Below are 72,089 nucleotides of genomic sequence, written 5' to 3' on the forward strand. Positions count from 1 at the left end.
CGGAAAAGTCAAGTGGATTTTGCCAGCGCCATTCTGAAAACCAGTGAAGTAACTGGACTAACACGCGCCCCTGCACCAGAAGCAGGATGGAGAGTTCATCCTTTCAAACCATAAGATGAGCTTCAACCGGGGATTTCGGAGGAAGTTAGAGAAGAACGAAGGGGTGAAGGGGGGAGCAAGCACACTATTCTGCAGACTGTTAATCCCCTTTCTCATCTGCAGAAGGATATTCCTACGGGCCAGACAAGCAAGATTTGAGGGTCCTGTTCAGTCGGTGTTCCGAGTCCTGCGCATCACGCTCGAAGAGGCCACAGTAACCCAGACTAGACCAGCGCCTCCGTGGGAGTCAGGTGAGCGTTACAGGTACCGTAATTTACGGTACCGTTATTGCCACCTTCTCCCTTCCCATTGAGCCCTATGTGGGCTCAAATGGGAATGGGGAATGGCCCTGGTGAATGGGGAATTACCGGTCCCTTCGACCTCGGAATGGACCGGTAATTACTCCATTCACCAGGCCGGAGTTTGGACGAGTTTGGAGGCAGCCATGCCGCAAATAGCAGCGTGGTTACCTCCGAACTCGGAATGAGGCTCTTGGTATCACAAGTAAGGACACAACACAAAGGAGCAAGTTCAAAGGTGTTCATTATACACTTGTAAATTGGTTGGCGATTTCCTAACTTGCCCTAATACTAAAATGGGAGTGAACTCGACCATACAAAATAAAGGAAAACAATCCTAGTCAGTCTTAGTTCAAAAACAATAATAGTTAAACTAAGAAACCTATTGCCTGCCCTAAGTTTATGCAAAAATGTGTAAAGAGAAATATGTATACAAAGGAAAGTCAGTGTTATACCATAAATAATCAAGGTGGCTGAGTCAACTCTCCTACACACATTGGACAGCATGGGGTATGGCAGCACACATAGATAGGATGATCCCCTCTGGCTCAAGACACTAAAAGGCAGTTCAAAACATGGGTCGGGGCTCACTTGTCCTTCCACGTTAAAGTCACTTGTTTTCACTTCACAGTTCGTCAAAAGTTGTCACGACTCGCTCCCTTCGCTCCCGTTCCCACCATTTGGGGGCATGATTTGGGGTTTATTCCCTACTGGACTTTTCCTCCGAACTTTATGCTACAGTGCTGGGATGATTTGGGAGCGCTAAATCCCTATTTTCCCAGCTACTTCCCTTCCGGATCCATTCCAGGTTTTTGGCAGCCAGCATGCTTCTTTAACCAAATGACTATGCTTCCCAGAATGCCTGGCCCACTGCTCCACCTCCACCCTTGCAACACAAGGTTGGGTGGAGGATAGGTAACAGCTGTGGCGGCAGGTGCAGCAATCAGCACACCCGAGGCGTGTGCTCGTTAAGCAGCTTTAAAAGCCTCAGTCTTACTTCAGTCCAGCGCTGGTCATCGTTTGCAGTGTTCCTGTTTTCGACTAGTCCCTGGTTCCTGGTTCCTTGCCTTTGTACCTACTTCCTTGTTCCTGTTTTCTTGTTTCCTCCGCCCTGAATTTCGGATTAATGCGCTAATTGATTTCTGCTCCCTTGATTTCCCTTTTTGTCTTCCTCTGTTTGAAGGCAGCAATTCTCAGTGCTTTCCCCTTTTAGATGCAGCCCAGTTTGTCTGCGTTCTATATTTCTTTGACTCTGTCCTTTGCTGCTGTTACCCATTTGCCTTAGCCTTCCTCTTAGTTTAGTTTCCTGTCTTTTCCTTGGAGGGGTAGGGAGAAGTTTGCATAGGTTATTTCGTTTTTCCCTGCTCCTGATCCTTACTTTCTAGAGGATCCATTCCATGTTTTCCACTGCACTTCTGCATTTATTTTCCCTTTGATTATTAGGTGTGGTGTGCGGTAGTAGCTAGCTCCTGTGTGAATGCTTATGTTTTCCTCACTATTTTGTAAACACTATTCCCACTTAGGTATTTAGTTTTCCTTCCATTGCTGTTCTAGCCTTTCGGGGTCCCAGTTTCTTCAACAGGATTCGTGGGCTAGCTGACATTCAAGAGGTTTATCTCGTCCTCGTGAGTACAGTTCTTAAGTTCCCTTATGTAATACCATCAAGAGTGTTAGTACACAGATCCTGTCATTGCTTGCCCTCCACGTGGGTTTAGCGCTGTCAGTACCTGTAACAGCAATTGGGGGTAAGGCGCTTGCCGACTTTCCTCGCGGTCAGGTGCTTACCCCACATCCCTTTTCATATATTGGTTTTGATGTCACACTCTATTTGCACTCCTGGGTTCTAGCATACCTGAGTCGTAGTTCCTGGGTGCACATTTCCCTTGCCATATTCGCTGCCTTTGTACTCGCCTGACTAATCTTGACAAAAGTTCACGTAGGTGTCCCTGTGTCAGGTTTGGGCCACTCAAGGAATCAACAGTTCACATAGGTCTCCCTCAGTCGGGATCAGACCTCTCAACAAAAGGTACCTGGTTCAGCATAGATCTCCCTGAGCCTGGCTTGTAGCTCGCAATAACAGCACTTGCAGGGGTTCCCTTTCCCAAGCTTCATTCACATTCCTTAGGGATTCCCGTCCCCTAACTTATTTCGAATTCCAGGTCTCCCTCAGTCCGGTTCGGATGTTTCACTGATGCCGAAGACTTTAAAATGTGCAAGGTTTTTTCATAGACCTCTGCAGGACCACTTCGACTTTCACTTCAGCTCTCCCTTATGTTATTTGTCCTAGTGTCTCTTGGTCTCAGCAGTTCCATAACGCAACCAGGAAGGTTCAAAGAGATCTTTCTTTTTAAACCATTAGCATTTAACTTCCCCTTTCATCAGGATTAATCTTGACCATTGCAGATTTCCGAGTTCATTCACTCGATCGCTTTATAACAAGACATCAAACCTTTCACAGATACATTCAAATGTCCATTTCCTTTTGCCGCACCACTCTGCTACTCTATATCACTGGCTTCACAGTGATCGGTAAGTTTAAAGTTCACTATTGGTTTACTTTCTTTCGTATCTCATTAGCACACATGCAGCCTTCAACTGTGAGATTGCAAAACTGCCAGTGCCATAATGCAATAGACATTTGTCACTTTGTTTCCTATTTCAATTCAACATTCAGGTTCCCGCTCCAGCCACAAATATGTTCACCGGGTTGCCTCTCTTTCTTGTCACGATACTCACTCGGTGGCGTGGTGCTGGCAAGCAATTTCTTGGGGTTCTCTGGGTGGAGGTCAGGGTCTTGCCGTGTGCCCCTCCATCCTCCCCAACTCCTTTGTTCACCTGGAAGGCAGGGCACTACAGTTCTCAGCATTCACCTCTTCCTCTGCTCCTCAAAGCCCAAGAAGAATAAGCATTGGGTGGGATATGGCCCATTGTGAGCAGCTGTCCTTGTTCTGGCTCTCTGGATACTCAACTCCCTCTCCCTGCTGCAACCCTTCAGATACCCCAGCATTCCAGCGTGCCACTCTCTGTTGGTGCATATAAGAATTCAGGCTGGGTTTTAGAAGGATTCCGTTGCTGTATTCCACTAAACATCCTCCCTTCCTCTCGCCCAACTGCTGCTGTCTGTGTGCTTGGGATTTAGGTGGGGATCCTCTGCCGGACTCAACCTTGAAGCCTCCCTACTGGCTTCCCAAGGGAAACTGCCTCCCTTTCCCCTGCAGTTTCTTTTTGTACACCTGGGAGAGCTTAATTATCTGCAGGGGTTTGGTCAGGGTTGGGTCTTCCTGACCTTGCCTGTCCTTGTCAACCAGACAACCTTCTGTCAGAATAAGAGAGTCTGTCCTCTGTGTCTTAGTGTATATCTTGTTGGAAATCTTTACTCCTCTAGTTTGCCTCTTCCTCTTCTTCGTACTGTTTGAAAATGGGGAGGGGGACACAGAATAAAGCCACTGGCCACCTGAACAAAGGATCTCAGGGGACTTTCAGTGAGAAGACCCTCTGGTTTCTCACAGTGTCTAGGAAAGACAATCTGAGCTTGTACTGTGGTCGATCTTATCCACGTGCATTGAAATAATCGTTTCCGAGTGCCTCGCAACCGTCGTGCACCCATTAGTATTATGAAGTTAATGGGGAACTTCTAGCAGTGCTGAAGGTGGCTTGAGGAAGGAACATGATTTGGGCTGTAGAGGGTGGTTGTCGGGAGGGATACTTGGTTTGGTAGATTTGGGGGTGTACTTTATGGGGATAAAGATGGTGCTCCTTGAATAGCACGGTCTTGACTTCTTTTTTGAAACACATGAGGATGGGGCAGAGTCTTCTGTTGATGGCAATATGATTCCATAGTCTGGAGCTCTCGGCTGATATTGTGTGTTTACTGCTTCTTTATTTTTCTGCATTTCTGCTGCTCTTTTTTACAGAGGTTCTCTCGATCTGAGGTGGGAAACGTAAAGTTAAGCTGCTTGCCCAAAAAGGAAGGAATTGCCATAAATTGATATCATTTTCTTTGTCCGCCTTGATAAATGTCTGAAGACAGCACCTACATTGCACCTGCAAGATTTCAAAACAAAGTATGGATTAGCCTATAAAGCGTGTCATCTCTCCAACGTTTCGTATTGACAACCCTTTTTTTAACGGTATTGCTCTCCTTGTCATTCTGTCCACTTTCTGTTTTCACAAAAGGCCATTTTGCACGGTTTCTTATTTTTTATATGTATTTATTTTAAAGGGCTAGAGTAGGTAAACACCAACAAATAGCAGAAAAAACCGTTCTGTACAAAAATAGCTTTGTGGTCTCTTTGCCTACCACGCAATATCCAGTTCAGTGGCAAGTGAGCCTTCTGTTTCTCGTTTCTGTGCAAGCCCGAGACTGATGTGTCAGATAAGAGCGAATTTATTGCGGTTTCTGACCAGCTGCAGACAATGTTTGCAATTATTCCCTGTTGTAGTACATGTTGTTTGCACAGAATTATCCAGAGGTGAGGCGAGGTGAGCGGGGGTGGGGTGGGAGAGAGTGACTGCCTGGTATGACCAACTATTCCATAGCTCGGGGAGGAGGACGCTGATGGAATTTATAATTACTCCTCTGTAGTGAATGGATTTATTCGGACCACACAAAAATAAAGGAAGTGGGAGAACTCCCGTGTGTTTCTTTCCTGGAGGGTAGCCATGTGAGTGTCCAGGAGACACTAAGTCTTAAACAAACACGGGTGGGGACATTCCCGAACAATGCATTTTTTTAGGGGATGGGGGCTGTGGGAAGGCTTCGATGTGTCAGGCTAAAGCGACATATTGACAGAATGCTTTCTAAGTGAAAAAGCCTTGAGCTGCAGCACCAGAATGGAGTGTATCGGTCACATAACAATGGCGGTATGTTAATAAAGAACCTTTTTTAGGGCGCTTGCTGCCACGGCCTTCCAGTTTCATAGTGCTGCACATTAACCAACTGAACTATGTTACGGTTGTATATAATAGAGGCTGAAAAACATCTGGCTGACTGTGCATCTATAATGAAGGATTGATCACGACCCTGCATGGGTTCTCAGGTCACTGTTGTCGTTGCTTATAAGGCTGATTTATTGTCATCCTTCCTAGAGATATATATTGAGTATCATTGAATTGTGTAACAGGACTAGTTTTTATTTACAGTGCTGAGCAACAGCAAAGGGATTGCCAGTAAACCCTAAAAAACAAAGCCAGGTCAAAGTATGCAGCGATTGATGCTGCCCCAGGAAGCTATGTCAGTGTCCCACTATCTTCGATTCTGGTAAGTCACGTAGGCTGCACATTTAACAGTGCCACTTAGCACCTATATGTTCTACTGGTGAACATTGGATCATATGAAGTGTTTGGCGATGCATAATTTAAGGCACTTCTAATTTTACACTACAAGTACTACTACACGGGTGCTCCCAACAGGGTGTCTCCTGGGAACCCTGTTTCAGAGGGGCACTCACATAACAAAGCAAAGCTTTACACCAAGGTGTTCCACACCAGAGGTATAGGGCTTTGCAGGCATGGGAAGGAGGCAGACTTAGGGTAGCCAGCGAATGATGTGGGCATGAGTAAGGGTTACACACTTAATAATACCCTGAGCACAGGCCCAGGATTCAAACCTGTGTTGCTATGCGGTGACTTGCTTCCAAGACACATGCAATGCCCCTGAGCTATCCTCCCAGCCCTGCACTATCTTGCTATTCCATTGGGCTCTTTTTTCTTCCTCTCGCCTCCATTTGCTGTGGCACAAGGCACTCTGGGTATGATGGATGCAAGAAGGAAAGTATCACTTGTTACAGCAACGTGGATTGGACCCCTTAGAACAGGCTTGGTTCTGTCCAATCTGCTGTGACTGTTTTACTTTATAAGGAAGGGGTCTCCCACTCCTCCTTTGATTCATCTTTGGACTAAGAGCAAAAGAAGAATCCAAGTTTAGACCTCTCGGAATGCAATCCTAGCCAAAATCGCCTGCCATGAAGGTCAAGACAGGACGCATCTAAGGCAGAGGAGAAATATGTTCCCCAACCATCCCAAGGGAGCAATGGGGGTTAATGCTGCCGGACCAAGGCCAAGCTGAACCTTGGGAACCAAGACCCTATTGGCTAGAGGGGAATGATCCCCTGAACGTCCCACTGGAGTGGGAGTGCAACCAAATGACTTACCCTTTCCAAAAGAACCTGGATTGGGACTCGTGCAATCCTGATATTAAAGAACAGATCGGGATACTGATTCATGCATTGAACTGCTTGTGAGCTACACAGACCTGGACATTGCCTTCCTGTCCTAAGATTATTTGTGCCATGTGCCACTGCTGTTTGGACTACACTGCTTGTTGGACACAGTTGACCATATGACCAATGTAATGGCAAATGCCACCTCAGAAACCTCTTAGAAGCCCGACAAAGAAAAGAATACCCTGTGGTGTATTTTTGGGGCCTTAGAGAGACTTTTAAGTCCCCACCTCTGCCTTTTTTGAGAGCTTTATCCTTTAATTAATTAGGCTGATGCAATTGCCTGCCTTATAATTCCTTATCCTTATCAGTTCTGCATTTTCTGTGTTATCTCCACTGGGATAATTTTATATATATATATATATATATATATATACATTCAGTAAAAAAACTTGGTTAAAGGGACGTTATGGTTAAGTTGCGCTACTAAAAACCTATGAAATTCAGTGAAAAAACGTTGTTAAAGGGACATTATGGTTCAAAGTAAAACCGAAAACCCCCTGAAATTCAGCAGTTATGGTAAGATAAGCAACCATAACTCGCGCCGCCACCGTGCACTGCTAACACTAACACCCAGGACATCAAAGATGACATCACAAATGTCATTGATGACATCACTGATGACATCACGTGGCTGGCTCTCCCTTTTACAAAGTTTTTTACTGAATTTCATAGGTTTTTAGTAGCGCAACTTAACCATAACATCCCTTTAACAAAGTTTTTGTTACTGAATTTCATAGTTTTTTAGTAGCATAACTTAACAATAATAACTTTGACTTTATGTACATATAATATGGAACATACTGAACCATTTCTACTGAATTTGATGGTCCGCAGACATGTTTGGACAACAGTACCACCACCTAAAAACTCTGGGGAGGTATGTGTAATAGTTATATCATAACATAGGAACATTTAACAAATTCACAAAGCAGCACACATACAAAGTATATGTAGTAATACTTAAAAAATGTTACCCATATATGTAACACACTAACCATTCATGTAAATACAATGGGCCTCATTCCGAGTATGGCGGTAAGGGATAGCGGCCACCGCTAACGAGACCGGTGGTGGTAATCCCTTACCGCCATACTCCGAGTTCCCTTTGCGCCCTCGCCCTTAACGCCTGCTTTGAGCAGGTGTTAAAGTCGAGGGCGCAAAGGGGCCTCCAAGCCAATAACGGTGACTGTAATGAACGGTCACCGTTATTTGCATCTTCCCCATTCCCATTGAGCCCTATGGGGGCTCATTTGGGAATGGGGAAGAGCCTTGGTGAATGGGGAATTACCGCCCCACCAACCTTGCAATGGGGCGGTAATTCCGCCATCCACCAAGGCGTTGCCGGTCCGGGTACGGCGTCAACCAAGGCGTTAATAGCGCCATTGGTTAGCGCCGTACTCGGAATGAGGCCCAATATGTTTTAAAATGGAATATACCAAAAGAAGATAAAGTGGCTTCCACCATAATTACCTCACAGACGCTCCACAACCAACAGCAAGACCAGACGTATACACTACTGACTACATATCTCACCAGACATATTAAGTGCACTTCTTTTTACTCATATATTTATAAACTTTCTATAGTGGAAAAAAAAACATATAACTTTTTTGTTTTCTCACAGAAATGTGTGGTACTCTCGACTGGCTAGAGGAGCATTTCCCACGAGAGGTAATGTTAGAAAATAGTCCACCTAATGGTACACACTTTACTATATAAACCATTTAATAAATATTATTTTGTATACATTTAACATATACATTTTTTTATTACAGACCATACAAAAATTCCAAGCTTCTCACAACAACAATCAGAGGATATCACTCTACAGCAGATTAATCAAAAAATGGACGACCTTATGCAAAATTTTATGGATTTGAAAAACTTTGTGGAAAATTATGTGAAACCCCCAACAGCACACCATTGTCCAACCTGCACTTGTCCCCCCTCACCCTATCCCACGCAGTTAACCCCAAACCCTCTCTATGGACCAAAGCGTTGCAATGAGATTTCCTTCCCTTCTTCACCTGATCCCAGTTATCTAGAAATCCCTAATTCTCCTGTTTTTGTTTTCTGTTTCTGCCCCACCTTCCCAGTCATCATTGTATATATATATGAAATAAAGTTACTTTTCTTATATTGTGTTGTAATTACTTTCAGTTCCTTGTGATAAAACCAATTTAGGTGTCCACGGACACCGCGGTTGTTCGGAAATGTTCGTGAAGAAACAAAAATGTAACTGTCCTGAGGACACTACATCTGTCCGTAATGTTCTCATGCAAGTTGAAAATGTTCTAAGAACACTCGTAGTGTCCTGAAATGTTCGTAAATAAACGAAAATGGAGGTGTCCTTAAGAACACTATGCCTATTCGCAGTGTTCGATAGCAAGCAGAAACTGTTCTAAGAACACTTGTGGTGTCCTGAATTGTTTGTAAATAAACGAAAATGGAGGTGTGCTTGAAACGCTATGTCTGTCCGTATTGTTAGCAAATAAATTGAACTGTGCTAAGAACAAACGGCTGTCCGTAACTGTTCGTTTTACATGTGACACACTTTTAATTAGTTCAGGACCCGAACACTGTCCACAGAACATCAACATGCATGCGCAAAACAATGTCCGTACATTGGGTGTCCTGCGGACGACCGCTACTTTAGCGAACATGCTCACAAAACAATCATGTGACCGCGCTCACGCTCATCTCGTGCTCTAAATGCGGACACTGTTCGTGTCCCCGACCAGTTTAAAAGTACATTTCCAAGTAATCCACAATATTTCTCATAAATAAATCACCATACCACAAGTCCCACATACTAATCCTAACTTTCCACATAGTTTTTGTGACTTTTTGAACCTTTTTTGATGTTCAATCTGTCTTGCGGATGGCGCGCATGTCCGCGACCCGCACACAAGCACCCCGATATAAGACCACGCCCTAGAGCGCATTCTCATTGTGTTTCTGACTATTCCACAGAGCACACTGCATTTTGCTGCATACTTTGCAGATTTTGAGATTTCCATCTCCAAGCCTATGACATCCATGGCTCGACTATTACCACATGGTGCTACATCTGCCTCAGCACCACCCCCACCCCCTCCACCACCACCATTTCCCCAAGGGCCTGAAGAGGGGAACAGGAGTGAGGATACAGAGGAGGAAGAAGAGGATGACGAGAATGAGGTAGAGGAAATCCCTACTACCCGCCGTCGGCGTGAATCTTGGGTGTGGCGGTTGTTTACCGTTCATGGAAATGGTCCTAAGTCTCATGCGAACCGTGTCACCTGTAATGAGTGCAAAATGGTACTCAGTCGCGGGAAGCATGGTTCGTATAGCTTTGGGACCACTACAATGAAGCGACACCTGCGCTCATTCCACACTGGGGCCATTCGCAAGGTTGTACCTTGCGCGAAGCGTAGTAGGTTGATTGCCTCTACTTCATCCTCCGTTCCTGATCCTGTCACCACAAGGAACACCTCTGTGGGACAGCGTCTTCCTCAAGCTGCCTCACAGGCCATACAGAATTCTGATGACCCTTACCCTTCGAGGGTCACAGTTGTATGTGTGTACTGGGACACAGTACTCTGCAGGGGGGAGCGACTTTGCAATGCTTTTGAGACGATCGTCTCAGAGCACCAGAAGACCTGCTCACTACCCAAATAAAACCCACTCTACATCTTCCTCTCTCAGCTCGCCCTTTCTTATCCCTTTGGTTGGTGTCCCCTTTCCCTTTACCCTCCTTTCCCTCCTCTCCTAGTGTGTCGTGTATAAAAAAGAACAAAAAAAAAATAAAATAACAAAAATCAAAAAAAAAATAAGGCTCTTTTCAGAGCCGCCTTTCACAGTTAAAAACTAGAAGTGAAGATATATAAAGCATAGCCATTTCCATTTTGTGAAAGTCCGCGGACGGTCTGCAAACAGAAAAATAATTGCATTGCTACCCTATTGAAACCAATGCATTTTTCTCTAACAGGAAGTGGTGGCTCTGAAAAGAGCCTTTGGGAGGTTTTTGAATGTAAAACATTTTAACTACGTAAGACGTACTTCAAAACGAATGCTGTATTTCTAAAAAAGGTCGCAATGCATTTTGTAAATCTGATTGCCAGCATAAGTAAGATGGACTCCATCTTTGCGAAAAATGTATGTACTACGAAACAAAATATTTTCATTGTTAAAAGAGGACATGCCAAAATCTCTTAGGAAGGCACAAACAGCCTTATTAACATTAAGCCTTGCTTTCTCCATTTGTGGACCACATGAGAAAGAACGAAGCCACACTTGTCTCTGCGCAATCCGTGAAAAAATTATTTTAGAGTTTGGAAACATGTCCATTATCTTCTGAAGTCCTTCTTTCATTGCAAATTGCAAAGAAATTCCAGACACATGTCCTAAACTGTTCCCTCCACAATGAATTACAATTATGTCTGGATGTTCCTCTATCTTCAAAGTTGCACAGAGAGGTAGCAAGTCCAACCACTTCATTCCACGCACTTCATGCCAGTGCACTTCCACATGTGGGAATCCAAGACCTGTAGATACTCCACAGCTTTCTGCATGCACCTTCAACCAATGAATCCACGAGTCTCCCAAAATCCATACAATCTGTGTTTTGAAACACTCAGCCATCGCTATCTGTTCTTCTCTCTGCAAAAACAATATCTGAGAAAACCTCTCCTAGCACAACACACTCACTAAAGTTTACTGACCAATCCCTTGCTTCATCCAATCTCCTTTCCATACCTCCCCTCCCCAAATTCCCCGGATGTAATACGCGGTGTCCAAGAACTTCCGCCATGTCCGCGAATGTATCGTAACATGTACAGCCCTTCTACCATTTCGATTTCACTCTCTGTGCCATTCCCTCATTGGATGTAGCTAAGCAATCACATGACCATCCACCAATCAAATCCAATAACTCTACATGTAACTGTATCATCATAGAGCAGCACTACAAATGTACGGTGTATCTCTCGGAGTACAAGTCTCATACTATTGACAACCACGATCTACGAGAAATACTATACAAATCTCCAATATTTCTACTTGCAGCTTGGTCCATATCCATATACATGAACAGAAAGTACAGGTATGCATATTTTCTACAGAGTACATGAACACATTTTTTAACCGACTTTTACCTTCTTTAATCTGAAAAATGAATGGACGATCATTGTTTCTTTGTCCTAAAATGACCTGTCACTTACAAACCTTTATATCGTTTAATTTCTTCATACACACACACACATGCAAATACTATTAAACTAACATTTTTGAAATAAAATATATACACGACATATAATCACACAAAATAACATACATACTCTATGATCAAATCTCAAACAATAATATTTGTACAAACACATAATTGGTTTTTATTTTTTTTTCGTTTATATAAGTACTTACGTACATTTATATAGGACAAGCAGACTATGACATTTACTCACTGTTACGTGCAAAAGCAGGCTATGACACATAGATCTCAACTCACATGCTTTTGGCGGGTGTCACCCGCCTTGTAAAGGACTGACTCACCCGGCAAGCCTCCTGCACGCCCATTCATTCCAATGGGCGTCTCACCCGCCAAAAACAAAATCAGGTGATTTCACCCGCCTTTGCGACACACATGGTTGAGAGCTATGGTGACAATGACTCACTATTACGTGGAAAAGCTTAGTTACAACAATAGTGGTATACGTTGGTAGATTATGAATTCCACAAACCATAGTAAAGATATTTTCTTTCCTACTCTTAGTCATAATATAGTTTTAATGGTTTTCAGGAAGGCGCTGAGCATTTCAATTTAAAACAATCTATGTCTAAAATGAAAACAGTGCTATATAGCAACCAAATTACTAATTTCTTTCTTTTACAATTGCAGTGAAGCCCATTCTCCTGAATAGAAGCAGCCGATTTTGATTTACAAAGAACAACTAAGAAGCAAACTACTCATTTTTCTGTGCCTAAAAATAGAGATTCTGCACCATTCTGACCAAAAATCCCCCCGTCTTAAACAGTGATCTACTGTCAGAATGGCCCTCAAATTCCTATTTTTCGGCACACAAATTACCCAACTCAGCCGCTAGAATGTAATTGTTGTAGAGCAAACAACTGTTTTAATTGTATAGCTTTACCTATATTATTTATTCTTCTCCACACCACCGGCTTACTTTTTTCTGTCATCTGAACCCCAGTTTAGTAACACATTAATTGAAGAATACCCATCCCTAGTAGTTCAACTTCCCAATTCACAATCACACACCATTACATACATCTTTATCATTTTACTCAAACAATCATGCACACAACACACATGCATTGCAGAAAACCCCAACCCATACCTTCTGTATTTTTTTCAACAGACGCTAAAGAATGCCCACCAAAAAGCAACTCCGTAGAGGGGGCGCAGAAGTAGAGCAAATGAAAAGAAAAGTCTCCAACATAAACACCTATCTATAGCAGAATTTGTAAAAAACGTTGAAACACAACAGCTAATACAGTCGTGTTGTGAAACAGAAGATGGTTCTAGCGCAAAAACGTTGCCTCCTCTATCACAAAGTAAAACGGCCCAAAAAACTATTAACAGAAAATCAACTATCACTAAAAATAAAATGTCTTCTATAAATCTTGATATAGTACAAAGTAAGCATACCAAGAAAAATATATTAGCCAAAATGTTCCGTCACAAAGTCCTTCAAAATCTGATAAAAACAGGAGAGAAACCAGGTTCAACACTTCAAACCTATCGTAGGAAAGTAATCTTAGAAGCGTTGATAGACAGTGCAATTCTTCTCAAAAGAAACTTATTTATTGTTGTGTTAAACAGAATTAAACCACTAACAAAACTAATAAGGACATTTCAAAAAAGACTTCTCAATAAACGAAATGTGAACAGAAATAACTTCTTAAATATCTGTGGAGGTGAATGGAGTCACACTACAAGCACAGAACCATACTTTAATGAAGAAGCGTACAAACAAAAGCAAACAAATACAATTGCCATACGTAGGAGTGGTCGAGGTTATGAAAAAGTTAATAATACCATAATGGAACAAGAAGTACTCCTTACAAAAATATGCCCTGAAAACTTAGATTTACACCTCCATTCGACTGAATCAGAACATCTAATTTACACATGGCCATGCACATCAATGTGTAACATTCCCAAAAAAAATTTCAAATCTTTACGCCTATTCCTCAATCAATATGTGAAAAGCAAAGACAAAATCAAAATTAAAATACTGCAAAGTATGGATGCTTGTCCAGTACGCAAGCACACAGGACTGCAAGGACATTCGTTGGCCTGCATATCAGGAGCTACTTGCAAAACAACCTTCCATGATATCAAAAGGATATCAACACATCATGCAAGTATAAGAAATCTAGTTTATAAACTGTATTATGCAAAAAGTCCTGCTTTAGCACTAGCCAATTTAAATAACATTCTTCTACATGGTACACCAAAAGACCTACTAGAAGAAATCGAGTATATACAGAAAACATATTTTGGAAATGAAACCCACTTACAAGATGAATTAGCTGTCAACCAACTTCGTAACAAATACGCACATGGCAACATTTCACTACACACATACAAAAAAGAAATACTAAAATTTCAAAGCACTTCAGCTGAAGTACCAAACCACGTGTGTGTATGTTGCCGCAGAACGTGTTATAAAAGTGACACAAAAACTATAGACCTTCCATACAAAATAGAAGACAATGAAGATTCTAAATGGTTTGAATTAGCTCTCTACCTTATAGCAGAAAAAAAAATACGAAATAACTGACCCCATAATACTTTGAAGTTACTGCACCACCAAACTTGCCAACAACCAAACTCCTTCACGTGCTATATCAAATAACTTGGAATTACATCCACTCCAAAACTCCTTCAACAACTTAATTTACATGAGAGCATCATAATTCAAACAGTTCATCCATTTCAAGCAATAATACGCCTTCAACCAAAAACTGCAAAATTACCTGCCTCTGAATTAGTGAAAGGTATTTGTGGTAAAGTAGTGTATTTACCATTAGATCTACAAGAAAATGTGCACACTCTTTGAGTGCAACGTCCAATGCAACAATCTTTAATTATCTTGGTAAATGGAGTACCTACAAAAGACAAAATAATTTGGCAACAACTGGTAGATTTACATAAAGTTAGAGAAGCCCTGCAATATCTCAAAGAGAATAATGATTATTACAAAGAAATTAATATCAAAGAAAACTTGAAAGATACAACTGAAATAATTCAAGAGACACAAGAAACTGGTTAATTTGAGCTCCTTGATCCTGCTACAATAGCAAACACTTTAGACCATTATACAATTCACCCATTGCACTCTAATGACACCATAGAAGGTGCACTGGAAACATACCAAATGCGTCAAACAAAAGGATCACCAATCAGCATATGGGAAAAAAGTATAGAAGCACATGCTTTTCCTCTACTCTTTCCTACTGGCAAAGGAGGAAGATACGATGATAGACCTGTTCAAATATCAGCATCAGAATATTGCTCATTATGAATGTATTCTGAAGATCCCAGATTTCGACAAGATGTGGAATACATATTCCACCTACTCTTTGAAAGTGAACTAGCAACTTTATGTTACGGAGTTGCACACATATTAAAATCAGGATCACACTTTCAAAATATGACAGCCACACAATTATTACAAAAATGTCAACAAAAAGATGAGGTTTTACAGGCAAATCTTACAAATCTATTAGCAAATATGCGAGGTACTAAAGAGTACTGGTTTCGACGCCATGGAGATGTACGTTGTATGATCAGAAACCTTGGCCCACCCACTTGGTTTATTACATTAAGTGGCGCAGAATATGCATGGGAAGATTTACATGCTTTCCTATGCATATCAAACGAAAACAAAACAAACATAGATATAATAACACCTCGAGAACTTTGTTCTCAGGATCCTGTTAATGATTCTAGATATTTTCACCATCGCTTCATTGCTATGCTACATTTTATTTGTAATAAAACTGTTCCTCCCCTTGGAGAAGTGCAACACTTCTTTTGGAGAAGAGAATACCAAGCCAGAGGAGCGCCACATGTCCACATGCTTTTATGGATTAAAGATGCTCCTAAATTTGGTCAAGACAGTGATGCCACTGTTTTACAGTTTATTGAAAAATATGTCACTTGTGAAATTCCGTCAGAATCCACAAATAGTGATCTTCATGCAAAAATCTTACAATTCCAAAGACACAAATGTGGCAAATATTGTTGTCGCAAATACAAAAACAAAGGGAAATACTACACCAAATGCCAATTTGGTTTCCCTAGACCAGTTACAAATACAGGTCAAGTGAACAACCTCATGTCTTCAGCTAGACATAGTGTTAAAGGTAAGTCACCTAAAAATACATATTGCATAAAAAGAAAAGAAGAAAAATATATCAATGATTACAATGCAATCATTGCCCACTTGTGGAATGCAAACATAGATGTGCAGTACATTGCAGACAATTCTACTGCAGTTGCACGATATGTCACAGCATACTTAATCAAATCAGAAAAGACAGAGCTCCAAGACCTCTGGAATGACCTGTCATCAGATAAAGCAGTGTCTCAGAAATGATACAGCGTGGGCATAAAAATGCTGTCCCATAGAGAATGTGGATCTGATGAAGCAGCTGATCGATTAACTGGTAGTGCATTGTATGGTAAATCTGCAAATATAGTATGGCTAAGTCTTGGTCCAGCTAAATCTAGAAAAAGAGTTCTAAAATCATACGAAGATGTAGAAACAATAGCCAAACATGATCCCAACAGCCAAGACATTTTAAAAAACAATTTATTGGACACATACTACCCAAACAGGAGTACCACTTTGGAAACCATGTGTCTATACCACATAGCCCAAAACTACACATACAAAAATAATATAAAACCTGATGAGTAAAACCGTAAATACAAAGTGACAAACTGTGATGGCAGCTTAGTAAAACTCACCAAACCAAATTTAATTAATCATATCAAATTGTCATTAAAGACTCCTCAACATAAAGAAATATATTACATGTCCCTGCTACAACTCTTCAAACCATGGAGAAAAGAAGAAGAAATACTAGATACCTATGACTCATATGAAGACGCTTTCAAAGCCAATGAAAGCAGTATAACTGATGTAAACTTTGCACAGTACAAAACAATGATGCACAATGAACAGCAGCACGAAGAGGAACTCCAGGCCCAACTAGATAAGGAAACTCCTGACAGTAGTCAACCTTCTGTCACAGGAAGCCAAGAACCACTGGGAGAACCACTAATAACAAATGAGGCAGAATTAGCTATGATAGAAGTAGAAAACACCATGTGTCACTATGAAGATAAAGAAGACTTAACTACACTACAATCAAAACTAAACAAAGAGCAACGTAGCATTTTTCAAGAAATAACAAAAGAAATTGCACATGGTGTGCAACATGAAAACAAAGAATGCACCTGCCAAAATTACAAACCTATACTATTGTATGTCAGTGGTGAAGCTGGTTCTGGCAAAACATTCCTAATCAAAATCATCAGTAAGTTCCTTCAACAATTGACAAACAACAAACTGTCAGCTGTTGTCACTGCCCCCACAGGTTTAGCTGCCTACAACATAGGTGGTGTCACTTTACACCGATTACTACTCCTGCCAGTAGAACACCAAAACAAGTTAGATTATTACAAACTTTCTGCAGAAGCTGCAATGGAAGTACGCAGAGTATTGAAACAAATGAAAATGCTACTAATAGATGAAGTGAGCATGGTGTCCAACCTAATGTTGGCTTTGATTCACCTCAGATTACAAGAAGTACTCAAAACAAACTATGAAGAGCTCTTTGCAGGAAAACACATAATTGTTTTCGGAGATCTTCTTCAATTGACACCTGTAAAAGGTGAGCCTATTTTTAAAACATTAGGACACAAACTCTGCCGTAAAACTGTTGGCAGCATTGGGAATGTCAGCCTTTGGCAACATTTCCAATTCAGAGAATTAACAGAAAACATGCGCCAATCTGCAGATCTCACTTATGCCAACATCTTAAAAAGTATCAGAGTTGGTATACTTTCTAGAGAAGCAGAAACAATATTGAAAACCTGGCACATTCATGCACTTTATGGTGATAATACATGTGCTACAGATGTTATGGAACAATTAGCCCACAGAAATGTCAATTGTATGGCCTTAATGCCAACTCTTGCAAGCTGTTTCAAATTCAATGAAATCATGTTAAGCAAAGAAATGCAACCAATTATGGAAATTAGCGCCACAGACAAACTAGATGTACATGGAATGACACTACCCATGTGTGACCAAGCCACAGCAAGACTAAATAGTTTAGAAAAATCAATCTCAAACACAGCAGGCCTGCAAAAGATATTAAAATTATCCTTAAATTGCAGAGTAATGCTTAAAAGTAACCTTGACGTGGACCAAGGACTAGTTAATGGAGCACTGGGTACAGTTGTTGGCTTTCAAACATACCCACGTGACAACAAAATTCAGTTTGTCAATATTCTCTTTGACAAACTTTCAGAAGTAACAAGAATAGGACGCTCAACAGCTCGATTCCTTCTCTTCAAAGACATGTATGTACGCAGAGAACAATTTTCTCTAACTCTTGCATACGCAGTCACCATTCATAAATCACAAGGTCTTACTCTAGACAAATATTGATAACACAAATAATCAGGATGCGAGATCCTCACAAAAGTCCACGGTTTTTAGACATATTTATTTCCATCTTAAAAACCGGTGTCTTCAATTTTTATACAAACTCTCGCTAAGCACGAGAGCAATAACAGACAGATTTTAATAAAGACAAAGGGAAATGCAGTTGTGCACCCTCATCGGGATGTGAAAGATGAGTACCCTAGTTACAAGCACATGTGAGTATACAACGTAGGTGACATAGGTAGCTCAGATCAGTGCTGCCCGTGGTTGTTTTTCAACTCGGGTGTGGTTTTTCAAACAGAAACAGTGTACACAACACGAAATTCGAAACATACAACAAAAGGGTATTTTCACAGTTGTGCCACAAGTGATCGACACAGTTGTGTTTCGGCCATAATCGCTGGGTTGAAGCTAGTGGTTGTGGTGGCCTTAATCAGGAGAGACTAGTTGAAGATTTTGTACGTAGGTAAGATCGTCCGACCGGAGCAAGGCAGTAAAACTGTCAAGAGGCCTGGGTATAGTCCTAGGTCTGGTGTAGATCGGCAGTGCCGGGCAGACCGGATTTAAACAGCGCTGGGCCTATGATTAGCCATTGATCTGATTAACGATATTTGAGTTCTTGCTGTACAAGACGGACAGACTCTTCAACTAGTGTGTTCATGGAATAAGACAAGAATTGGACTACTGTGCTGGAATGGTGAAATTCACTATAAACTCACAGGAAGATCCACGAGAATTTCTAATGTACTTACTATTAGTACTGGAAAACAAAAACATACCTATAAATGAAATCTTCCAGATTTCATACATGTGGAAACATACATGCACTCTCTGCAACAATGTGACACAAGAACAAATCCCCAATGAGCACTTTGTCTATATATCAATACCTAATTGTGAATCCGTTCCATTTCAGCAACTTGTACAAAATGCAAACCACGGTAGATTATGTTCTACCTGCAATTCGGATAATCGCTCCACATTACTAATACAAACACATAGTAAATACGTAATACTAATGCTTCTACGTTACAATGCAGATGGTACGAAAAATAACTGCAAGCTGACTGGATTCACACATGGTCAAGTATCACTTGGTAGGAAAACCTTCACAACAATAGGTATAATCTACCACACAGGAGCCACAACCAACTCAGGGCAATACACTGCATATATAAAAAAAAATGTGGATGGTTTGAATGTAATGATAGTACCGTTACTTTAAAGCAGAGATTTCCAGCTAATCTTACAAACGCGTATTTAATGTTCTTAAAACCAAAATTTGATAACTGAACTGTACTTAAACCTTAAGTACACTTGTAGTAAAAAAATACAAACTGTCACAATATTTCAAAACCTATCTAACTGCTCAAAGATTCTACAACAACTAATCAGATAAATTAATACCACTCAAATAGAGCAAAAAATAGACAGTTAGAATACGCCAATTGGTATCTAACTGTCCCAAAATTTATAAATATGCAAAAAGATAAATCAATACCACGAAATTATATCAAAACATAAACAGTTAGAATACGCCTACTGGTATCTAACTGGGCCAAAATTTTACAATATCCAAACAAACACCTAATATTTTACTGCTCAAAAAAACTGAAACAATCCAATGCATAAAGCATTAGGCAGAAAGAACAACTAAACACGGAAAACAAACAAATATATAAACTGTAGCATAAAAGAAAAAAGTGTTTTTTTTAAATCCAACATGGATTTTTTTCTCCCACAGACCCAATGATTTTAGCAACAAACACAGAAACTTTGCAAATTGCACAGTACTCTGGTTTGTAATCTAATAAATATGAGGGTCAATAAAAAGAAGAAAATGTTGATTGTACAATGTAATAAGTCATTATAAAATACTAATACTAACATGCTATTTTCTTTTATTACAGAAATGAACAAGAAAAACCTGGACTCCCGTTACTAAACCAAATAGTACTTATAACAAGATAAATACAACCATCGCACCATATCACACCCATACAAGCTTATAACATTGTTCCTTATAAATTAGTTTTTGACCCAAAGTTAAAAGCCACTATGGGTGTGATATGCTGTGGTGGCTGTGGCCAGGGCATACACTCTTGGGTGCATGGCCAAATGGCCATGCACCCAACATTCTATACCCTGGCCACGACCACCGCAGCATATCACACCCATAGATGCAAGCATTGCAACCATTTTTATGTCCGTGGACAGGGGGACACATTCAACTTGCCCGAGGACAATACAAACAGCGTCCTCAGGACACCCCCATTTTCTTTATGTACGAACATTTCAGGACACCGCGGTTGTTCTTAAAACATTTTCACCTTGCCAATGAACAATACAGACAACGTCTCCAGGACACCCCCTGCAAACATTCCAAGACCCCACGAGTGTTCTTAGAACACTTTCAAGTTGACACCAAATCCATTCTGTTTATTTACGAACATTCCAGAACAGCCGTGTTGTCCTCAGAAAAATCGAACACAACAAAAGCGTCTAGCACATAAATAAAATACAACTTTGAACCTATCTCATACTCCCCCATCCTCCCCAAAGACTTCTATACACCAACACACTCTACTAAATACACATTTTGAACAAACTTTCACCACGCTGTCTGCGGACGTCCGCAAATGCAAGATGGCGGGCGTGACAGAAAATCTGATGTGCATCACGCACCACACCGCCCAATCAGCGAACACGTTGCATGTCCGCGGACATGACGCAAGCCGCTGGGCCAATCGGGGTGCTGTCCGCGGAGCGAACAGGGAAGTCCGTCCGCGAAGCGAACACAGATATCACTAATTGTTTTGCCTTACATTTTGGTCATTTTTAAAAAAACTACTGGACGGATTTACACCAAATTTGCAAAAAGCACGCTTTCGGGACCAGGCCGCCGCTCCTGCCGCAAATTTGGTGTAAATCCGTCCAACGGTTCGGGCTGTAGCCGTGCGCAAAGTTTTTTCCCATTCAGTCTATGGGAAAAAAAAAAGTTTTGGGACCCCCCTATAACTCCCCCCCCTGGACGAATCCTCACCAAACTTTGCAAAACAATTCAGAGTGGGCCATATACTTGTTTTGCAAAGTTTGGTGAGTATTTGTCTAGGGGGAGCGAAGTTATAAGCCAACCAAAAAGTGCTCTTCCTATGGAAACACCAACTTAACCATAACTACATGGCCACTACTGTGGCCATGTTATATTTATATATATATATATATATATATATGTGGTGAAAAAAAGTAGGAGAGGGGCGCACTCCAGTTCCCTGCACAGTAAACCTTCTCAGCCACAGGTGTTACTCCTCCGACCGGTTTCTGTGCCAATACACGTCATCAGGGAGGCTGTCTTAACTTGCAGCTCACAGCAAGTGCAGGTGTTAACACTTAGTGAGGATTCTGCTGCAAGGACTTCTGGAGTGCCTCACTGTAGGCTACTCCCCCCCTTTCCCCACTGTGGGATTGGGTGTGAGTCTGTTCCTTGCTAACCTGATGACTACAGCTACCAGAAGTCCTTGCAGCAGAATCCTCACTAAGTGGTAACACCTGCACTTGCTGTGAGCTGCAAGTTAAGACAGCCTCCCTGATGACGTGTATTGGCACAGAAACCGGTCGGAGGAGTAACACCTGTGGCTGAGAAGGTTTACTGTGCAGGGAACTGGAGTGCGCCCCTCTCCTCCTTTTTTTCACCACATATATATATATATATATATATATAAATATAACATGGCCACAGTAGTGGCCATGTAGTTATGGTTAAGTTGGTGTACAGAAACCGGTCGGAGGAGAACACCTGTGGCTGGGAAGGTTTACTGTGCAGGGAACTGGAGTGCGCCCCTCTCCTCTTTTTTTCAACACATTTGTAAGTTTTCTGAAGGGTGGAATCTTCAGAAATCTAATAGGGTGCTGCACCGGGGTAATTTATGCCCAACTTTGGAGTGCCTCACTGTAGGCTACTCCCCCCCTTTCCCCACTGTGGGATTGGGTGTGAGTCTGTTCCTTGCTAACCTGATGACTACAGCTACCAGAAGTCCTTGCAGCAGAATCCTCACTAAGTGGTAACACCTGCACTTGCTGTGAGCTGCAAGTTAAGACAGCCTCCCTGATGACGTGTATTGGCACAGAAACCGGTCGGAGGAGAACACCTGTGGCTGGGAAGGTTTACTGTGCAGGGAACTGGAGTGCGCCCCTCTCCTCTTTTTTTCAACACATTTGTAAGTTTTCTGAAGGGTGGAATCTTCAGAAATCTAATAGGGTGCTGCACCGGGGTAATTTATGCCCAACTTTGGAGTGCCTCACTGTAGGCTACTCCCCCCCTTTCCCCACTGTGGGATTGGGTGTGAGTCTGTTCCTTGCTAACCTGATGACTACAGCTACCAGAAGTCCTTGCAGCAGAATCCTCACTAAGTGGTAACACCTGCACTTGCTGTGAGCTGCAAGTTAAGACAGCCTCCCTGATGACGTGTATTGGCACAGAAACCGGTCGGAGGAGAACACCTGTGGCTGGGAAGGTTTACTGTGCAGGGAACTGGAGTGCGCCCCTCTCCTCTTTTTTTCAACACATATATATATATATATATATATATATATATATATATATATATGTAGGGCCTTGATTGAAAAGTATTTTATTTTGAAGTCCTTGCACTATTGCTATTTGGGCTTCTACTCTTATCACTTCAAATACCCTACCCCCAAGAGTGCAGCCTGCCCTCGGCCCACATAACCACAAAAGGCAAAGGAGGTATACCCATCGAGCTGTGTCTGTTTTACCTTTATGATTGGGATAGCTGCTGGTTTAGTAGTTTTGTGATGCTGAGAAGGTGTACTCCTGTAGAGTGTAGTCATTCCTTCACATGTACTGAGCCTGTATACCAAGAACCTTGACCCTGTGCCAGCATTTCCTATCGGTCCATCTTAATTGTTCTTTCTTTCTTTCTTTCTTTCTTTCTTTCTTTCTTTCTTTCTTTCTTTCTTTCTTTCTTTCTTTCTTTCTTTCTTTCTTTCTTTCTTTCTCTTTCTTTCTTTCTCTCTTTCTTTCTTTCTTTCTTGTAAACCCGTCCAAATTAAGAGCATCATCACTTACTATTATTAAATACAGAGCAAGGACGAAGGAAGATGGCTAGGAGTCATCCAGGTTGTTGGGGGGTTTGGTGGAGGAGGAGGCCGCGCAAGGGACAGAGATGGGGTCTGGAGGTGGGCATTCCACTGGTGCCAGTGGTGCAGTGCAGGGGCAGGGACAGGAGGCAGCACAGGCCGCCGCGGAGGTGCCTGTGTGTAATCCTGTCCCCGATCCTATGACTGCATCATCCCGAACCAGCAGGGATGCCTACGTCCAGACCCGTTTTCAGGGAGGGGATCCGCTTACAACAACTGGCCTTCCTCTCCCTGCCGACGTGGCTATCCGGGACCGGGTTGAGCCTGTCCTTGGTGGGGTGGTGTTGCGTCAACGGGATATGCGAGGTGACCTGCAGTCTTTTCATGGGGAGACTGCACGTCATCTCGAATGGCTCGTTGACCACGTCAGCCTACTGTGACAGGTCACCCAGGCCAGATTCCTCCGTTTGCTGAACCTTGCTTCGACCCCCTCCTCAGCTGAACCCCCTATGCGCCAGTCATCCTCCGTGCCATCTTCCCACCCATGTATCACCTGGGTACCCTGTGGAGCTGCCTCTGACCGTTCGGCCAGGCTGGTGGAGGACACATCCCTGCCACAGTCGGGAGTCGGACGTCCAGCAGGGTTGGCCACCTCAACAACTGCACCCCAGCCGGAGGAGGATGTGCAGGCAGCAGGAGCCAGGGCACGGGCACAGGCACAGCAGCAGCAGCAACAAGGTGGGAGCCATGATGGCTCGGGGCCTTCAACATCGGAGGGGCAGGCATCGGCCGGAGGGCAGGAGGACCCAGGACGGGAAGTGTCTTCCGTGTGGCAGCGGTTAGGCCATGCTATAGATGCGGAACGGCAGCAGGCGGAAGAGGCACGGCTCACGATGGTCAGGGCGGAGAACTCCATGCAAAGGGCTCTGAGGCAGGCCGAGTGCCTCGAGGCAATTCGCAGGGACCTGGAGGTCCGGATGTCATCGTCCTGCGAACCCTCGGGGCCATGGAAGAGGACCGCCTCCGGGACATCGAGCAGGAGTTCGATGATGCCCTGGCCTAGGAAATAAGGAAGTGAGCCGTCCGACTAGCCCGCTGCCATTGTATATAGTTAATTAGTGTTAGGTTTCTTTTTGGTTTTCATTTCATTTGGGGCGCTTGGACAATGCCCACCTTTTTGTATATAGTTGCTCATTAGGTACGGTTTTTGTAGGTTCCCTTTCAATGGTTGGGCTCATGGACCCTGGATTTGTACTTTGTATATAGTTCAACACTGGATTTCACTTCATTTAAGTTTCTTTTTTACCATGGATCAATGGATGTGTCTTATTTTTACACTATGGATTTGGTTGGACGGACAGACTTTTTGGACCCATTTGCTTATGGATTGATTTGGATTCTGCTTTCACACAATTTTGGGACATGCAGCTTTATCTTCATAATTTCCATTATTGTGTGATTTTGTTAATTATTAAATACACATTTATTATATACTTTACTGATGTGGTCTTATATCATTTGTTTTGTACATGTCACAATGTTGATCTTTTCACAGTCATGTGTCACCAGTGCGTGGGTCTGAAGGACATTGATTCATGGCCATACTGGTTATGTATTTTCTATCATGACTTTGGGAATTCAATGTGGGGTGTTTGGACTGGGGTGGGATTTGGGTGGCCATGAGGGGCATGGGTCTGGAGTGTGATGACCTGTCGTGGGGGACATATGTGGGGGCCTGCTGGCAGGTGCCCCTGACTGCTGGGGGGTGGGGGTGCAGGGGAACATGTGTGGGACATGAGTGGGGGCCTGCTGGCAGGTGCCCCTGACTGCTGGGGAGAGGGGGTGTTGGGGGACATGTGTGGGGACCTGCTGGCAGGTGCCCCTGACTGTTGGGGGGTGGGGTTGCAGGGGGACATGTGTGGGGGCCTGCTGGCAGGTGCCCCTGACTGCGGGGGGGGGGGCTGGGGGACATGAGTGGGAAATGAGTGGGGGCCTGCTGGCAGGTGCCCTGCACTGCTGGGGGGAGGGGGTGCTGGGGGACATGTGTGAGGGCCTGCTGGCAGGTGCCCCTGACTGCTGGGGGGTGGGGGTTGCAGGGGACATGTGTGTGGGTCTGCTGGCAGGTGCCCCTGACTGCTGGGGGTGGGGTGCTGGGGGACATGAGTGGGAAATGAGTGGGGGCCTGCTGGCAGGTGCCCTGCACTGCTGGGGGGAGGGGGTGCTGGGGGACATGTGTGAGGGCCTGCTGGCAGGTGCCCCTGACTGCTGGGGGGTGGGGTTTGCAGGGGACATGCGTTTGGGTCTGCTGGCAGGTCCCCTGCACTGCTGGGGGGTGTGGGTGCTGAGGGACATATGTGGGGCCTGCTGGCAGGTGCCCTGCACTGCTGGGGGGTGGGGATGCTGGGGGACATGTGTGGGACATGTGTGGGGGCATGATGGCAGGTGCCCCTGACTGCTGGGGGGTGGGGGTGCTGGGGGACTTGTGTGGGGGCCTGCTGGCAGGTGCCCCTGACTGCTGGGGGGGGTGTGCTGGGGGACATGTGTGGGAGATGAGTGGTGGTCTGCTGGCAGGTGCCCCTGACTGCTGGGGGGTGGGGGTGCTGGGGAACATGTGTGGGACATGAGTGGGGGCCTGCTGGCAGGTGACCCTGACTGCTGGGGGGTGGGGGTGCAGGGGGACATGTGTGGGGGCCTGTTGGCAGGTGCCCCTGACTGCTGGGGGTGGGGGTGTAGGGGGACATGTGTGGGACATATGTGGGGGCCTGCTGGCAGATGCCCCTGACTGCTGGGGGGTGGGGGTGCTGAGGGACATGTGTGGGGGCCTGCTGGCAGGTGCCCCTGACTGCTGGGGGGTGGGGTTGCAGGGGGACATGTGTGGGGGCCTGCTGGCAGGTGCCCCTGACTAATGGGGGGTGGGGTGCTGGGGGACATGAGTGGGACATGAGTGGGGGCCTGCTGGCAGGTGCCCTGCACTGCTGGGGGGTGGGGGTGCTGGGGGACATGTGTGGGGGCCTGCTGGCAGGTGTCCCTGACTGCTGGGGGGTGGGGGTGCAGGAGGACATGTGTGGGACATGAGTGGGGGCCTGCTGGCAGGTGCCCCTGACTGCTGGAGGATGGGGGTGCAGGGGGACATGTGTGGGGGTCTGCTAGCAGGTGCCCTGCACTGCTGGGGGGTGGGGGTGCTGGGGGACATATGTGGGGGCCTGCTGGCAGGTGCCCTGCACTGCTGGGGGGTGGGGGTGCTGGAGGACATGTGTGGGACATGAGTGGGGGGCTGATGGCAGGTACCCCTGACTGCTGGTGGGTGGGGGTGCTGGGGGTCATGTGTGGGACATGAGTGGGGGCCTGCTGGCATGTGCCCCTGACTGCTGGGGGGTGGGGGTGCAGGGGGACATGTGTGGGGGTCTGCTGGCAGGTGCCCTGCACTGCTGGGGGGTGGAGGTCCTGGGGGACATGTGTGGGGGCCTGCTGGCAGGTTCCCTGCACTGCTGGGGGGTGGTGGGGATGGGGGAGATGTGTGGGGCCTGCTGGCAGGTGCCCTGCACTGCTGGGGAGTGGGGGTGCAGGGGGACATGTGTGGGGGCCTGCTAGCAGGTGCCCTGCACTGCTGGGGGGTGGGGGTGCTGGGGGACATGTGTGGGGGCCTGCTGGCAGGTGCCCTGCACTGCTGGGGGGTGGGGGTGCTGGGGGGACATGTGTGGGGGCCTGCTGGCAGGTGCCCTGCACTGCTGGGGGGTGGGGGTGCTGGTGGCCATGTGTGGGGGGCCTGCAGGCAGGAGCACCTGACTGCTGGGGGGTGGGGGTGCAGGGGGACATGAGTGGGACATGAGTGGGGGCCTGCTGGCAGGTGCCATGCACTGCTGGGGGGTGGGGGTTCTGGGGGACATGTGTGGGGGCCTGCTGGCAGGTGCCCCTGACTGCTGGGAGGGTGGGGGTGCAGGGGGTCATGCGTTGGTTATCAGTAGTGCAAGGTGACATATGGCTTGGCTGGGGGGCATGCCCATGGTGGATGGGCTGCCTGCGGGACATGACCAGGGGTGCAGGGTAGTCCCCTGTGGTGTGGGCTGCCTGCAGGAGCCATGGAGGGTGTAGAGGGAACACCTGGGTGGACCCACACTGCCAATTCACGTGTAGGATTCCCCGGCACCCCCGAAATACACGTATCCTGCTGAAATCGCGTGTGAGACTTCCCGCGAACCCCAGGAATACACGTACCCCACTCGCACAGGGCCAATCGCGTATGAAATTCCACGCGAACCCAAGTTATACACGTACCCCACTCGCGCAGGGCCTATCGCGTGTGAAACTCCATGCTTACCCCAGAAATACACGTACCCCACTCGCACAGGCCCTTTCGTGTGTGAAACTTCCCGTGCACCCCAGAAATACACGTACCCCACTCGCACAGGCCCTTTCGCGTGTGAAACTTCCCGCGCACCCCAGAAATACATGTACCCCACTCGCACAGGCCCTTTTGCGTGTGAAACTTCCCACGCACCCCAGAAATACATGTTCCCCACTCGCACAGGGCCAATCGCGTGTGAAACTTCACACTAACCCCAGAAATACACGTACCCGGATCCAATCGCGTGTGAGACTTCACACAAACCCCAGTTATACAAGTACCCCGCTCGCCCAAGGCCTATCGCGTCTGAAACTTCCCACATAGCCCCGAAATACACGCACACGCTATTTTTGACACAGCGGGTGTCCGTGTTTGTCGCGTACCCCTTTGCACGTCATTTGTTCTAGAGGGCCACAGTATGGTAGAGACTCTACCAAGTCTTTAGCTCACTGTCCCTTTCACAGAGAAGACATTTCCGTGAATATCAATCTTTGGCCTGCCCAAGGGCAGTCCAGCACTGAAATGCTAGGCAATTCTCCTCTGAACAAGAGCAACAACAGCAACCCCATACACGTGTTTTAGCCTTGTTGGGCATCATCAGTGAGGTGAAGATGTGCCTCTCTAAGAAGAGTGAGCAAGGGGTCCACGTCTGGATCGCCCTGGTTACTCAGGGTGAGACCCAAAGTTAATATATACAAAACAAAGGCGGTCTGGGAATCTCTCTAACAGCATGAACACTTGGTAGAATCTCTCCCTGGGGTTATTCACCCAAGAACAGGTCATTGGGCTGTGTTCATGCTAGTAGAGAGATTCCCAGACCCCCAATCTTGTTTTGCATAAATTAACTTTGGGTCTCACCCTAAGTTACCAGGGCGATCCAGACGTGGACCCCTTGCTGAGATTGGTGACCAGGGCACTTATGTGTCCTCTTGGGCCCCAGCCTCCCACACCAAATCGCCTCCAGTCTCCGCCTGCTCCCAGCACTTGTCTTGATACCCACTGGCCTTTGCCACCACAGGCCTGCAATTACTTATTGACAGCACACTTTTATTGACAGCTGACCACCCACCCAGGCACTCACATCTGCTTACTCCCTAGCACTTCCCTCCTGGTACACCTAGCACTCCCTCATCCCTACTCTGCCTCTGCACTTGCATGTTCTGAATGCTCAAAATGCCTAGTATGTCCGCCTCTATCTTTGATTGTTTTATTTGATTTTCATTCCCATGTTCCCTCCCTGTGGGCGCTTTGAAACACAATTTACTCGAAGTACAAGCAACATACAAATGCACGAATAAATAAATAAATAAATAAATAAATAAATATTTTCATTTTGGCTTGGCGCTTCGGATCAGCAGGAGAAGTGACCGGGCTAGAGGAAAGTACTTAAAACCATCACAGTGCACACTGTGGTATCATCCTCGGGAGGTTGCAACCCGGAAATGTAGAGGAAGAAAGGTGGTCGTATTGGTCATGGCAAGCGCCTGGCACGAAGGACGGTGCTTGTTGTTCCGTCTCACTGGAGTAGTGACACCTTGAGAGGGGAATTAAAGTGCCAGCTCCATGAAGGAATGATCACAAGCATAACGGAATTTGAATTCAAATATTTAAGCATTCTTGAAAGGATGCTCGGAGCACTTATTCCTTACTTCTGCTCCCCAGGCAGACATGACTTTAACGCTGAGCCGGATGCTAATGTAAAGTGACGTGGATCTGGTTTGCAAAGGGAGGCTGTTTCTCTTCAATGGCAAAACACCACTATCGAACAATACGCCCCATGGAATGGTTGGTGATGCGGCACATCTGGGCAATGTGAACATGTGTTACACTTAAAGACTTGACGTAACGACTGTAGTTTCGGCAAATTGTGTGCTTGGGGATGTTAGCCGGGATGTGTGTAATATTTAATTCTCTGCACCACATGTGCTGGGAACGTGATTTGAAAAACCTTTGGAATAATATTATGCGTATCAAGATATTGTGGTGGACGCATGGCGGTTTTCATGGCAAACTGAAAGTGTTAACATTGAGAGTAATGGGTAGAGAGGAATGCATGTTTAGTATTCAAAGTTATTAGCACTACTGGCTTTTCCCAAAGATAGGCACTTATGGTTTTACGGGAGGATACTGTCACCTGTTTTATTCAGTTATTTGGGCTGCATGCATTACTGGTAGGAGTAGCAAGTAGGATCAATGGGGGAAGGATTATCTGCATTATGGGAGAAGGTTTCCTTGTCGCAAATGGACAGGAAGTGAGAGGGACGACATATTTTGGGGGGAATTTAGTTTAAAGGACACCGTTTTCTGGCACGTATGGTTCGAATAACAAAACATTTTGTAAACAGTGATGCTCATAAGCTGCCTGGTCATTATCAGGTGGTTATTTATTTCAGTTACAGTTTTTTAGTTATTGTTGTGTCGTGTTTCATGTCTATTTCTTTCGTCTCATTTGTGATGTGTGTATAGCTGCCCCTGATTTCAGAACGGCTGTGTCAATCGTAGAGAACTTTAGGCATTAAATGGCTCATTTTTGCCATGCGTGTGGGGTTTATTCAGGAAATGGTGACTGAGTTAACGGAGTTAAGGGGCCATTTACTTTCACAACATGGAATGCGAAAGCCTTGATCTCTCTGCATAAAAGGACTAAAGTGTTGTCAAGAATATGGAAGCGCAGGGTGGACATTGTCTTTTTGCAGTAGGTATTTAGATGAGTGTGCCAAGAATCTTTTGACTACCTCCAGATAGACACACAAACTCTATATGATATGATATGATGATATGATAGTTTATATATCACCTATACACAATGTGTTTCAAAGTGCTTCAAGGCAAGGGAGGGAACAAGGGCAAATACAATGACATTCTTACAGGCCATGAACAGTAAGGATGTGAAAGTAACTAACATACTCAGCCTGGCGACATTTCAGATAGTGCAAGAGCTAAGACATAGATAAGGAAGGGATGGGAAGAGTGGGGAGGAAATGGAAACAGACAGGCGACTACCATACTAGGCCTGATGACATTTCTGGTAGAGCAGGAGAAAAACAAGAGGTGAGGGAGAGGGGTGCAGAAAGGTAGGGGTGGACATTGCTATGTCTTGAAATCTAGAGTAGTGAGTATTCTGTTTCGAAAACGTGTGAAGCTGATGGTGGAAAAGGTAGGTAAAGATGATGAAGGGCGAATGGTGTTAGCTGATATTGCATGCAATGGCAAAATGATAAGATGATTACTGTTGGTTCTATCTATGGTCCATGCTCTCTGGGGGTTCCATTTTGTAATGATTTAATTTCACTGTTGTGTGGCTAGCAGGGTCAAATTATTGTATTGGTTGGAGACTGTAATTGTGTACTTGACTATAAAATGGATCGCTCAGTATTGTGTAGTTTCACAGGTGTGGGAGTGAATTGAGCATTTGGACATTTCCTTTAGAAATATGATTTAGTGGATATTTGGAGGATAAGGCACCCAGACAAGAAAGAACGTATGTTTTATTCGCCTGTCCACGATTCATTCTAAAGGATTATTTGTTAGTGTCTGGCAGGCTCATTGATATGACTGTTTGTAGGAATTGAAATTGTTAGAGGGAGAGCTTAAGGTTTTGCAGCAAAGGCACGCATTATCCAATTTGCATAATGACAAATTGTTCATTGAGTGGACAAAAAATTGGCAGGCAGGCTGAGAGTGGGGTTTTCTTTTCAAAGCAGAATTATTGGGCAAACAGGGACACTAGTGGGAGGTTGTTAGCCAGAAAACCTAGTTATGACTGAAAGATCTTACATAAGGAGTATAGAGAATCCGAATGGGAACCCAGTGGTGAAAAATGCAGACATCTGTGAGAGCTTTAAATCTTTCTATGCGTTGTTGTATGCTGAGGATAGTTTTCCATTGGAATCACAATTGAATGACTTTTTTGGTAGGGTTGAGATTCAGGTTTTATCTGTTGAGGAGAGAACTGCTATTGATGCTTAGCTAGAAATCACAGAGATTACAGTGGCTGTTGGTCTGTGAATGTGGGAAATCACCCGGATTGAACGGTTTTTCAGCATGATTTTATAAGTGCTTTGCAGTCCAGTTAGCATAATTTTTGTGTGGCTTGTATAATTATATTTTGCAGACTGGGTTAATGTGCCCCACGATGAAGGAAGCTATGAATACATTAATCCCAAAACAGGGTAGAGATCACTGGATGTGTAGTAATTACTGCCCTATATTGCTGCTTAATGTGGATATTAAGCTATTTACCAAGATATTAGTGAATAAGTGGAACAGTTACGCGGGGAAATTAATTGATGGGTCCCAGGTGGTCTTTCTGAAGGATAGGTATGACTATTGTTAAGGATTTTAATCGGCCAATAAACCTGGGTCTCTCCTAGCATGTAATGCACACATGAAATACTTACTTATTGTGTCTATAGGTTCAATATTCTCAGTGATATACCACTTATCAAAATACCCCCTCCCGAGGTCAAAATACCCCCTCCCCAGGTCACAGTGGACCAGGAATCAGGCTGGTTGGTAAATTAAAATCAAACACAAGTTAATATATAGGGGCAGCAATCACCAATGTGGTGACAAAAAAATCAGAAAGTAAGTAAGGCAATTGGATTCAATTATAGCAATACAGAAGATAAAAAACAGGGTAAAGAACAATGTTGGCTCGTTGAAAAGATAGTACTTAGCTTAAAATTTCCCCCTGCAAAGTTCTTAATTCACAATTGAGCAATTCTACACAGATGTAAGTAAGCAGCAGGTATTTAGGAATGAAGAACAGTGTTTAGGGTTTGAATGCAATCTTCCCTCCCCAAACAAGAGAGAAAAACGTTTTGGGAAATTTTGCACTTTTTAAATGACAGTTGAAAATGGCTTTGTGACACAATGAAAAGTGTGCAAAAATCCTTAAATTGATGTAAATTCCTATGAGAGAAACACTAAACAGGTCCTAACAAATGAAAGCTACAATCTGAGCAACAGAACACACTTTAAATCAGAATGGAAGTTTGGAAATACTTTGAATTGGACTTTACACATGTAAAACCTTTGCAAAAATGCAAATTCCAATCCTAATTTTCACTATGTGATATTTAATAAAAACGGGTCAGATACACTGTTCTGTGATGAGGTTCTGGCTGTGGGTGTAGCTACAGGTCGTAGGTTTAACTCAGAGTTGAAAGTAAGTCTCTAGCTATATAATTGAAGAAGTTATGCAAGTTTAAATGAGAGGTGTTTTTGAAAATAAAAACGCAAAAATGATTTGGACCAAAAATTAACTGTCCCATAAATACACATTTCTATAATTATGCCCTCTAATAAAATTGGACAAATACATTAAATATTTTTTGGGCTACCTTAACCTCCAACTCCTACCTCAGTGAGAGCTGGCTTTGTATTTCTGTGAAATGTTGTCAATTCTAATCATAAAGGTTTGGCCTAACAATTCCTAACCCGGTACATATCTGTGCAATCACCCCTAGAACACTGTTATACCATATTAGCTTTGCAGTATTAATAGTCTTGGTGCAATTAGTGTTACTTTATAACTTGTGTTCCTTATGCAGTACCAGGTTCAATCACATCTTCACAGAAAGAGCATAACAATAGATTTACAATCACCATTTTTTAGATTTATCCTTCTTCATAAGGCAAAGTTAAAGGTTTTTAAAACTTAATTACAAATAGGCATTTAACCACCAAAAGTTCTTAGCAGTTTTTTTTACTTTTCTTTCAACTCGCAACAGCTGTCAAATTCCTTTGATCAGGGTGGGGTCCTCCTCCTTGAGAAGGAAGTTTCCTGCCCCTCCCCTGTGGTGATGAGTGTTCAAGTCTGCCATTGTCTTTTCATGACCCACAGATGAAAGTCTGATGAGGTCCTTTGTCCTGAGTATGCAAAACCCTCCAGCAGAAATTAGTCCTTCCTGCCAGCAGTAAGGTGTCACCCTTTACCAGGCTGAGGCTGTCAAGCAGAATTGTAATTAACTCCAAACTGGGTTTTACTTTAAGTTGCCTACATCTTTCACTAAAACATATAAAATGCACACAGTTATCAGTGTATTTTGACATTAGAAATCCTTTGACTTTTCTTGAAGAATTAAGCCTTCAACCCAAAACATGCTTTTAAACAGGCGATTTTGCACTTTCTTCCTGAAAAACACATTAAAATGAGTTATTTAAAATCCAATTTTCTTATGCAGTACCTACACATTTAATTCAGCATTATTTATGTCCTTGAGTGCTCAGATTTGTTTGCAGTCTGTATGTATGTATCCAGCCTTTGCTTGGAGTTCTCTCTGCACAGTTGAAATTGTTACATGTTGCCATTTTAGCTGCATTTTTCCCATGGAACTGAAAACAAATATTGCTGGGCTGGTTCTTCAAGAGATACATTTCTTAGCTGCTTTCAGTCAATGAGACCCGGTTCCTCTGAGCCCCCTCAATCCAACACTGGATGATCTGTAACCCCTTCACTCTCAAGGATTCACTGAACATGAATGGATCTAGCACCAAAAACAGCACTTTGAAGGTTACAAAACTACATTTTAAAAGGCTTTTTCGGTTTTAAGCACACCTGCGCGGTTTCGCTCCATGTTGAATGTGGCAAGCCCCACTGGCATGCTCCTGCAGTGAGGATTCTGGTTTTACCCCCACTTTGACTGTGTGTGTCAGCGGTGTGTAGCCTTTTGTGGTTGTGACCCAAACGCATCTTTGCAGATTTTTGCGTGCACAGGGGTTACGCATCCATTTTTGGCTGTTTCTTTCCCCATTTGTAAAGTGGTACAGTGGGGCATATCGGGATGGGCCAAAATATCCCACATAAGCCCCCCCCCCGACTTCGGCTTGACTTCCAGTCATGGGGAAGTCGGGCGCATGGGATTTTTTTTCTGTTCATGTGAAGAACACAGGTTTCTTTGGTGTAGGTTCCTCTCCCGTCAGCGATTGATGCATCGTGCTCTCCTCGCCGGCTCTGGTTGGAGTTGGAACGATACCCCTGTCTTCTCTCAGGCTTTCTTTTCCAGTGTGGAGCGACACTCCAGATATCTTTGGTTTTTCCTCCCGGGTCCTAGAGGAGGTTCTCCTTGGTGATTAGGTATACTTACTACAACTATAAAACAGAACATAACCAAGTTATGAACATTTTCCCACTACTGATCCATTGGCGATCTCAGAAGTGGGATGGACGCATGCATTTAGTGACAATTTACAATATTCCCTGCATGTATTCCATAACAATTTAAAATATTCCTCGCATGTATTCAATGACAATTTACAATATTCTAGGTTTCCGGATTCTCTCCCTCTGGGTTTTCTGTAGGCCCTTCTATTCGCTGCAAAGTATACCTGGGATGGCAACTCTTAAGCTAGTTTATGTGGACCCACTTGTCTTCACCTTCTGTCAAATTTCCCTTCGGGATGCAGATTCTGTAGGCGACTGGTGAGATTTTGTCCACAATTTCAAAAGGTCCCCACTAGCTGGGCAAAAATGTGCGCTCCTTGGCTTGGTTCCTTTGGAAATTGTACAAGTAGACCCTGTCTCCTACTTGATATTCCTTTTTGGTTGTTTTAAGGTCATAGTGGGTCTTCATACTGTCTGCAGATCTTTCTAGATTCGCCTGAGCATAAGCAAAAGCATGTTGAAGGTGTTTTCTCAGATTCCCAACATACACATGAGTTGTGGAGGCATTTATCAATGTCTGCTCTTGGGTTCTATAGAGCTAATGCTGGGGTAGCACCATCCTTCGTCCAGTCATCAGCTCAAATGAACACATTTTAGTTGCAGGAGAAAGGGTAGATCTGATGGCCATCAGGACAAGGGGAAATAAAATATCCCAACTTGGCCCAGAGTCTGCCACAAACGTTTTTAATATGCTCACAATGGTTTTATTATATCTCCTAACTCCACCACTAGAGGATCCGCGGTATGCAATGTGTAGTTTCCTTTTTACCCCAAGTATCTCCCACATCTTTGTCATCACTTCGCTGGTGAAGTGACTACCTCGGTCTGACTCAATCCTTTGGGGTAGTCCAAAACACGACAAGATGTGATTGATCATCAGGGCAGCTGCTGTTTCTGCCTTGCAATTTGGGGCTGGGAGACATTCCACCCTTTTAGTAAACAAGCATATTATGGTTAACATGTACTTGTTCCCCCTAGAGGAACGGATCACAGGCCCGATGAAATCTACTTGTAAATCTGACCAAGGCAGTGTCACCTCCATCTTTTGGAGGGGAGCACGGTGTGTGAGTGATGTTGGCTGAAATTGTGCACACACAAGACACCCCTTCAAAAATTGGTCGAGGTCCTTCCCCATGTGTGGCCAGTAGGCACCATCTCTTAAGATTTCTAATGTAGTATGAAACCCCTGATGACTGGCTGTGGCCGCATCATGGGCGTGATTTAGCATCAGGAATCGGAATGAGGTAGGAACCACACACTGGTCACAGCCATATATGTATCTCCTCACCAACAAACCGTCTTGGATTCGGAACATTTTTAGACACTTCATCAACACTCTGAGGTCCTCCTTCCCAATGCAATCGGTATCCGTCAGGGGAAAGTTCTCAGGGTCCCAAAATGTGTTGATAAAACTTACTAATGATTGGATCCCCTTTTTGAGCCATGATTAAATCAGCATCTGGGGTCATCTGGGCAGTTGAGAGTTTATTGTGAGCATTTGTCTGGGACCTAGTGATAGCAGTGACCTGGTTTTACCCCAACAGGGACTCGATTTCAAGGACATCCCCTTGGATGGCTCTGGTTTTGGCCAGCTTCTCAGATAAGTAATTTCCAGTTTTGTCTGGTCCCTCTACTTCACAAACGCGTTCCCGACATAATCTGAATCCGTGATTATGACCAGTTTGTGGAGTTGGTGTTGGATAGCAGTGAGGACGGCTTGATGAACTGCCATCAGCTGTGCCACCTGACTACTACGGGGACTGAATTTGTACCCGGCAGAGGTTTCTGGGGCATCATTCACCCAGGCATTTCCCACTAGTTCCTTTTCCCCATTGTTGTCAACATGGTAGGAGAACCCATCCACATAGACATTGTGTATTCACTCACACTTGTCTTCTTCATAGACTTTGTGCAGGGAATTCAGGTACACCTCCATGTTGTCATGTTGTCCTGGATTTTAAAACTTCCGACCTCGAGACAGTTTTCTCTGGCACAATCATGCAAGTCAGCCAGACCTTGCGCAAGGGGACTCTTCTTGTTTCGGCCATATCTGACCTCAACAGGAAAGCCTTGCATTGACAGAATCCAGGAAGTAATTCTGGAATTACTCACATTTCCGGCCCAGATTCTGTCACTTTGAAGACATTGCAGCGGCTGGTGTGGAGTTTCCACTATGATGTATTATCCCTGGATGAACGGGCAGTAATTCCTCAATGCCCACACAATTGCCAGGAGTGCCTTCTCACAATCGTTGAATTTTTCCTCCACAGAGGATAAAGTCTTACTTGCATAGAAGATTACTTTATTGACCTTGTCATGCTTTTGGTATAATACTGCGTCAAGTATGTTTTTGAGAACTCCGTCTCCAAGAAGAACTCCTTGTTTTTGACAGGGTAAACTCGGCAAGGTGCTTGTGAGAGGCTTCTTTTGAGTTTCTTTACTGCCCCGGCTTGTTCTGGACCCACTCCCACTTCACCCCCCCCTTCAACAGATGGATCAGTGGTCTTGTGATCTCTGCATAATCCTCAATGAATTTTCTACTGTAATTAGTCACTCCAAGAAGGCTCCTTAGCTCACGCAGAGTTGTGGGGTCTTTTAGTTTCAAGAGTGCTTCCACTTTCTTTTCCTGGGGACAGAGAACCTCAGGAGTTCTCTCATGCACCAAGAAATTGACACAGGTCCTGCACCACTGTGCCTTTTGGAAAGATAGTTTTGCTCCGACAGCCCTAAACTGTGGCAGAACATAATGGGTCTCCGCAATGTGTTCCTCCAAAAGTGGAGATTTTGATCAGAACATCATCTATATAGACCAGGCTACCCCTTTCACCCAAGTCGGACATGGCCCTGTGTAAGAAGGTATTACAGTCATTGCCGGAGTTGATGTATCCGTAGGGAGTCTGGGTCCAAGTTTACTGCTGCCCCCGGAGGTAAAGGCCAGCTTGTATTGGTCCTCCCTACTGACAGGTACGCCCTTGGCCAATGTAGGGAAGAGGCCATTGGGATGTGTGGACCCGTTTATTTAGCTCTCTTAGGTCAGCACAGAGTCTCCACTGGCCATTCGGTTTTAAAATCCCCAGCACCAGATTATTAAGGTGATGTGGACTGGACGAATTATCCCACGGGACTCAAGGTTTTTAATTATTTCTCTGAGGGACTCCATGGATGCGAGAGGCAAGCAATATTGCTTCACAAATACTGGAGTCACGCCAGGGTCCGTGGGAATTGTTGTTGTATGGATTTCGGTGTGACCACAGTCATATGAGTCCACCGCAAAGAGATCCTGAAAATCTAAGAAAACTTGTCTGAACTTTTGATTTTGCTCCAGAGTCTCACAGGTATCAGCTACGTTGACTCTCTCTTCAACCATCTGCCTGAAGCCCGGAAAGACTTCTGGTTTGGCAATCTCAGCAGCCTCCTCCAGCTGTGTGGAGAAGTCTCTGGTTAAGGTATTGACCTGGACTGAGGGTTCCAGGCGGGGAAATCAGTCCTTATGGACTTGGAAAATCACCTCATCCCTCCTGAAGTCACAGGTCACCTCTTCCTTACCATAAGGGCAGGAAGAGTACAGCAGGAAATTCCCCCCATGCCGGGGGAAGATTCTGTCTGGTGTTGTGTCATTGTCGCAGTCACTGTCAAAACAGTCATTGGGGATGGGTCCTATCAGTTCATTACCTAAATCTATGGAAAAATGTTGGTCATCAACCGCCATTCCAATAATGGTGCCTGCGCCCAGAGTGATACTCTTAAGGTCGCTGTTATCCACCAATATTGGAATGGTGTTGTGTTCTTTATTGACTAATGGTGTTGGGTTTAACCCCAATCCTTGCTGTTGGAGATGGGCATTGAGGTGAACATATGCGCCAGTATTTTGCAATTTCTGTGCTCTTTTAATTTTTACTTTAAGTGGGGCTAGTCGGTTCTGTTCTGGGATGGTGACTTCCTCTCCAATTTGAACTTCAACTGCATACAGCAGCAATTGAGCTGACCAAAATGCTTTTTCTGAATCATCAAAGTCCATGGGATTACCCCCTAATCGGGACCAGGCTTTGAAGTTTATCAGGTCCAAACTAATGGCAAAGCGATTGAGAATGTCACTGCCTAAATAAAATGCAGCAGGGACATCTCGCAATCTCGCACGACCCAACAGATATGTACTATGCTTTTGTTGCCTATAGAAATTTTTAGCATAAACCTGCTAGGCAGCAGATGTTTGGAATTGGGAGTTTCCAGGCCCATTTCTCATTCAATTTAAATGTAGGAATGGCTGGATCTTTTGGGAGTTTTTGGAACATGGCTTCGCTGATGAAGCTCTTACTGTTGTTCACCCACACTCGGGCGAGAACAGAGTCCTTCCCTTCACTTAACTGAATATGGATAACAAACTGTTCTCTAATCTTCTGAATGTCAGCTAAGCTTTGAGCTGGTTTCTTATCATTTTGGACTATGGAAGTGGGATTTTCTGATTGTGGATTAGTTTAGAATTTAAGGGTATTTCCTTCCAGTGTAGAATGCCACTTGAAACTGGAAGGAAGGTTGATTTTCAGAAATAGAGAGGCATTTCCATCACCAGTCTGTTGTCCTACTGCAATCACTGTCACATCACAGATTTGGTTGTTTTGAAAATGGAACTCAATGTGATCCTGTTTTTGTTCAACCATGTGGCATGTGCCATTTAAACTAACATGGTTGACACTATGTTTTAATTTTATTGGTTGGTTAGTCTGGTTCCAGAGGACCTTGTTTACACAGTCTAGTAGGGGAGACAACCTACGGAGGATGTAATTCCCCAGTAAACATGGTGTGCCCTCCGGAGTCACGACTATGACAGGGTGTTTCACCTTGTGTCACCCAATATTAATTTCCAAATCCGCAGTCCCCTCGACAGGAATTTCATTCCCATCGAAGTTTTGAAGTTGTCCAGGAACAGGGGTGAGAGGGATCTGGCATCACTCGCCCCCTTCCTGAATTCAGCTGATCAAAGGCTCTCTTTGACAGAAGAGTGGCTTGGGATCCAGTGTCCACCAGTGCCAAAAATGTACATTGCCCTTGTACTTGGACCGGGGCATAACATCTTATCCTCAAGGGGGCAAAGATAATGTGCATTTTGGGCCAGTTGGTGGGTTAGTTTCTTGACTCTTGATTCTGACACAGGGGTAGTTTGGGCGGGTTTCTGTGTGGGAGCTTGGGTATATGTAAGAAAAAGGTGGCATTTGGATATTGGAGGAGTTTTGGGCTCTCCTGGTTCTAATTCTGGGCAGCCTCCCCCTTTTTGGAGGCAGTCGCCAGAATGTTTTTGGGCAGTGTGGTTTTCTGGCTTATCATTCTGGGGTTCAATGATGGGTGGTTCTAACTCAGTCCCCACATTTACCCAGTCCTCATTAGGATCTCTTAGGATCCATTTTTCTTTGGGAGGAGTTCCTCCATCCCTGAAGGAGAAGATCTTTTTCCCAGAGTCCTCTGAAGACCCCTCTCCTTCAAATCAGAGGACACTAACCTCCTCCACAAAATGGGTCTTTATAGGTCCTTTATTTCTCCTACCAGCCCTCTGTTCCTTAGGTTGCAGAATTTCGGGGGCAGGAGATTTTGGTTCTGGTTCCTGGGTTTCCAGGGGCTTTTCACAAGTGGGGAAGGAAGCTTCCTCTAAGGCTTTACACCCCCCTTCCCCTGTGCCTCCTCCTTTGGAAACGGTGATTTGTCAGAGTTCTCCCCCATCATTTTTCTGGAGACCAGACCCTTGATGTGTGGAGTTCTGAGCCCCCCTGTTCATATGAGGGTTCTGCTGAGCCCTCAAAATGCAACCCAGATCCTGGGACAATTTCTGGACCTGGCGCTCCAGTTGGGACACCTGCTCTGGCTGGTCGGGGGTCTCTGGCCCATCCTAGGTGGATCACGGGAAGGGTAGCTATCCCTTCTCCCATAATACCCTGGGTTGGGATAGTTCTGGTAACCCTCCACCCTTGGCCTCCTCTCTCCCGGATTGGGCTTTCTGGGCTCAGGAAAGTGGGGAAAGAAAGGAGGGTTGCTTTGTGGGTTAAAGTTTTGTGTGTACGGGGGAAAGAAGTCAACCCGGCATTTGGGGGATTACTGCCCTCCTGGGGAATGTTAGGAGGGAAGTTTCCTGGGTTGGTCCCTAGCTGGTTGGACCCCCCCCCCTTGGGCTGGGGGAGTCCACACATACCCCAGGATGGGTTTGTTGCCCTTGTAACGGGAGCTATTATAATCAGGGGAGTTAGGGGTCCTATTGGTGAGATTACCTCCCTGACTACCTGTTTGGGATTGGCCCGAGGGCATTCTGGTTCTTTGGCTGGAAGGATTCTGTACCAGTATATTTTTAGGCCCCCCCATCTTCAGATCTAAAATGGGGGCAACCTTCACCTCCGCTACCTTAGCAGCAGTAGGGGTGTTGGCTGGTTTGGGGGTTTTATTGGTGTTCTTGTTCTCTACAGGTTTCTGCACTTCATAAATACAGGTCGCCTGTTCAATGACCCAGTCCAGTGATCTCTTCTTGTGAAAGTCCCTCACCAGCTGAGTTTTTTTTTTTTTTTTTTTATTTGCATTTAGTTCATTTACAAGAATAATTTCGAGTAGGACCTTTGCAAAAGAACAAGTTAAAATCCATGTAAAAAGAAAAAGAAAATTTAAACATTTGAAATTACATTATTTTGCATTAGCACACAATACTTTAAAATACTTTAAAATACAATTTAAAATACAGGTGCAAGAGAAAATATACCAATCAATTTACCAACTAGGCATTTCATTCTCCACTCAAAATAAGTTCTTTTTCGATATGCTTACAAAAACTTACTAATTCATAAATTAAACGGTTGTGAGTTCCTTGCATCATGCGAGACCATAAAAACTCGAGGCAATCCTCAAACCCTATATCAACAAATTTCATAACTCTTGCTGTACGTATTTTGTTAAAGTGAGGACAATAGAGTATGAGATGCTTCAATGTTTCGTATGGTTCATTGCACTCATCAAATCGACATCCCACAGCAAGTGTGGTGGCATTTGTTCGCCATTTCTTTGTTCTATCTCTAGTATGGTAAAGATTAAATCTAAATCGAATATATGCCTTCCTGGTAGGTTCACAGGGGAATAAAGTGATATGTGCATAGCGAGGGATGCGCTGTTTAACAAAGGCACCATATTCTTCATAAGATTTGTATGTCATGATCCGATCAATGGTTACACACCAGTCTAAATCAAAAAGTTTTTTTTTTGCATGGCACGGGCGAAGATGGACATCATTCACTGTAATATTCACTTCACTTAAAAGTTGTTGCATTTTCAGTTGATAATTATAAAAGGAAGGAGGACAGTGGGTACCCAGCATCTTATTCAAATCCGCATATAGCGAATTAGTCGGTGGGTAATTCATTTTTGCAAAATGAGATAGCTGTCTCCATTTCCATCTAGACGATAGTGCCACCAACCCCAATTCATGACGTATGATGGCATTTGGAATGGACATAGGCAAGAACATTGCTGCTTTTAAAAGTGAACCTTGTAAACAATCCAACATATTAGACATATCACACAAACAAATATCTAGTGCATAAAGAATGATACTCTCAGTCTTCAAGGACATAAATTCAATTAACAGAGTTAATGAAAATTTGCAGAACCGGGTATAAATCCTTTTCATTTGCGAAAGGAGTGTCCTGGTTTTGCATTTGATAATGTCTGTCCATACCTTGATGGAATTCTGATCAGAGAGATGATACCCCAGATAAATGGCGTTGTTAATACAAGATATCTGCGTATCCATAATATGCCATCTAAAACTGCCCTTTTTCTGCTTCACTCCAAATTTCATAATGGCAGTCTTTGCCGGGTTGGGAGTCAAATTGTGGTCCTTTGCAAATTCCTCAAAAAGTGTTAATTTCGTTTGTAAACTTACAGGAGTAGGGTCAAACAAGATAATATCATCTGCAAAGGCGATCCATTGCAAAGATATACTCCCAACTTTCACAGAGAACAGGTTCATATTTTCCCAGTTTTTATCCAGATCCGCCATATATAGATTAAACAGGGTTGCTGCAAGGTTGCAGCCCTGTTTCAAGCCCAGTGCTGTTCCTATTGGAGCTGTGGTGCCCCCGTCCTGTGATATTTTTATTCTATAAGATGTATTGATATGCAATTTCATGATCCAATACATTAAATCTTTTGGAATTCCGAAAGCCAACATTTTCATCCACAATAAGTTGCGGACAACATTATCAAAGGCCGCACTCATGTCAATCATTGCGATATATACCGGATTAGAGTTCTTATTTTTTGCTCCAGCAATAACGTGCGCAAGGATAGTTGCATTTAGAGTGGCACCCATATTCTTTCTGAAACCCGTTTGAAATTTAGAATAAAGACCCTTGGACTCAATAAATTCCTCCAAGTCGTGAAGAAGTAGAATCGCAAAGATTTTAGCCTCGGTATCGATTAGAGAAATCGGGCGGTAATTTTCAGGACAAGAAGGATCATCCCTCTTAAATATCGGGACTATGTTTGCAGTTAACCAAGATGATGGAATTTCCCCAGAATTAAAGATGGTTTCGAATTTGGTATTTATAATTTCTGCCCACATGGCAGGGTCCGCTTTATAGAGACAAGGGGGAAGCCCGTCAGGTCCTGCAGCCTTAGAATACGACAGCCTCGAGATTGCCCAAATTATGTCTCTAATGCTCCAATTAAACCGAGGGATCCTGGTAGATTCTAGCAATATACCAGGAAGAAATTGGAACTTATGAGGTAGTTGATATTTTGCAGTTATATACGTCTGCCATGTCTGATCGGAAATACAATTTGGCATAGATAACACGGCATTTTTTGGGTCAGCTTTTAGAGTACGCCATATAACTCGAGTGTCATGTGACGTGATGGCACGAATTAAAGTACAGTTCTCTTCATTGTGTCTCGAGATCCGGGCGAATCTTAAGTTTTGTTTGTACTGTGAGATGATTTGATTCCGCCTTTCTCTGAGTCTTTCAGTGCCTAAAACATTGTATTTTAATTGTCTTAGGGCTTTGTTTTTTTCCCTTTTCAACAGTTTGCATTTCTGATCATAAAATGTGTGTATGTTTCGCACTACTGCGGTTTTTACAAAATTTGAGCAAAACGGTGTCAACTATTTTGGAGTAATCCCTATCAGATAGTTTTATTCTTAAATTGGCACCATATTGGTCAACTCGCAGTGTTTCTCGAGATATGTGTTTAACAATCTGATCGCACAAGCCATTGTTCCACCTGATTGAGTGCTGAGGGCGATCAACTTCTACTGCTGTTAGTGAACTATTTGCCCCTAGCAATTGACATTGCAATTTCAATGATGTTATAAGTTGTGCATGAACACCGATCAATATAGGCTCTATTACTAATGGAGCCATGTAAGCTATAAGATTACGAGATACAAAGATAAAATCTATCATTGACTTCTTAACTCCTCTTTCCCATGTAATTTTTGATTTCATATCATGTGTCGCCAAGAGATCCATGTCCCAATCAGTTAAGAGTTCTCTAAACTTAGCTCCTCTAATGCATGCTAAGGTTGCGAGTTTAGATAGACTAGTTTCATTCACATTTCTACAGTCACAATTAAAATCGCCACCAAGAATGATCTCGCAGTTCTGATATATACTAGCGGAGAGTTCCAAGCATGCTTCAAGATCGTCAAACATCTCTTCAATAGTTAAATTGGCAGGGTTCCAATATAGTGAGATGATGATTAATGATGGATATCTGATTGAGGGTATATTAAGATGAACCCCTAGTAAACTCGGAGAGTTCCAAACTAAGTTAGGTTGGGCTTTGAATGAAGTATTTATTGCAATCGATAAGCCCCCAGATGGGCGGCCTGATAAATGTCTCTTAGCTAATGAATTAAAAGTAACATAACCAGGGATAAGTAGAGGTTCTGTTTTCATCGACTCTTGAATTATGATTATAGTTGGTCGTTCATCACTGATAAGATTGAGATGCCAGTTCATTAAATTCACAAAGCCACACGAATTCCAGGATATGATTTTAAGTTCTTTGTGATTAGATAGCTATGTGACTGGTTTTGTAGATAGTGAAGTAGTATTAGAAGACAAAATGGCCAAGAGCATAGGTTCCAGCCAAGGAAGGCCATTTGTTTGAGCTACAACTTTCAGAATCTCAACCAAATCAAGTCCAGAGCCCATGTTTGTTTTAACAATGGGTACGGTCATATCAATACAATTTCCATCAATCACTTTTGGTGGATCTAGGAATAGAGCAGCATCATCCTCGGATCCAAAGGTAAGTAATACCAAACCCTCTCTTTTTATTTCCTCCCGATTGGACCAAATAAATTTCATTACTGCTTCAGAACCAAGATAACACAGGGCCCTGAAGTTGTTGATTCTGGCCAGGGAGACTCTGGTAATATCATTGGATTTAACCATTCTCAATTGAGGTATTTTTGAGAAAAGGGAGAAGATAAATGAACGATTAATACGTTTATCTACCAATTCCTCAGCATTTCCTTCAAATCCTATGATATATTCCTTCATCTCATCTGACTGCAAGGGCCTGTGTGAAATTGGCGCTGAGACAACTGGAGTTCCTGCTTCAACAGCAGGATTGATTAATAAATTATTAGGTTGTTTTAACAAGATCTTGCTATGATTGTTTATGTTCTGATTGTCCATATAGAAAGTTTTACTCAGAGCTACAGAGGCTTCGCCATTTTTATACAAGAGAGGATTGGTATTCATGTTTTGTGATAGTGTTCTGCTTTGCGCAGGGCCATGTATAAATATACGATTTGGAGTCATTGCATTATCAATTGATCCAGTTTGATCGAAACAGCTGAACTTAGGACTCTCCTTATGAAGCACGGCCGATGCCTCAACCAAAGTAGTTCTTTTTCCCGTGCCATTTACTACAATTACCGACTTAGTCATATTCACCTCCTCTTCTATGTTATTAGTTATTTCATCTACCTCTACCTTCCCTATTTTACCAATGCCATTTACAGCAACTAAGGGTATATTTTTAGGCTGTTCAGAGATATTGTTCGCAGAGAGTTCAGTAGTCACATCCCTCGAACATACTTCACTATAGGTTTTCCTAGTTAGTGAAATCGAATTGTCACTACCATGAGGGCCCGAGTGAATAATGTTGTTTTTCATCGTACGGCATCTCCCTATAATCGGGAAAAAGTCCCTTAAGTTACTTTTTACTACAGAGCCGATAACAGGTTCGATTAGAGTTGTTGCACATCCGGTGTCCTGATTATCTAACACCTTTAGAGACATTTCACATAATTTTGATTTGATCAAAGGTTTAGAAATCGTAATTTCCTCAAATATACTATTCACTGGATTAACGATGCCAGGCTTAAGATTAGCAATCTGAGGAGGGACAGCACCCATCATTAGTGACTTGATAATAATACCATTTTGAGTTACTTCCTCCGATGAATTAGTAACCGGGGTAAGAGCATCTTGGCTTTCTTTGGACAGTTGTCCTACATCAATATGATCTTCATCGATTAATTCTATACTACGAACCAAGTAAGTATCCTTTCCACGTCCATCATTCTTATGTAATAGTGCTTCCTTCCTACGCTTAGCATATCTCTTAACGGCTCGCAAGTGATTTTTTTTAACTCGACGGGACATAAAAGTAAAAGGTTCCTCAGAAACACAATGTTCTGTCTCTGTTTTTTTTGTGATTCAATTTCTTCAAGGAGAGCAGATGGGCTATCAGGAGACCGGATTAAAGGTTCCATTTTGGTGAAGTGAGTTGTAATTGTGAAATTCAGTGCATCGACTGATGCCTTAATTTCTTTCAAGTCATTGTCGCACTTACATTTCACAGGTTCAATTAATGCGTCCTGATTGCACTGTTCCAAACTGTTTACATATAAATCGTGCCTCCCTGCCTCTTCATTGCTATGGCCTTGTCCTCTAATTTCAGATTGAATGGATCTTAGGGTGTCAACTGCAGTGATAAACCCCTCGATTTTATCCATTTTGGAGCAAAGATAATGCAAGATGGCCTTAGTTTCCTTTAATTAAAGATGAGTGAGCTTGTGACCCTTGTCAAGGAGATCTAGAATTTTGGTGATCACCGGAAGAGGGGTTGGGGATTGATTTTCAATTCCGCGCACATTATTCGTACCTACTCCAAGATCCTCAATTGATACTTTGTTTGAAACATTAAATTGATCAGGCGAGAATAAAAGCGTGCGCGGAATTGCTCCAATTGGTGCCTCATCCGATACATCATCATCTATTTTGGTATGATAACTCCTATTAGTATTTCCAATGGTGCCCGAATTTGTTGTGCCATACACTAGTGGAGTCATCATACTAATAGTTTGATTGACTTGTGCATTTAATGCAGCCATCTTCTGCAAGGTAGTACTAAATTGCACTTTGTTAGGGGTACATGAGTCCGATCGAATTATACTATCATCCGTATTTATATCTACAATCTCTTTTTCCTCAACCTTTGTTGGGGCATACATAGAAACAGAGGAAGTAGCATGCACTTGGGCTACATGAGTAGAGCAGTTACCAGTATCTAAACAAACCACAGGGACAGTAGGTATATTGTCATCTACCATGTCAACTAATGGCACTTCATGATATGAAGTCCGACCCTTGCATACGGTAGAGTCAATGCTGGAAGATGTTAAAATATTAGTTATTGCCTCAATGCAACACCCACTTCGCAGGCCATTGGCCATTGTAAAGAGGAGGTACACCAAATATAAGAATACTTTTTACAAGATATCAAAAAAAGCAAACACCTTTCCTAATGATGGGTCAGAGAATTAAAACGTGATGTAACAACCTTCTCAAAGTAAGTAAAGAATTCAGCACTGTGCGCTATCACGAAACAGTACTTCTCAAGAACTTAGCTCGTGCCAGTTGCCCAGGTCACAGCCAAACAGCACAACAGCGACTCCAGCCCTTACTGCCTCCAGGGCTTAACGCCGCAAGGGTGGTTGGGCCGGCACTAAATGCGGGCTGTGAGTCACGTGATTCGTCACGTGACCGCGACGAAGTCCGCCTCCTCCAGGAAGCCAACGAATGTCCAGCAAGAGCTCTGCTCGCAGTGCTGGAAGGACAAAAGGTGCTGCAGTCAAGGTAGATAGGCAATCTGCAAGGTACTCCTTCCAAATGAATGAAAACACGCCGCTCGGACGGTTGGGCCGGCACTAAATGCGGGCTGTGAGTCACGTGATTCGTCACGTGACCGCGACGAAGTCCGCCTCCTCCAGGAAGCCAACGAATGTCCAGCAAGAGCTCTGCTCGTAGTGCTGGAAGGACAAAAGGTGCTGCAGTCAAGGTAGATAGGCAATCTGCAAGGTACTCCTTCCAAATGAATGAAAACACGCCGCTCGGGCGGTTGGGCCGGCACTAAATGCGGGCTGTGAGTCACGTGATTCGTCACGTGACCGCGACGAAGTCCGCCTCCTCCAGGAAGCCAACGAATGTCCAGCAAGAGCTCTGCTCGCAGTGCTGGAAGGACAAAAGGTGCTGCAGTCAAGGTAGATAGGCAATCTGCAAGGTACTCCTTCCAAATGAATGAAAACACGCCGCTCGGGCGGTTGGGCCGGCACTAAATGCGGGCTGTGAGTCACGTGATTCGTCACGTGACCGCGACGAAGTCCGCCTCCTCCAGGAAGCCAACGAATGTCCAGCAAGAGCTCTGCTCGCAGTGCTGGAAGGACAAAAGGTGCTGCAGTCAAGGTAGATAGGCAATCTGCAAGGTACTCCTTCCAAATGAATGAAAACACCAGCTGAGTCATGATGTATTTGGGGAGTGCATGGAACAAGGTGTTAATGAATTCCCTACTGTCTGTGCGCATCCTCCTGGGGGTCTGCGCAAAGGCACATTTAAGTTCTTGCACACATTCTTGTGGGTCCTGATCTTCCCTACACTGCAGATTGTATGACGCCTTGCGGGCCTCCTGGGGATTTCTATGGTGTTTTAAGATGGTCGCCCTGTAGGTGGACTATCTTGAGTGGTTCTGATCCTCCAGCTCTGCAAAGAAGCTGAAGTCGTCAGGGGAAAATGTCAATTTTACATATTGGATGCAACTCTGACTATCTTTCAGATGAAAAGTATCTATCATCTTTTCGTATAATTCCAGGTCTTCCCAGACTGAATACTTGGCATTTTTGTGATAGGGAGTTTTAAAACTCCTAACGGCCTTGATCTGCTTCAGGGGATATTTTAGTAGAACCCTCTTAATTTTGTTGACCTTTTTTGGTCTTAGTCACTGGAGTCCACTCATCCTCTGACTCAGAGGCACTACTAGTGGAGGTGGCTATCTGATCCTCTAGGCTCTCCCTGATTCGGTGAGCTTGAGAAGGGCTTGCAGAATGTGGGGGGCTATTTTGCCTATTCCTGTGGTGCTCAGAAGAGACTTCTGACTCTATCCTGCTCCCAGGATTGGTGGAATACACCACCCCCCCTCAGTGCCCTACCTGGAAATGGTCTTTAGGATACTCTTTTTGGGCTTTATTTCCTGGAGTTCCCCACCAAATTTTGCAAACTGATCTTTTGATAGGCGGTATTTTTGAGGATCCAGTTCCACGACTCTCCCCTCACAGGAGTCTTCCTGATCAGAGATGTTAGCCCTCATATTTGGGGATCTGTACAGAGACACCCGTCCATCAATATCTGGGAGGCGCTGATCTGTCAGTCCCATCTTACCCATTTTGTTAAAGTCTGCCATCCCCATGGCCCCTGTGTTATATGATTCAATGGACATGAAGGTGGCAGAGTTCATTGTATTGAAGGGGTTAGAGTCCCTGAGCACAGGGGTCCTGATGTGAGGATCAGGGGTTTCTCTGTCCCTCAACATCTCTTCTCTTTCAGCCCCTATTCCTTGGTGATATGCCAAAATCTGAATCTTTTGTTCCTCTATCAGGGCCTTACTGGTCTCAATAATTTGCTCTTGCATTGCTATCTGTTTTTGGAGCACATCATTCTTTTCACAGAGAGCCTCATTTTCTCTCAGTGCTTCCTGCCTGGTTTGAAAATACTAGGGACATTTCTGCTGTAGGAGGCTCACCTCCTGAGTTTTATCATTATTGATCTGGGTGTTCTTTTCCAGAGCATCCTCCACCCACCTAGTGTTCTCTAGTAACTTCTCATATCTGATTGTGCTTCATGGAGCTCCTCAAGGGCCAGCTTTCTTTCCTCTAGCTTTTAATTGGCTCACTTCCTGCCCTAAGGTATCCCTCTCCTGATTTAGGGTGCCCCTCTGTTCAGCCAGGTCATCCCTTTGTTTTTCAAATGCACTGGATTTCTGGTGCTCCTCATCAAATTCCTCTTGAGGGTGGTTGTCTTTAATAATACATTATTATTTTCCTCTTTAAACGATTCTCTGTGGTTATATAAGGTGACTATCTGTTGTGTGCAGACTCTATTATAATTTAATTGATGCACCACTTTCTGTTGACTCTGTTGTGCAAAGTCCATCCTTTCCTGACACTCCTTTTTCAGTGCCTGAAATTAGGTGTCTTGGTCTGCCTTGTCTTGCTGTAGGAGGGCCAGATCTTCTTTTAGTTTTGTCAGATACTGCCTAGCTTCTGTTTCTGATTTGTGGCTGTTCTGTAGCCTTTGCTCTGCACAGTCCAGATCAGTATGGATTATTTCTAGTGTTTCCACTTGATTCTTTACCAGAACTATGTTTTCTGCCTGCCTTTCCTGCATTACTCCTATGTGGAGGTACAGGTAGGCTGCTATTTTGGCAATTTTACTCTGTTCCTCTTTCACTTTTGGGGCCATGTACAGTTCTCTAAGAACTTGGTGTAATGGACCTTTGTCCTGCCATATATCCAGGTCCATGGCAGTGACCTGTTCTTTGATTTCCTGCAGCCATACCTGTTCATTCTGTTCGGGCCACTCACCCCTGACAAACAGTTTGTGCAGGATGTGTTCCCTAGCCATATTGATTTCTACTGGGATTGTTATTTTCTTGGAAATATCAATTTCCTTATGACTTATTTTAGGGTGGATTTACTTTTTACTTTTACAAACAGGCCTGATTTTGGAGTATTTATTTTGAGAGGTGCTTGTACAGTGTAGCACAGTACACCAACCCAGCAAGGTGTCTGTACCCTGCAGCCTAGTATGCTGTGTTAGACTGTCACGGGTGGTCACTCGAACACAAAATCACGGCATGAGCCCCCTAATCTGTTAAGGATTTCAATCAGGAAATACACCCGGTCTCGCCGAGCATGTAATGCACAAATGAAATACTTATTTATTGTGTCTATAAGTTCATTATTCTGAGTGATATAACACTCATATCATACCCTTCTCAAAATACCCTACCAGGTCACAATGGCCCAGGAATCAGGCTGGTTGGTAAAGGTAAATATTTATTCATTTATTTAAATTCAAATCAAACACAAGTTAATATATATGGTGCAGCAATCACCAATGTGGTGACAAAACAATCAGAAAGTAAGTAAGGCATTTGGATTCACTTATAGCAATACAGAAGATAAAACAAAGGGGGCCTCATTATGAGGAAGGCGGTAGAGGGTTACCGGCGCCGGTAGAGCTGCCGGCACTGTTAACCCTCTGCCACCTCATTACAAGGTCTGCTCGCGGGTCCTGCTAAGGACGTCTGGTAAAACCAGGCGTCCTTAACGGGACCCGCTAGCAGACCAGGATGCTAACAACGGGCCCGTCATTTACGGGCCCGTTGTTAGCATCCTCCCCATTCATATTGAGCCCTATTGGTGCTCAATGGGAATGGGGATGTACCGGGTCTGGGTTCCAGGAAAATGAATTACCGGGCCCTACAAGGTCCGAATGGCCCAGTATTTCCCCATTCCAGGAACCCATTCCCGGTACCCGGTATGGGGGTAGCCATGCCACTGAAAGTGGCATGGCTACCTCCATACTTGTAATGAGGCCCAGGGAAAAGAACAATTCTGGCTTGTTTAAAAGATAGCGCTTAGCTCAAAATTTCCCCCTGCAAAGTTCTTAATTCACAATTGAGCAATTCTACACAGATGTAAGTAAGCAGCAGGTATTTAGGAATGAAGAACAGTGTATAGGGTTTGAATGCAATCTTCCCTCCCCAAACAAGAGAGAGAAACGTTTTGGGAAATTTTGCACTTTTTAAAATGACAGTTGAAAATGGCTTTGTGACACAATGAAAAGTGTGCAAAAATCCTTAAATTGATGTAAATTCCTATGAGAGCAACACTAAACAGGTCCTAACAAACAGAAGCTACAATCTGAGCAACAGAACACACTTTAAATCAGAATGGAAGTTTGGAAATGCTTTGAATTGGACTTTACACATGCAAAACTTTTGAACAAATGCAAATTCGAATCCTAATTTTTACTATGCGATTTTTGATTAAAACGGGTCAAATGCACTGGTTGTGGAAGTAGCTACAGGTCTTAGCTTTAACTCAGAGTTGAAATTAAGTCTCTATCTGTTAAATTGAAGAAATTATGCAAGATTGAATGAGAGGTCTTTTTGAAAATAAAGACGCGAAATGAAAACAGAAATCAGTTTTTACAATGACAATTATGCTCTAAACTAGGGTATTCAGGCTGGTTACCAGTTTTAAACAGAGTAAGCTCCACAGTGGTCCACTGAAACCAACCCCAGCACCTCCGTGGCCGCCTTGGAGGACTCAGTCGGATTACCTGTGGGATGATTTTAAGGGATTGGGATTTCACAAGACAAAAGGATTTTAAAGAAATTATCACTAGCACAAGAAATCAAAGCAAGGTTTCAGACTGATGTGACACTATATACGAGTTCTTAATTTAAGGGGATGATCTGGTGAGATTGGGGTAGGACAAGGCACATATATTATGGGCCACTATGATTCCTGTTTATACTTACATTCCACTGAAATTTAAGACTGGAACATCAGGTTCTGGTCATCACGGATCAGGTCTACAAACAGCAGGGCACATCCGGCAGCATTGGATCAGCTTGGTGGTTGTGGTCAATTGGACTGGATTGGATTGGCCCTTCTGTTTGCTGGACACTGCAGATCAGTGGAATAGCGAGTTTTAACAGGCAAGACTTAATGGTAGCAAGCCAGACTGGATGAGAATGAATTCCCTTGAGTTTGGGATGGTTCAGAATGTGGGCCTAGCTGAAAAGAGTTCAGCAAATGCTGAGGCCTTGGCTTGGCAAATAAGTCTGGATCAGGAACAAGATGAAGAATTCTGGAACAGGGTGTCACGCGGAAATCAGGATGGAGTCAGGAATCAGTGTGTGATGTGTGTTGTGAGGTTCCCTTATTTATCCTGCCAAGTGACATCACTAAGTTTATGGTAGGGGCAGACTTACAATCCACATTCACTGTGCTGTGATAGGTCAAAGGCACTTGCGTTATCTGGTTGGAAGACAGAAAGGGCTGTCATATTTATAATGTGCCTTGGGAAACTGTGATTTGGACCAAAAATTAACTTTCCCACAAATACACATTTTTATAATTTATGCCCTCTAATAAAATTGGACACATACATTACATATTTTGTGGGTTACCTTTGCCTCCAACTCCTATGTCATTGACAGCTGGCTTTGTCTTTCTGTGGAATTTTGTAAATGTTAATCATAAAGATTTATCCTAACAATTCCTAACCCGGTACATATTTGTGCTATGACCCCTAGAACATGGGTATACAATATTAGCTTTGCAGCATTAATAGTCTTGGCACAATTAGTGTTTCTTTATAACTTGTGTTCCTTATGCAGTACCAGGTTCAATCATGTCTTCACAGAAAGAGCATAAAATTAGATTTACAATCACAAGTTTTTAGATTTATCCTCCTTCATGTGGCAAGTTAAAGGTTTTTAAAGCTTCATTACAAATAGGCATTTAACCACCAAAAGTTCTTAGCAGTTTTTTCTTTACTTTTCTTTAAACTGGCAACAACTGTCAAATTCCTTTGATCAGAGTGGGGTACTCCTCCTTGAGAGGGAAGTTTCCTTCCCCTCCCCTGTGTGGATGAGTGCCATTGTCTTTTCTTGAGCCACAGACAAAAGTCTGATGCGGTCCTTTGTCCCGAGTATCTAAAACCTCCCAGCAGCAATTAGTCCTTCCTGCCAGCATTAGGGTGTCACCCTTTCCCAGGCAGAGGCTGTCAAGCAGAATTGTAATTAACTCCAAACTGGGTTTACTTTAAGTTACCTACATCTTTTATTAAAACATATAAAATGCACACAGTTATCAGTGTATTTTGACATTAGCAATCCTTTGACTTCTCTTCAAGAAATAAGCCTTTCAACCCAAAACATGCTTTTAAACAGGCGATTTTGCACTTTCTTCCTAAAAACACATTAAATGGAGTTCTTTTAAATCCAATTTTCTTATGTAGTATATACACATTTCATTCAGCATTATTTCTGTCTTTGAGTCCTGGAAATTGTTTGCAGTCTGTATGTATGTATCCAGCCTTTGCTTGGAGTTCTCTCTGCATAGCTGAAATTGTTACATGTTGCATTTTAGCCGCATTTTTCCTGTGGAACTGAAAAAAAATATTGCGGGGCTAGTTTAGATGAGGAGGAGTATGGTTTATGACCTTTGGTTCACAGCCAAGAACACTGTTATATACCCCAGAGAAGGGACCAGAAATATGGGCTTAATGTAATTTTGTTGAACACAAGATCATTAGTGGAACATGTCACTGATATAGCATCCTACATAGAAAATCAAAACCTTGACATTTGTGTTTTAACTGAAACCTGGCTTTATAAAGCTTCAGGACCAACTTTGGCCTTGGCAGTGCCAATAGCATACAGCTTCTTACACAGGGACCGGCAAGAGTAGAGAAGTGCAGAGTTGCCATTATATATAAAGACTATTTAGAGGTTTGGTAGACATACCTGAGGGGTCCAGATGGATGTGAAACATGTTCTGTTAAAATGAGGGCAGATGCAGAAACCACGGCTAATATGGTTTTGATCTATAGACCTCCGTCTGCCACACCAGATTTTACCTCACCAGTATGTAATATGTTATTATATCTGCTTAAACCCACTACATATTTGATGTTACTGGGTGATCTCAATTTGTGGTTGGGCAGTCAAATAGATTGTTTGGGAAAGGGCTTTATGCACCAGATTAGTGTTGCCACCCATGTAAGAGGGAATACCCTTGACTGGCTGGCCGCCCATGATATTGAGATTAATTAACTGTATATGTATCCTTTCCTATGGTCCGATCACTCTTTTATCCAGTTTACTATGGTACCTTCGAAAAGGATAAGGACTAAAACGACCATTAAAACTCCAATAACTTCCAGAAATACTAGAAAGTTGTCCCCAGCATCCCTACAAGGCTAGATTACTCCTTTAGCAGATCGAGTAGGCAGTATAGAGTCAGTGGATATCATGAAACATCATCCAAAGCAACCAATGCTATAGCACCTTTGTGAACTAGATTCGTTTTAGAAACAAAAGTGAATACATGGTTCACTCCAGACATTCAAAAGCTTAATGCTAGGAAAAAAAAATGATATCATGGTTGGAAACGCTCTAAAGATTTCTTAGAGGAGAATGCATATAACATTGCTGCCAAAGACTATAAATTGGCAGAAATCTCTGCTAAAAAGAGATAGTTCAATATCAGGATTTCTAATGCACAGCATGAATCCAAAGAGTTATTCAAGGCACTCAAAGAGTTAGAAAAATCAATTTCCGTCAAAATAAGAGGGGAACCAATAAGGATGTCACATGGTGTACTTCGATACAAGGGACTATGCTGAAGAAACTTGAACTAATAACATTGAATATTGAGGCCAGAAGGAAGTTGGTGGAACAAGAAGCTGCTCCCATTAAATTAATTAAAGCTTTAGTACACCAACTTAGCTTTAGAACGGTGTTGGAAGTCGAGTTTGCAGCCATCATCAACAACCTTAAACTACAAAATATAAGGGGAATGTCTGTCCAGCTATTACCATTAAAGCTTGTACTCCGGCGCTGATAGGGATTTTGTCAAAATCGGTAAATGTGTCCATTAGAGATAGCCAGGTACCAGATGAGCTTAAAAATGCCTGGATTACTCTTTTGCTGAAGAAACAGGCCTCAACCCTCTGCTGCCAACTAACTCTCGAATTCCAGGTTCGATCTTCGCAGAGAGAGGGCAGGAGCCTTCTCCTCCACGCACCGAACACATGCTGCAACAGCAACAACAGCCCACCTATGAAGGAACATCCCAGTGTGATTTCTAACGTGCATTAACTTGCACCAAATTACGGAGCTAATTAACTGGGAATTCTCACCCAGTTCCCCTACTGCCTGCCTTCAGCCCTTGCAAGCTACATTTGACCAGCAAAGCTTTCCCCCAACGTTCCATATTTTTTTCGCAATTACATTATTTGGAACTGGCCTCTCAAAAATGGCTTCTTCACTATCTACTTCATTCAGCAGTTCGTAGCCACACTACCACATGCTGTGATTGGCTAATTTGGCCCTGAAGAGCCAACCACAGTGACCGGAAGGCACAAGCCGTCCTTCTTTACAAAGGCCTGATTTAACAAGGCCTGTCTGTGCCTGTCAATGCCTGGATAACTGGGAACAGGCCATTCCACTCAGCCAATTCTGCTCACTAACACGTGCCCGCTCCCTAATGAAAATCCTGGGACACGTCGCCTCTCCGGCATGTAAGCTGCTCATGGAACACGCTCACAAGGTGGCAAGACTAATAACAATTGTGGACACAGCATTACTCACCCTACATGGAAAGCAAAGTTTATCACGTACGAGCCCTTGCGAGCTTCAATCCTATTTCATATGTCCCCACTGCCCTAAACTACTTGATCTGTGACAAGTGACATTCCCCACCTAGTGATCCAAAATGAACCACACAACTGCTTTTCTGACCCTTACAAATTAAGCGGTCCTACTGACTACGATTCAATTGTTAATCTATTCTAGCGACATTGACCATTCACATTATAATTGCATCATCTCAACTATTCCAATAGTGCGACTGTATTTTAGGTGTTCATTCTGTTTATTCTAGCTAAATTGCCTTTCTATCCATTGCCCATCTGATACAGCTTCATTGTGTATCTGAATTGTATTTGCCTAACTTTTGCAGCCGGCCCGTTCACTTGCATTATACATGCCCAATTCGTAATGAGCTAAACCACCCATTTGCATTCTAATGCCCTACATGATTTAGCATTATTGCTTAAATGCACATTATCTGCCGAATTGTTGGAATGTACTACCTATGCTTAATCTGACCCAGATGAACCTATGTCACTGCACCATTAATGCTGCACTACTACATTGCACATGCTAGCGTTTTGGTAACCTGTCACTTCTGCACCGCAGGAACTGCTGGATCCTATCATAATTGCTGGTTAGTCCTGCTGCCTAATGTCTGTGTTCTCGTTAGCACCACTACCATGACAGTTTATCGTGTAACCAATGTGCAATGCTGAATTCACATGCTTGATAATATGCTTATATTACATATTACTCAACCCCTCCATGGCCAACTTCACTGGCCTTCCTATTTCTAATCTATCTGCCACACAGGACTGCTGATAGCATATGCCTATCTAGTCATCCGTCCTCTGGTGCTCAGCGCATTGACACCTGTGCATTAACCTAGCCAATAGCCCCAGCACACTGTCCCTGATCTCAGAAACTGCTTACAGCCCTCTGTGCCTCACATTATACCTCATACTGGCAAACTGCACCTAGCCCACACTGCCTATCACTGTGCCCTACACTGGTAAATTGGATTTAGCCTATCATTGTGCCCTACATTGGTAACTGTATTTAGCCTATCATTGTGCCTTGCATTTGTAAATTGTATCTATGCTATCACTGTGCCGTACATTGGTAAATTGTATCTAGTCCATCACTGATGAAAAGCTATTAATGATTAGCTATATATGAATAGCTATAAATGAAGTGCCATTTCATTGTGCCTTATGCTCTATCTTTGTGCCTTATACTACCAAACTGCATTTAGCCCATAATGCCATTACATTGGCCCTCATTACAACCCCGGCGCTAAACCATGGCGCTATTAGCACCATGGTTGGTGCCGGTGTTGTAACGAGTCCGCCATGGTGGAATGGGGAAATACCACCCCATTCCAAGATTGGCGGGTCGGTATTTCCCCATTTCACCATGGCCCTTCCCCATTCCCATTTTCGCCCCATAGGGCTCAATGGGACTGGGGAAGACGCTAAGTACTGTACCACAAATTACGGTACCGTAATTAACACCAAGGTCCCTTTGCAGCACCCTACTTTAACGGCTGGTAAAACCAGCCGTTAAGTTCGGGTTCCGCAAAGGGACCTCGTAATCAGGCGTTAAGGGTTTAACGGCGCCAACACCTTTTACGGCGCCGTTAAACCCTTAACGCCAGGGTCCTAATGACCCCCATTGTGTCTTATGCCCTATCATTGTGCCTATGTTGCCAAATGTAACCCATACTGCCATTTCATTGTGCCTTATGCCCTATCATGTGTGCGTTATATTACCAAACTCCATTGAGCCCATAGTGTCATTTCATTGAGCCTTATGCCCTATCTTTTGTGCCTTATACTATCAAACTCCATTTAGCCCATAGTGTAATTTCTTTGTGCCTTATGCCTTATCATTGTGCCTATGCTGCCAAATTGCATTTAGCCCACAGTACCCTACCATTGTGCCTTGTATCACTGTACACCTTGCCTGTAAATGCCTGCTTTTTAACATGCCACCCAGTATACTATCCTCATACCAGATTGTTTTATTTCATATGTGCATATTTACTATTATATAGCCCTAGGCTCCAATGTACCTGTACCATGCCAGATTTGTTAGATTTACTATGCCTTGCATGCCAATAGATTGCAGCCTTACACTGTATTCATCTAATATTTGTGTTATATGCTTAGTTTCCCAATTATAGCCCTGTGGATTCACGTGATTACATGCTCAATTTTACTTCTAATACCCTCCATGAACTTGGTTTTGATAGTAGCCTACACATCACTACCATCTACTTTCCTCCCCACAACTAGCTCCACGCACACAATATGTATCTTCCACCGCTCTGCACTGTTCTACTAAGGACCCTCCTTTATAAAATCACCCTACAAGACTTCACTATGCTACAATACCTACCTCTACCAGCGCCTGCGCATGACCTTGCTAAGCAGGTTGACATGATTACCAGATCTTGTAATCGACTACAGAGGAACCTCAAATTATGTGCTAGACTCCCAAGATTGTACGACCCTCTAACCAAAACAGTGTTGAATAATGCTACCACTGGTCCCTGCAAAACCAGCCAATTCCAGCATCCTCTTCAGCTTAATAGTAGACTTTTCCGAGAGCCTATCTCTGCCCCGAAATGCAATCACAGGCACAGTTATCACTGGCCCAACCAGTACAGTCCGGGACTAAGGGCGCACTTATAAACGCCCGCTCTATGGTGGCCCACGCAACAGATATAGCAGACCTACTACAAAGTGAAAATATAGACTTCTTAGCTATTACTGAATTTTGGCTCCCCCTGCAGCTGTTCCAGCAATTATGCTAGCCATACCAGATGATTGCACCCTTCTGAGACTTGATCGTACCACCTCTCGAGGTGGAGGTCTCGCCATTTTTGCTAAAACCAACCTAACATTAAGACACCCTCCGCCTCATGACATAGATTCATGTGAATCTCTCACTGCCAAGTTAACCATTTCTAATACCCAGTCTGTATCTATCCACCTCATATACCGACTTCCATGCCCTCTAGGATCCTTTGAAGAGGACCTAACGAACATCCTATCCAAAAACATTAAGAACACCTCTCAGAGCCTCATACTAGGAGATTTCAACCTTGGCTTCAGTGATCCTTTAGACTCTAATGCCACTCAAATCAACAACTCCTTAGACAAATTAGGATTCACCCAAAAGATCACAGGTCCTACCCACATCAAAGGCAGAACCCTTGATGGGATTGCTGAGCATAACTGCCCCACTACGGTCACCTCTATAATGCCACAGCCCTTGTCTGACCACCATCTGATTATGTTCTCCCTAGAGGCCTCACCGTCCCTCCATATCGACAGCATAGCTCCAGCTGTCCCCACCAGAAACAAAAGAAACATTATGCCCGAAAACCTCATCCCCTTGATTCTACCCACTCTAGACTCTATCTCGGACCATACAGATCCCTTCACTATGGTAGATATGTACAACAAAGTGATGCTATCATCCCTTGACACCATAGCACCATTGAAAATTAGAAAGAGCAAACCTCGCAAACATGTGAATACCTGGTTCTCTCCTGACCTGAAAGCTATTAGACAAGAGAAACGCCGATGTGAAAAAATCTGGAGGCTAGATCCATCAGAGACTAATAAGAAAAACTTGAGCAAACTAGCTTCCCTCTACAAAAAAGAAATCACCCTAGCCAAACAAACTTCCTACAACCTCCAAATTTCTCAAGCTAAGTCTAATACCAAAGAGCTTTTTGCAATTCTGAAAGAGGTAGAATCCCCCATCCAAACCCCAGATTCCTGCCTCAAGGACAAAAACTGGTGCACGGGCATACAAAGTGCTCTGGCCAATAAAATTACAACCTTGCAGACTAAGATCAATAACAAAAAAGACACTCTCCTCACTACTTCCAAGTAGTAACACTAATGCGCCAGTGCCACAAACCATCTTGACTCCACCTTATGTGTCTATTCCCCACTTTAACTTTCGCAAAGTATCTACCAAAGAGGTTGAAAAAGTCATTCTCACTCTCAAACCCTCGAACTGCCATGGTGACTTATGCCCAGCACAACTCATAAAAGATGCAGCTCGTGAACTCTCCCCTTTTATCACCAAACTAATAAATGCATCCTTTACTTCAGACACAATACCCAATAACTTCAAACAATCCTGGGTCCTCTCTCTCCTTAAAAAAACTAAATCGAGATCCCTCCATCCCAACTAATTACCGCCCTATCACCACAGTGCCATTCCTACATAAAATCCTTGAAAAAATAGCATACTTACAAATCCAACATTACCTTGAACACAACCACCTTCTAGGAGTCCAACAGTCAGGCTTCAGACCCCAACATGGAACTGAGACGGCGCTCATAGACCTTAAGGCACAAATAGATGAGCTGAGAGACGAGGGTAAAATGGCACTACTGTTGCTCCTTGATCTCTCAGCAGCATTCGATCTGGTTGACCATAAGATCCTTTGTAATCACTTAAAGTCTTCAGCCCACTTCTCCCAAGAGGCAATTGACTGGATTCAGTCCTTTCTCAATAACAGAACAATGCGAGTCTTCTCCCCATTAGCAGCGGCTGACCCGATGCCTATTACTTATGGTGTGCCACAGGGCTCTTGTGTTTCTCCTACTTTGTACAACATCTTCCCAAAGCCCCTTTTTCGATGATCTCGATGGTCTGGGTATCACCTACACGAACTACGCTGATGATACTCAGATCCTCATCCCGCTGATGGGGGATTATGACAAGGATTTGGCTTTTGTAAATAGAGTGTACCTCATCATCCAGGCATGGATGGCCTCACACGGTCTATGCCTGAATGATGACAAAATGGAACTCCTCATCCTAGGCACGACATCTAATCTTAACAAACTAGGCCAGATCTATTCTTCGCTCGTAATCAATAATAACATCATTGCTGTGGCCAAGGAGGTTAAAACCCTTGGCTTTCATCTAGCCTCCACACTAACCTTTAAAAAACAAGTAAATGCTATGGCCTCCACTACCTCCTACACCTGCAAATTAATCAGAGCAGCCAAACCTTTCCTCTCTCCTAACAACTGTATTACCTTAGCTAGAGCCTTGATCCTGTCCAAGTTGGACTATTGTAGGATTCAAATCTTGCAAAATAATGCCTTAAGAGCAGCTTTAAGTCTCCTGAAGAAAGCCCACATTTCAGATACGAGAAGATCTGTCAACTGGCTCGCTGCGAAACACAAGATCTTCCTTAAATCTGTCTCCCTAACCCACAAATGCCTCCACCAATCTGCCCCTCAATACCTCATAGCGAGATTCACTAGACAAGTATCTTGCCGCCCCTCCAGAAAGGCTAACTCCAACCTTCTACTGGTGCAAAGATTTAAACGTACTATGACTGGGGGGTAGCTTTCCTGTCAAAGCAGCACAACACTGGAACTCCCTACCATCCTCCCTAAGGGAAAACCTTCCCTACCTACAATTTAGATCCAATCTTATCCTTTGGATTAAGGAACATGAAAATTGAGTTATATATCGCTGCTTCCTTGTATACCCTTGGATATAGTACAAAATTTGTAAATCCCGTATATTCTATGTAAATATGACTTAGCAGTGCCTTAAGTAACCTAAGCTATACAATCCTCTTGTTGCTTTTGCGCCCTGCAACCTCTGCGTTAGGTGCACATTGCAAATAATAAAACAAACAAACAAACAAGCTGCAGGCCCATTGGCAACACACTGTTCTTACTGAACATTTTAGACTGTGTTGCGTATGTTCAGATTTTATAGTATTTTAATTCACACAATATTTTAAATAAATGGCAGTCTGTTTCAGGCAAGGGCATGGCACAGAAAAAGCCTTTTTGGACTTAAAATCCAGACTGTTGCAGGTAATGGATAAGGGACAAACTGCATTATTAATGCTCTTTGAACTATCTGCGGCTTTCAACCTCGTTGTCCACTCTTTACTGATGACAAGGTTAAAGGAAGTTACTGCCTTTTCAGATAAGGCTGCATCATGGATTTGGTTACTCCTGAGCAACAGACAGATTAGGGTATTCAGCAAGGAGTCTGATGCTATGCCAGTACCATTGGTGTTTGAGGTGCTGGAGTTGGCTTATTTTACGCCCTCTCTGTACAATAGTTTTACAGTACTCCTCTTTGACCGGCTGGAAGAGAAAGGCAACTGGTTTACGAACTATGCAGATGTGTCATTTCTTTATCGGGCATGCATGAGTAGGATACAAAAAAGATTAATTCAATTTATCAACTAATACAGGCTTGGATGGCGGAAAGTAGTCTAGCCTTGCACAATGAAAAAACCGAGCTGATAATTGTGGGAATGGAAAAAATAAATCATCAAACTCGGAGCAGAACATTTGCAGTTTCAGATTGCATATTGTATGATTTCCACACAAAAAAGAAAGTAAAAACACTTGGCATATGTTTAGATCAGAACCTTAATATACAAGCCCAAGTTAATAATTTGGTCTCCACGTCTGCTTACTATATTAGTTGCTGGCTCAGCCATGACCTTACATCTCGACAACTAACTGCAATAGTTGCTAGAGCCATTATTGGCACCAGAAAATGCAGCAGTCTGTTGGTTGGGATTTGTAAGAGTGATTGTGCTAGGTTGCAGCTGATACAAAATAGTGCTGTTAGGATTACAGCAGGTCTAAAAAGGAGAGACCACGTCTCCCTATTGAGGCCCGGATTGAATACAGGCTTATCATGATCACTCACAAATGTGTGACACGACTAAAACTGGTTTGCCTATTTGAAGTGTTTGAGAGTAAACCGTTGACTCAAGACCTCAGATCTAACAACTTGAACTTGTTGAAATTTTCCAGATGTAAACTTGGGAGTTTGGGGAGTCTGAATATTAAAATGTTGATTTATGCAATTGACATGACGGTCCTCCTGTCAAATCCAGGGAAATGTGGTGTGTGATTGAAGGCCATTTTTGAGAAGTTTGGAAAATATCAGGACATAAAAGCAATTGAGACAAGACTAAGGTTTTCCCTCTTCCAACCTCTTGTGACTGAGGGAGTCTTAATTTGTGGAATTGGAAGTGGTTTGAAGTCCAGGTGAAGTATTTGGGGGTGCAATTCAACATGAATAAGGTGTTGCAAAATTTTGGGGTAGATATTAGAAAATGGGAGAGACTGACCATGAGTATTTGGCCAAGATTACTGCTATTAAAATAGTTCTACTCCCAAAGATTCTATGTCATGCAGTCGCTTACACTATGATTCCCTAATAAATTGCTACGAAGGTTAGATAGTGTCTTCCAAACTCTAAACTGCTGGAGTTGGATCGTAAGAGGGGTGTTGCGGGCAGTGATCAAAGTGGGTGGGAGCAGTTAGGAGAAGTGCTCCTCTACTTTTTTTAAATTAAGTTTTACTGTTCCTATACTTTTATTTTAAAAAGAAACTGTTCTTTAATGGTTTTGTTTTAAAAAGTGTAGGAAGAAGTTGCACTTTATTGCACTATACTGAATGTTCCCTTAAACATCAAGCACATTTGTTTAGGCGTTTGGATGGTGCGTGTGGGGGGGCATTGTGATGGGGTATGTGGGGAGTGGGGACAGTCCAGCAGGGAACATAGTTTCATTACTTCTTTTCATACACCTCAACCACTGGTTGCTTGTAGGTGATGTTTTAAGGTAGGGGAGAATTGTGAGTTTTGGGGAACTTTGTCAGAGGTTTCACTTGGGGAAGAGAGAGCTAGGGCGTTAAAAGGAGTTATGGTCCCTATTATTATAGAGACAGAATATGTTGGGCGCCACACTGGAGACTGAGCCGGGATTCTGCAGACTCTTTGATGCATCACCACGCATGGTGTCTACTTTCATCAATATGATACCTATGAAACATTTGCATTTGGATTCCTGGGATAAGTCTGGACAAACAAATTGATCTATGAGATCTCACCTGGTGAATGGGATGGTTTGCTCAAAGTTGGATTCAGGGCAAAACTGGATATGAATTAGAGGTTAATCCAAAAACAGGTTTTAGGGTGGCTTTATTGCACACCTGTGTGGATGTATGGTTTGGGGCAGTTGGATATTGATACATGTTGGGGTTGTGGTGGGGACAGCGGCACCTTGTTACACATGCTCTGGAAATGTTTGAGGGCTCAACGTTTCTGGGGAGAGTGGTTGGATAGAGTGGAGGTGGTGTTGAATATCAAATTCCCAAGGACACCTGCTCAAGTTGTTTTGTTGCCACTTGCAGGGAGATGTGAGATTGCTGGGAAGTTTGAGCAATGGATTAATAAAGCTTTAGTAGTTGTGTCAAACCAGATTTTAAAGGTTTGGAAGACTAGGAAAAAAACACATCTGGAGGATTGGTTGGTTGAGTTACAGGTTCAATCCAGTTCTGAATAGGTGATAATGCTAAATAAGGATCGGGAGGATCTCTACCTTGAGTTATGGGCACCATTTAATACTTTATAGTGCTGAGTTTTCTGTGCAAGATTGCTTTAGGAATGGAACATTAGGGATGGGATTGTATTGTGGGGGTGTAGGGTGAGTGTGTGCTTGCCTGCTATGTGAATTGTTTTTGTTGTTTTGTAACTGTTGGTTGCTTTATTATGTGATGTTTGTTTTTCAATATTGTTCAATATTTTATGGCATAATGATTTGCTTTGGATATGATTTAGGAAAGATTTTGTAATTTGGGTAAAATTATTTAATTATTATTCCTACAATGTATTGTGTTGTATCCCTGTAAATTGATTCTGTATGATAAAGAATAAAGTTATTTTTTTTTATTGTATTTGATTTTGTCAAGTAAAAGCTTGACCCCAAAACAGTAGAAATAGGAACAGACATGTGCCATGCTTCTTATTCTTATAATCCTGTCAGAGGACATTTCTTAAGTGCTCTGGACACCTCACCCTCGTTCACATCTCCACCCCCTAGTCAACCCTGACAGCAACTGGGTCTTATGTGAAAAGTGCAAACAGTTAGAATTCATTTTTATTTTACCCAGAAGTCAAAAATGACATTGGCTGTGATGCACTTCCAAACCTGGGTAATTTGATAGGTTGAATGATTATTTGAATCTGTCCATGGGCATCACAATGCCACAGTTGTAACAGCTGCTCCAGTTGTGCATAAGTGTATATACAGTACTGTAATCTACAAAGAGTATGTATTTGAATGAGCCTTTATTAACATGTATTTTAATGCTTCTATTATACTGTTTTCAATCAATTTAAATACAAATAATAGTTTTAAAAAGGCAAAGAGAAATTACTTGTTCCAGTTTACAGTACTGTGTGTACGCTTATACACATTTCGGTTAGATTTGACCTTTGTGGCTTGGTTGTTTGAGTGGTTCTGTTTACTTACTTAATTGTAGAAGATAGTCACTCCATGTATCAAGCCACCCAGGACAGTTTGAAGTAATCCCATCAGGTATCAAATTTCGTAGGTTTGGTACTGCTTCATATCCAACATTTATTTTGTTTTTTGGGTAAAATAAAAATCCGAATAGTTAATCTTTATTGTGTCATCTTTATTGAATGTGATCTAGGTTTTGGGCCACCTTTTTCCATTCTTTATTTTTTTACAGGTACCTTTGAATTTCAGACTTTGGTGGCTGCAGTGTAGGGTTCAACATTCATACAGGTATTGTTAACTTCCTGCATAGTGCTTGTTACTGCCTTCTGGCCTCGTGCAAGGTGTCCGCACCCTGCTCCTTTTCACATGGCATCCTATTGCTGTCAGGTGACAATGACTGGGGGATCAGAGGTGAATGAGGAGAAGGCAGGTTGAGCTTCAACTGAAGAACACCTTTAATTAAGGTGGTGGAGTAGGCAATTCATTGACAAGTGTGCCATGGATTCTTTCAGTTTTGTATTGTACAGTGTACATATCAATACACAATGTCCCATGCAATTAATATGTATTGTAAAAGCAGCATGGGATGAATAAAAATAATTAATGATAAACAAGTACACACATTTCTTAACATATTTATAATTGCTTGACAAAATAGGAAATGTGTTCCTGACATCAGAAAGATGAAACCCAATGTGAGCGCTCCCAATAGTAAATAAGTAATTTCTTTATTTCGGATTAAGTCAAAAAACCATACAAGATACATCATACACAACTATTAAACACAAACTGTTCCAGACATTATAAACATAGGGCAATCATTAATTTACAATGTCACCTACATAAAACAATTTCACACTGTTAAGAATTGTCTAAAACCATTAAACACACACTTTTTTCCAAACATTAAAAGTATAGGGCAACAATTCATTTGCCAAATCACATATATAGTACATTTTAACATTTCATAAAAATGTATCTAAAACCAGTAAAAGCCTTGGAAAGCTTAGGGCGTATAGAACCGACTCATCTAGTATCATTACTTCTTCCTATGATTACATGCTCTTCTGTTTTTTCTCCTTTCTCGTATTCGCCAGGCTTTCTTTTGATAAATAGGGATAGATTCCAAGGGTACATTCAACAAGTAGTAAAGTGCTGGCCTATGCTGTTTTAAACCTCTTCCTACAAAGAGCGGTAACAAATATGTTTTCCTTGACTCACAGTAGGCTGGACAGAAAAATATGAAGTGTGCTAGATCTTCATGCCCAGCTTGGCACATAGGGCATTTAGATTCAAAATCCCAGCCCGTTCTCTGACTTAACACCTCGATCAACTCCATACACCCAAAGCGCAGCCTTGTGATAGGTGCCTTTGGTACTTGTAATTGGACCAGATAAGATATTCTTTGATTGTATTTGACGATATTCTCATCAATTGCCTGTCCATTGGTTTCAGTAGCTCCTGAGTTTCTCTGGCATCATTTACCCACTACACAGGTTTCTTCCTTAAGGGACGACACCTACGATTGTCCAGTAGTAGGGGTATAGTAATCACACTGCTGCCAATTACATTCCCCAACGTTTTCTTTACATTTTCTTGTCATTCGAGTTTATAGACACCTTTTTTTCCTAATAAATCCTTTATCATTCTCTCTATAAACCCTGCCTTCAGAATAGGCCAACCACGCAGCCATAACAACCAATGCTCCAGGGCCAGTAGATCTTCAAGGAAAGCCAAGCCTATCTTTTTTGTGTGATGCAAAATTTGGAGCTGACGCAGGTAAACCCAAGAGTGATTTCACAAAGCGATTTTCCTCTTTTGGCAGCAAACCATTTTCCCCATACCCCCAGATCGAAGCACCATATTTAATTGCCCTTATTATGAGAGCATCATAGATCTTTTCCACGATACAGAGTGGTTGCTGCTTGTGCTGCTTCATAAATCTATAGATGCCACCAACAGATTATGTCATTACTAGGATCTGTTTCTGTATATGTTCGTTCCCAGTAAATTTCTCATTGAAACGAACCCTGAGGTAGCCAAATTGGTTCACTCCGGGATAAACAACCCATCACACAAACATTTTGGGAATTTGCACAATCTTGTTTTCCCTAAACATACCATTACAGCTGATTTAGCAGTATTAACATGCATGTCCAAATCTCTCATATAAGCAGAAAATGTGTTAACCAGGATCTGCAATGCTCTTGAGGTCCGTACAATGAGCACTGTATCGTCGGCATAGATTAAAGCTGGGATCAGCATATTGCTCAGCCTATGTACATCAATATTACACTCTAGCAGGTTTTTAAAGAGCTTATTAATATACAGGGAGAAGAGCAGGTGTGCCAAAACACCCCCCTGTCTAAACCCTGACTTAATCGAACAACAGGCTGTTCAGTGTCGCTCACAACCAGAACTAATGCAGGCCTCATTATCCCTATGCAGGCCTCCAAGATATCCAGGATAGTAGCTGGGCAATTATATGACCTGATCACATGCCATAACCTGTTCCGGTTGACTTTGTCGAAAGCAGAGCTCAGGTCCATGCATGCTAGGTAAATTGGTTCATATTTAATGCTCAGGAAATGGGCAATTATCATATACAAATTTAAAAACTGCTCCATTGTCCCTAATTTGGGCCTGAACCCCCATTGGATTGGGGTTAGAATTTCGTAGGTTGTAGCCCACTCTTTCAATTTGGAGGGTATACACTTCCCAAACATTTTAAAGCTAGTGTTTAATGGGGATATTGGACAATATGATTGTGGGATTTTTCTACAACCTTTCTTATAAATAGGGACAATGATTGCTCTTCAACATTCCCCTGGAATGAAATTTGTGTTCAATATTGTATTAAACAATATTGTTAGAATTGGACCCCACATTTCACTCAAATCTTGATAAAACTCAACCGATATCCCATCACTGCCAGGGGCATGTCTACGTTTTGCATTTTGGATGGGTTTAGTCACCTCTTCAAGCGATAAACAGACTTCGCCATGTGCATTATCTGTTTGCCTCAAATTTAACAAGGAAACATGCACCACCTTAGTCTACCCTCCTTTGATAGACTTAGCTAAAGTCATCTACCCATATATGGTCTTGCATATCACCTTCCAACCCTACTAGTTGCTCTATATATACAGGGCGTCCATTAACTTCTTTCCAGACATTTTGGCAATCATTTTTTTTGCTTGCTATCTCAAGCCTATCTCAAGCTTGATTGTCCAACTCAATCTTGCATTTTCTAATCTGTTCTTTGTAGTAGGCCCTAGCCCGAGCAATTTCCCTCTTCGGAGAACGTCTCCTCATAAATCCACGTTGGATATTTCCCATCAGGTGCATAAAGATTTGAACTATTACCACAGGGTTAATATTGGGTTTCAGCAAGACCTCAAATAGAGCCATATTATTCTTCATAATGTTTCTCCCCAACACAACTTTTGTTGAATTGTTCCATCTCAGTCTTTTGGTGGTGTTACCTTCACAACACTACCTTTTATGTAGTTGAAATGGTTACCTTTTAAACTAGCGCCTGGCCATATTATGGCTAGGTGGAGAGCATAATGGTCACTATATAGCTGTTCCCTTACTCGGAAATTATTTACCAGGCTCCATATGTTGACAGATACCAGAAAGTAGTCTATGGTTGAACTTCCTCTCATACTGCTAAAGGTAATCGCACCGGGAATATATCCCTCAAATCTACCATTGGTTGATCTAAGGCCTACTCCCATCAACCAATACCAAAACCGGAGCCCAGCACCACACAATCTTGTGTACATCATCTGTGGGAGCGGAAAACCTAGTACCCTATCTTCTTCTGGGTCAAAAAAAACCTTTAAACGGGCTGTTACCCATTTTCAAATGAAGGCCTCCACCACTCACAATAATTACATTGTTACCTCTTGTTTGTTGATGTAAACCATCAATCTCCTCTTTAAGGGCTTCAATAGGTCCCAAGTCATTTTTCTCTGAGGGGCTATTATAAATATTAATAATATACACCAGGAGGCCCCCCAATGGGATTAGTTTGAGAACTTGAATCGGCATTCCCCATTTCACATTTACTTCAATGATCTCACATGCATGTGAACCCTTGACCAGTATTTCAAGCCCTCCAAAATACCTCCCTCTTAGCCCCAATAGTCAAACTCATGAACTAGGGATTGCATGCATGTCTGGGTTGTTACATATATCAGGAAACAACGCACAACTCAATCAAACATGACAAGTGAAAGGGTTTTTTTTACCAATTGCTGTACATCAACTTCTATTATATTTTATCATGATAAATCAGTGGAGTTTCCTGATTTTAGCATATGCACATTATGTTCATGTATTGTATTGGACAATGTACCGGGGAACATGACAGCAATGCTTTTTTAACCAAAGTACAAAGTAATGAACTGTCTTGCAATCATTTTGGTGGCATGCATTCTCTATTGGGCTCGTTTTCCCTTTATTTTGCTGACCATGATTCTAGATAGAGTTCTTATATTTTGTCAGGTGTGTGTACCATGTGGTTTGGTGCTTTACAGATAAGCTTCATTGAACACAGATAACTATTTCAGCATTTGAAAGACAACAATGATTAACACTGTATATGTTGATGTAAAACTAAATATGGGATGGGAGGAGGTATAATCTAATTTCTGAATTACAAGCTGTATACCCAGGAAACCTGCATATATCCCGGATTTCACAATTGGTCAAGCTAGGTGAACCTAAGAACATCATTTTGCATCTATGTGTGTTCTTTTCTTCATCTGCCAAAACATGCATTAACTAGAAGTGATTATTTTAAGTGTGTGCCATACAGAAAGAGTCACATATGCATGGTTCAATAGGCAACCGTGTTGTTCGATATACAATACAATTATTGTCCATTTACACAGAGGTTTCAAAGTCTCTTGTATTACTCATGGAAACATCAAATGCGAGGCATGGTTTTTTCCTCATAGTTAAGTGACATACATTATATCATAACGGTTAGCAGGCGGGTTTGAGGCGATTGAGGAGGTCTAGGGGAGTGTCTTGCAGAATTCACTGTATTAATTCTCTATTGCATAGCTCACAAGTAAAGTGATGTTCTCTGACATAGGGGCAGCCTGCACTTCTCAACTTGTAATACCCAGGCAGGTCTTACTTTGCTTTTCATCCTTCCAGTATCTATAAATGGAGTCCCTTACTATGGCATAATAATAGCACCTGTTAATACAGTGCTTGGAAGTTGAAAAATCGGTCATGAAGTGCTATATAACCACCAAAGTTAATTTAATTAAGAATAAGAGATGCGAAAGGAAGTCATTATGATGGAGATACACATGCAAACAAGGAGAAATACAATGCAAGATATGATGGCATAGCAAACATTGTACGATAAAGATTGTGTTCCATTTAAAAGGAAGTAACACATTGCCTGCTCCCCATGCATGGTAATTTCCCTTTTAGTACAGGTACAAAGCATTGCAAGTTGGGACAATCTCAGAGCAAATAGCCACCAATCTGACTGAATGAGCTATGTCCCTGTATGTGCTTGCTCTGGGTGGGTATGGAAAAGCAGATATGGGCATGGGCATAATTTTAGGGGGAACAAGGATGTTTGCCCCCCCCCCCCTCAACTTTTATGGCACACCATATTGTCACACTCATTTGCTAGGGGCCCCTTTCATTTAGATGTCATGTCCCCGACATTTTCACTGGGTAGTGGCATTGCTAGAGCACGGAAAGGCAGCATCCATTGTATCCAGCACAATCAGCTATTTGCCACCAGTTCTGCTATTATGCACTGCCAGATTCTCATGAAGAATGCTTAATTTCCGCTGCAAACCTTGAGGAGTGTTATACATGTGGGCGAGAGTGACGGGAATCCTCCGTGAATGCCAGAAGAATGTTCCATAGTCACAACATTCAAGGCATCCAATTAGCTAAGGGTTTAGCACCTGTGCAAGCACGACACAACTGGCGTAGCTCAACAGAATGCCAAGCCCGTAAAATGGTCTGGATTTCACGTTTAATTTTCTCAAAGGCGGCATACCAGTTGGCTCGATGTGGGGACGGACGGGGATACACTGAGCATAAAATGCACTGGCATCGTGTGCCTCCGCTGGGAGTG

Source organism: Ambystoma mexicanum, chromosome 1q, assembly GCF_040938575.1.
Source record: "Ambystoma mexicanum isolate Mex_15411 chromosome 1q, UKY_AmexF1_1, whole genome shotgun sequence".
NCBI lineage: Eukaryota > Metazoa > Chordata > Amphibia > Caudata > Ambystomatidae > Ambystoma > Ambystoma mexicanum.